This window comes from Mastigoproctus giganteus, chromosome 3 (genome assembly GCF_048544385.1).
Source record: "Mastigoproctus giganteus isolate SK-2022 chromosome 3, ASM4854438v1, whole genome shotgun sequence".
Classification (NCBI taxonomy): domain Eukaryota; kingdom Metazoa; phylum Arthropoda; class Arachnida; order Uropygi; family Thelyphonidae; genus Mastigoproctus; species Mastigoproctus giganteus.
The window spans coordinates 36,838,462-36,910,550 of NC_143577.1; the positions used below are offsets into that span (position 1 = coordinate 36,838,462).

The 72,089-nt window shown below is 37.0% G+C and overlaps 1 protein-coding gene across 2 annotated transcripts; it reads right to left on the bottom strand.

Moving 5' to 3' along the window:
- Positions 1–11,789: 11,789 nt before the first annotated feature.
- On the bottom strand, positions 11,790–58,422 carry LOC150087883 (phosrestin-2-like). Of its 2 annotated transcripts, none has more exons than XM_090370496.1 (4): positions 57,917–58,422; positions 23,563–23,797; positions 14,105–14,300; positions 11,790–13,027 (listed from the first exon to the last, which is right to left on the bottom strand). In XM_090370496.1, exons 1-4 carry the CDS (start codon positions 57,925–57,927, stop codon positions 12,291–12,293), a joined length of 1,179 nt encoding a protein of 392 aa, XP_090226622.1. In that variant the 5' UTR covers positions 57,928–58,422; the 3' UTR covers positions 11,790–12,290. The 2 variants fall into 2 exon arrangements, with proteins under 2 accessions (XP_090226622.1, XP_090226621.1); XM_090370495.1 differs by having other exon boundaries at positions 14,084–14,300.
- Positions 58,423–72,089: the final 13,667 nt, after the last annotated feature.

A 72,089-nucleotide genomic window follows, 5' to 3' on the forward strand; every position in this document is an offset into this window, starting at 1 on the left:
CCAGAAATTTTAGCCTGTGGTGGACGCCGGAGGTCTAGCTTGTACTTAAAGAGCATCATTTTGGTTTTACTTGAGTTAATGCGGAGTTTGTTCAACGCTGCCCGGGAGGAGAGATCGGACAGGACCCGATCGGCGTTGTATTCAGTGGTGCTCCTAGATTTGCCAGACACAACGATTGTAAGGTCATCGACAAAGGCTGAAAACTTTGGTGTTCTCCAAGGAGAGGAAGAGGCAATTCTATAGAACCATATTTCACACCACAGGCCCCAAACGGATCCCTGGGGGCATCCCCCAGAGACAGGCCTGAGGACATTCTAAATTTTGTTAAATTAGCAGAACTTTTTCTTATATATTAATAGTGATTTTATATTTACTCATTACGATTTGGATTACGATGCGGAACCACCTGGTCCTAAAACAGGCTGTCACAGTCTCATCCCTTAAACAAATGGCCGATTAACCTTTTGGCGAGGCATTCTGTTTGAAAGTAGTGCAATAATAAGGCAACTCGTTGCAAAGACACATTTATTCTGTTTTGAGAATTAAGGTCATTGCATTGTCTGTACAGTTTAACCCTGGAGGTAGTATACTGAATTTAGACGCAAAATAATTCCCAAAACTGGGTGCAAACTCCTCAATGGCGAGAGCCATTTTATGGGCTTTTTTCACAAAGTGGCTGAGTTAGTCGGTCCTCGTCGAGGGTTGTTGGGTTTCTCCAGAAAATTCTGGTTTTTCCTGCAGCAAATAGCAAAGACTGATTGAAGAATGAAGGTAGTTGCATGTACGACACCTCAATTACTTTGCTGCTTAATCCGCATTTTATCACCTAATAGAGTTTAAGCTGTTTCTGCGGATTTTACTCTGTTTTGTGTATTAGTATATTTTTAACTCTTCAAACATTAAGCTGAAGTTGATTCGAGCGCCCTCACTGTTTCTCTCGGTGTGAGAAATGCATTTTATTTTGCTTAAAGATGAATAATTCTAGAGAACGGAAATTATTCCCTATTAAGTCACCAATTTTATGTCATAAATGAACACTCTTCTTCACTGAAGCTAAGACGATTTAATTGGTTTCGATTTCTAGAGACCAGTTTTACAAACTTAGTTAATCACGTAACCTAAATTCGTAAAATAGAGAAAACCAAGAAAAAAAATTACAAGCCAAGATGGGAAAGAATAAAGCCAGAATGTATTCACCTTAATCTTTCGATATTGAAGCAAATGGTATATATGCGTGTCTTTACAAGGAAATAATTTAATTGCTAAGCCTTTAATTGGATACTTACGAGAATCAAATTACAGTACAAATCCTAACGGCTTTCTGTGCGGTGCCAACGGCACGAGGAAAATTAACTTCATTCCGACATGCTCGTAAACGGAAATCTCCTGTGTGCTAAAATTAGTTCCAGTATGCGACACCGGAATTTCATTATTACCATAATTTCCTAAAGCTGTTATTTGAACGTATTCTTATTGCATAATGTCCATGACGTCATCCGATCATTTGCGTCATCTTATCATGTGGAAATATTTTTTCTCTTGGAACCGAAGTCTCTCCTGATGAGGGCACCCCTATGTGCCATTAACCAATATCGTCGCTTTCTTTTTTAACCTTTCAAACAGGTTTGCATCTTTCCTACAAATGAGGTCTTCGATTACTCAAGATGCTGCCCAACCGGTACTTTAAATAATGGAATAATCACCATTCTACTGATAAAGTTCCTATATAGCATTGACAAAACATCATGAGCTGGCCTAGTAGCCTGTCTATACTGCTCAGAAAACTTCGTATCAGATTGCATAGTTAATCCCAAGTCCTTTTCGTTATCTACAGTTTTGGTTCTTATGATTTCAAGGTGTTACGTTTCTCTGGTACTTCTGCTACTAAGAGCAACACTTTGTATTTTCCAGTATTAAACCTCGGCTGCGTCTCAGCTCATCCAAATAATTTTCCTAAGCGTTGTTCAAGCAGTACACTTATTTTTGTCACTAACTACCCTGCTTATCTTTGTATCATCAGAAAATTTAAACATCAATAATTTATTTCTTGAGAATTTGGATCCTGTTCTTGGAACAGTAAGGGGCCAAACAGCAAACCCAAAATGTTCTAATTTATGCAAACATTCATGTGGGAAGTGTATAAAAAATCTTTACTGAAATTTAAGTGAATAATATTAAAGGTATCCTTCTATCCATTTCTTTACTGACAGCCTCACAGTACCTAAGTAGATGAGTATGACTTGATATGTCCTTAACAAAGCCATTCTTTGATTTCCTTATAATTCCACACCGTCCAGATGATCTTGTAATGCATTTTTAACTAAAGATTCTATAATCTTCCTTGGGACAGAAATCGAACCAACAAGTTTGTAATTCCTCATTTCACCCTTTGCATTATCTTTGTGAATAGGAGAGATGCTTCACATCTGCGTCTACAGGAACTTCGTCTGAATCCAAGGATGCTCTCATTCTTCAGCTTCCTTCAATGTGACTGGATACATCCCGTCAGCTCCTCTGCTTTGCTCACTTTCAATGTATTAACCTCGCTTCCAGTCCTTTCTTACCATAAAATCCTTCAAAGTCAGAATTCTAGTCTTCTGGAGCTTCAAGTGAGTCTAAGGCCTTCATTATTAGATTCAAGGGCTTAGTGACATCATTTGCAGCTTCGTGTGCTTTCTTCACTTTTAAAACTGACCATTTCTCCTCCAGAGCTTTTATTTTTTCTTCATTAACCGCAGATTCATTTAATTCTGAATTAACAGTCTTCTCCTCTTGAAAAATATATTCTTGTATCCATCTCTTCTGGACTCGGTTGTATTTGGAATGTTTAGTACGTAGTTAAGCGACTACAACTACTTCTGAGATCAATAATGGATATTTCTTCATTTGAATAACAGATGCAAAGAACGTGTTCAACTCATCAGTGATCTGCTTATACAAGGCCAATATGGCTCGTTCTTTTACTTCGTGATCGCATGCGGAAAGAGTTCGTTCTTAGCATTTTCCAGTTCTTAAAAAACAGTACAGAAAAATCACAGAGCAGATTATAAATTTGAGATGGATTGGAGGAAATCCGTTTTTTTTTATGAAACTGAATGCCTTCTTCCTTTTATATAAGGATAATTCGTTCAATTTGAATTAAGGATATTTAGTTTCTGTTAAGGAAATGATTTACTATCGTGATTTTACTTTCTAAAGTCATAAATTTTTAAAAACATCATAAATAAGAAAAACACACGGCGTAGTCTTTAAAATTAATGATCTCTGATGCTGGAGAAGACAAGGATGGATGTCCTTGACGCTGCAACTCATTGAAGAAAGGCGAGATGATGCAATAATTAATTGTAAGATAATTCTCACGAAAGATTTTTATTTTTTTATCAAGGATACATAGCAAGTATAATTCTGCTTAAACATTAAAAATAGGAAATTAATTCTATGAAAGTAAAGCGTTATACAATCTCTAAAATATACTAACGATCATTTTTCATTTTGAAAAGTCTGACGAGAAACCAGCAACCTCTTTAACTCTTGCAAGCCGAATAAGTTGCTTAAACAGCATTTCTATGCGAAGTTTTATGCTCTGAGGCAAGGCATTAATCTTTTTATATGAACTGTGGGTGAATAACAAAGGATTTTTAAATGGCATTGTTATGCAAATTCATGGAAACGTGCGGTGAAAAGGTATACGCTGTAATACAGTGAGTGAAAAATACTGTACTAACGGTATTTAATCTCAAACGTTTAATTTGGAATTAATCTAAATAAACTTAATACACTTAATGAATAATCCTCTATGGTTGCCAAGCTCTGCAGCCCACATATTCAAAGTCTTTCCTCATATGGACACTCCTTTGTACCTCTCAGGACGCTGCCCGTCTTTGTACCCTGTTAATAAGCTCGATGTCTTATTTTATGTGCGGTCTCCATACCTGGACAAAGATACCAAATGTAGTCTTACAACTCCCTCATATAGTAGGATTATGACCTCCCTATCTCTACAAGAAAATGTTCGATAAATCATCGACAGGATGCCCGTCTGCACTGCTCGGGGAACCTCACGTCTGACCGTATAACTCCCAAATCCCTTTCTTTTTGAACTTTTTTTAGTTCAACACCACAAGTGTATAAGTTATTTTGGAGTTAATATTCCCCAAGCGTAAGACCTTGAATTTTGCTGCATTCACTCATAGCTACCACTTTTCTAACCATCCTTGAAGCCTTTTCAAGTCATCCTGAAGAAGCCCTGCTTGGCCCTGTTTCCTGGAGAAAAAGCCATGTAACCCTCGCATGAGACAGACTGACTAACTCAACCACGATGTAAAAAATACCCATACAAATTCTTCTCGCTATTGACTGTATTCGAACTCGGGTATTTTACACCCTGTTTAGGGAGGACGGTGATTATACAAGTACCAACTGTGCTACCCACGAGGTCTTTTAACAGTAAACACAGCAACCCTATAAATAATGAACCGGAATTCTCCATTTTAAAAATTCTAAATGATTCAGACCGTCATCAATCATAGCCAAAAGACTTAGATTTTACAATATGAAAGTCACATAACGCTTTCGCAGAGGGAACACCAAGATTAATAAAGAATGCAATCCTAGAGGGAATACCGAAAAATCTTAATTTCATGAAAGCCGCCTTAAAATCTAAAACTGCACGCCGAGAATTGACCTGAGATTAAATAACACATCGGAGGCCGAACACAGAGGGCAGAAGAGGTTTAAACAGTTTGTAATCCAACACTTTAGCCACATTAAATTTGAAATTTCAATACAAAATCCGAGTTTTAACTTATCAGAATAAAATAATCTATAAAATTTATCTTGAATCCAACACAACTCCTAGAAACTTAATCATAGAAAAATTGGACACGTTGCTGATCAAGAATACAGGCACTTAAGAGAGCGGCGATATAAGATAATCTAAAAATCATATACTTTGGCTTCTTTAAATTGATCTAAATGCCAGTACAAGTAGTGCCCCTTAGATCAGACACACATATCCGGGCTTATAGATCAAAATCAGCAAACATGGAAAGTCTTGAGATCTAGAGGGATGAATTGTCAATAGCAGATCGGAAACATATTTAACAAGTCATCAACAAAGTTCTCAATCTCAGCCTTCTTAATGCACTTGGTACAAGCGTGCGAAAACAAATTATGGGTACTGAACGGAGGAAACTTCCTATATAACCGAAATAACTGCTACTTAAATTAAAATAACGATGACGAGTGGTGTTATCTCACGGGTTTTGAAAAAGCAGAGATTTTATATAATCTAGTTTAAGTGTCACTGGAAAGTCAAGGCAAACTACAAAATGTCCCTCTAAAAACAGCATTCCCTAATCATAAATGTTTCCGGAGGGTGTCCCCAAGGTTCTGTCTTGGGACTCCCTCATTTGAAATATAATTCTAGACAGTTAGTTACTTCATAGTTTTGATAAGACACATGCAATTGCATATGCTGACGATTTGACTCTCAACTTTGCAGGCAAATCTTGCTCGGATCTCGAATCCTGCACCAACATCGTCCTATTTGGTCTTCTTTCTTGAGAAACTACTAATAACTTGAATATATCTTCTTCAAAGACCAAGGCGATGATTTTCAGGAGAAACTTTGAATATGGAAGACCTATCATTAAAATGAATGGCAGTTTAATCCCAATGGTTTCACAACTTAAACATCTTGGAATCATTGTGGATGACTGATTAAATTTTGTGGCCCACGTCAACCATCTGACTTCAAAGATATAAAGGTATATGAACGCTCTAATCACAATCACCAAGACCGAATGGGGATTAAATTAAATTGATCACACTTCAAAGATTTATGCTCCTTTCCATGCTTCGGGCCTGCAGGACAGTGTCCTAGACTGCACTGCGGGCCCTGGCAGATGTACTGCCAATGGACCTTCACCTCGTCTCTGTTCCAGAATAAAACACAGGATACCTACTGAAATTCTTGGCATAACTTCTAATCTAGATCCAGACATCAGGATATGGGAAAATTTGATAAATATCTGGAAAACCAGACACAATACCAGCCACACTGGACATAACACGAAACTTCATACTAGATGTTGCCTTTGCTACCGAAGGGACGTGAAGAGTTGGTTCAGCCCTAGTTTTTACTCTTCATTCCCCTAAGTTCAAAAGTATTTAAAATTGGCCTTGTCAAATCAGATCTTTGTTCTGCTGCTCATCCGAGGAACTTGGGCTCACGTAATTTATCATTGCACCAACTACCAATGACCAAAGATCAATAATAAAATCTTATACTAATTTTTCTGAAAGAAATGAAGCTATTCTCGTGGAAAATGAAGAATCCCTTCACGCAATCCAAAGATTCGCACTAGAAGTATTTACAAAAATAAAACAGTGGTTGGCTGGATTACCCTCTGTTTCTTCAATCGTCGGTCGTCTGGCAAACATATCTATGTCTTCTACAGCCACCTCTTAAAGCTTCGACCACTGCTTTATGTATATGTTAACTGTTCCACAGACTTCTTGCAATTCTAGAAACAATTTCATGCGTTTTCTAAAATGCAGAACTCGCACTGATTTGTTAATGCATCTCTAAACTTCAAATCATGGAAGAAAGCTCAAACCGTTAATTGATTTAGGCTCTTGGAATCTGCTGAAATTATAATTTACGAATTCTCATTGCCTATCACTGTCATTATACACTCAGTGATCACTGAATTATGCCAACCCCATTAGTAATGGACTACGCCGCATAGCTCGAAGTATAAAAAGCTGAACACTTTCGTACGCTGGAGTAGTGGTAATTTGCATCTGGTCGCGCAAGTCAAAGTGATAAAGTAGCAGTTATAATATGTAAAGTAGCAGAACTAGGCCAGGGCAGCAGGGGAAATTTCCCGATACCCGAGCTTCTGGGGGCCCGGTCTGTCATTCACCTGATACTTATCGTAAGTGGGCGGTAAAATTCCTTGTCCTAGGGCCTGCTTACTTCTTCAGTCACTGGGGACATAGTAAAGATATCACGGAGTTTCAAAGGGCATGATTGTGGGAACTGGTGCCACAAGTGCTTCCATATTGGAAACGGCAGGTCTTGTCGGTTTCTCACGGTCGACTGTGATTAAGTTGTACAAAGAATGGTGTGAAATCGGTCAAACCACCTCTCACTGAGAGAATTCTGAAAGATTACGCAAGATGGATGATCATGGTGAGCGAAGGGTGCACGGGCTCAATGGCAGGTCACTGTGCAGCATAGCAATACATTCTGGGGAATGTAAGAACAATATCCCAAATGACGATGCGCCGCACACTCAGAAGTATAAGGTTCCAAAGCAGACGATCCAAGAGACACCTTCTCCTCACAGCTAATCGTCCTCGACGGCGAGTGCTATGCTGTGGTGTCAACAACACGCTGGTTGAACACTGGGGCACTGGAAACGAGTGTACTGGTCGGATGAGTCCAAATACTTGGTGAAACACACCGGTGGACGCCTTCATGTGTGGCGCAAGCAACTCGAATCCATGGATCCGTCGTGCATGGTTTCCACTATCTAGGCAGGTGGCAGCAGTTGCTTAATATGTTCCATATTAAGCAACTCCTGGTGCGTATGATCTAACGTTTCATTGGTGAGGTCGTTTTTTTCTGTTGTTCCAGTTCTGCTGCCAGTTTGTCCAAATTTGGCAGCAGAACTGAAACAATAGAGTGGCGAGATCTACCGCCAGCTCTTAGGAGATCATGTGCACCCTGCTATATTGCATTTTTCCCAGGACAGAAACGGGATCTTCCAAGACGATAATGCGCCATGTCCCATGTCCTCGCACTGTGCACGAGCGCTTCGAGGAATACAGTGAAGATATAACCCATCAGGCAAATTTGGCTTCCAAATTTTCCTGACTTCAATCCAACTGACCACCTGTGGGATGTTTTTGAATGGGACAAGTGAGGCGTATGGACACGCATCTGCCACCTGACACTGTGGATAACATTGCAAGCAGCAGCTCCCTACGGACATCTTCAGGCATCTAGTGGATTCAAGGCTTAGGCAAATAGCGACTGTAATCTGTGTGAAAATTTGCCCAACACAGTATTAGGTATGAGATCAAAATTGATTGATCACTGAGTGTACATGTATCTATTGAGAAGTTTATAATAGTTAAACAATTTAAAGTTGAATTATTTAAATTAGGATAACAAGGTTAATTACTGTTTCTCCTGAATAATTGTGAGCTTCCCCCCGAGTAGTTATGCTAATTAACTTCTACATACTAAGTTATTTATTAATATGTATTATTAAAGTATATTAAAGTGGTATTTGAACTGTGCTGTCTTGTAAAAGAAAGCTGGAAACCACGATAGATATTAACTGTTGTCTTGTCATTGGATGCCACACAAATTCATTCTTGTAACACTGTTACAGAATCGTTCATTCAAGGATAACGAAAACCATGTTTGTTTTTCTTTATCTGTATTATGTTCACGAAAAAAAGAAAGCTATCTCACGCACTTTGCTATAACAACACGGGCTTCCTTAATGGTAGGAGAATGCTCTTATGGAAGATGACCGAGTTGCACTGCCTTGTGTTGTTTTATATCTTTTGTTCGCCTACGAAACCCATTTTTCTGTTGCTAGTAATGAAGCTATTGGCTCAGATACGGTGTACGTGTAAATGAAGCCAAGATGGATAAGAGAAGCTTGATTTGTTGTTGGCAAATATAGAGAGAAGCCTACAAATCATAGAATGAAAGTCCCCTCCATCCTTTTTGATTTTGGTGTTATAGTTTATAAGAGATTTTTGTAGAAGTGTGCATCTTACCTTCTTCAATAAGAAAGGTTATATGAATAAAAAAAAAAATAACTTATAATAAATAAAACACCAGAAAGGAATTCAAATACTGGTAAGGAAAGAAATAGGAAAAACATTTTGTTGTTTGTGACGTTTGTAAAGCCATAAGTAGTGGCGCAGCATCTGACAGGTCTAAACCTGTCAGATGCTGCGCCACTATAATGAAAAAATTAGCCATTTAAAGAAAGATCACCCTTTAAAAACGTCTCGAGAGTAAATCACGTGTTTAGAAATGATTATTCACATAAACATCATTAAATCACTTCAAGACAGTTCTAAAGATAAATAGAAAAAAAAAAAGCAAATGGCTAACAACAAACACGAAATATTTCGTAGCAGAACTAGTGAGTTGCCCTTTTCCAGCGAAAAACTGCCACAAGAACGGTGGCGCTGTACCTGATGGGTGTAATAGATCTATAACTCTGGGGGTTATAGAGATGTGCCTCACAGATGTAGCGCTTCCGGGTTAAAGAAGAAATAACATCTAAGAATTTCTTTTAAAAACTTAGATAACTCCATAGCTCTTATACGCTGTCTTTTATGAGTCGAATTACTCTCTAAATCAGAAGTTTTTTCATGAACAAAATCATAAATTTTAATAGAAATGTCTGAAAGCACGTAAAGTACAGCAGGAGCCTTCCAGGGTCAAATACGATATACGAGTAATTTTCGCTCGAGTTCAAATGTCAGAACCACTTCGTACAACTTCCATTCAAGTCATGTTTGCTTCTGTTTGTCCTTCTACCAAAGAGACACATTTGCAATGCTAATCAGTATGTTTGTGAAATCGTATGCGATAAACAGGTCCTTTCACAAAGTCGCTTATTATTTCTCAGTGGTATAAAATGCAAATATTTATAAACGTTAAAAACGCTGTTTACTTTTGCTTGTAAAAGTTAAGCGCTCTTCTCAAAATTTCTGCCTGAGGTCTTTTCAATATAGCTCGAGATCTCAGGTAGAAAATTTCGTCGAAGTTCTGAAACGTTCACAAAATAACAAGTAAGCGTGCAAACATTTTTTTTTACAATAACAAAATATTCATAACCAAAATCTTATTTAAAATGTATTTTATAAAAGGTTTTAAATAAAATGTGGGTATATTTTCATAAATTTACTGATTATTTTTACTATAAACGGATATATTTAATTCACTGACAGCAGAATACACTTCACCAAGAGTTGCCTTGGTATTGCGCTACTTTTAAATAAATTGCGTCGGAATAAAATGAGACACTACTATGATGGAGCACACCTGCGAATAAAATGTGGTCTTCGATATTTTAGTCTCTCGGTGGTTATAATTACTGTCCAGCCAATACCGGAAGCCCGGGTTCAAATCCCACCAACTCGGGTAACCCCTAATATGGCCCACGTAGCCAAAAACACACGATATAAAACTCCAGCCAGTGAAATTACTAGCTGAAGATTATTGACTGAACCAGAACCCTTTTGCCTTGGTCATTTATTCCATCTACGCCCCTTACAGAAATTGGCGTCTAATATTTGCGAGTTTCTTCTGGTTTTTCAACCCTCAACCCATCCACAGCGCATGGAATATAATATAATTTATATTATACTTTACAAATTATATTATACTTTGAATATAATGTATTTAACTAGCAATGTCTTCACACTTGACTTGATTAATGAATTGGCCACTGTGTTTAAGTATGTGGATGTTCCCAATATCAAAATACAAGACCAGGAACGTTCCTAATATCAAAATACAAGACCAGTCGCTTCAAGGTCTTTTTTTGCTGTTGTTGTAGACTATTTGGGACAATATTTACAATTCTTATTATTTCTGGATGTTATCCGGAAAAAATCTTAATGGTTTATCTGTTCTTACATCATATTTCATTGCTGGATGCCTGCGAAACTTTGATGGAAAAAGTCTTTTGTGGAATGAAATCCATCCACACATTAACGTGGCATGCTTGTGGTTGTTCCTGTTAAAGGTCATGTGCAGAGTAGAGAGGTGTATTAACAGGCTCAAAAGAAATTCCGTAAGAGACTAAATTCAATTTATTTTTGTCTTGTGTCGGTTGCGTTTTATCTGTGATGTCTTGAAAGTAGTGATGGATGTTGGATGTATATCAAAGGAAATCTAAGTGGAAAGCCTCAAGCTACTGTTTTCGTTCTGATTTTTATAAAAAATAGTTTTCAATCTTTTAGTTAATTATGAATAATCATAAACAATTTTATTTTCTTAACTGATTAAAAAATTAAAAAAAAATATATATATAAACACCTTTTCTTCTTCTTATGATAATGTTTATAAGTATTTGTAGTGGACATCATTTGTACTTTTATCCCTTCAAACCTGGTAAGTTTACTGAAATACAATTTTGAGTAAAATCAGCAAACAAAACTTCCAACTTCCATGGAATATTTATTCTTGAATGGACTCAATATACGCAGAGTAGGAAACAAAGATTAGTTTCCCATTGTGGATGCAATTGACAGAGAGATGGGAAATGATATCTTAGTTCTAAAGCTTTGGAATGATGTTTTCAATTTAAATGTTAAAACTCTTGGATCGCTACAAACATTTCAGATTTTTGAATAAAATCAGCAGGAAGAAGAAGAAAATGAACTGTGTAGGTTGAGTGTTTGGAATGGAAATTTTATCGTTTTGGTCGATTGGTATTTTCGGGAGGGGAATCAAGATTTTTAACTTACGTGGACTTTGTGAAGAGAAAGCAATTGTCCACATATTATCATACTAAGTTAAAAAGAAGATTCCACACAGTGTATAAATATTTTATTTTGGAACTCATTCATCTTATTGCAAACATTCAAAATGCCTTTCAAGTGATTTATTCCGAAGGAATAAAATCACTTAAAGAGCATTTCGAATACTAAAGGGATACTAAAGACGATCCTTTTCAAGTTATCTGGGAATTATAACGAAACAAAAATGATATATTTTATGTACATAAGGTCAAAATATACACAGTTCTGTAGTACTTTTATTTCAAACACTTACAAAACTATTTTACAAGAATCTGGTCTCACTATTCGGCGCATTCATGAATACAGTACGCTTATAAAACTATGGTCTTATCTGTCTCAGGGTTATTACAGACAAATGACTTAGGGCACATTGATTTATCACTGTCAAATGGTTTCATCCAATACAGAATGCTACAGGTACGGTTTCCAACTGTGATATGTTTTCAATTTGGTATAAATGAGCAGATATAGGAAACTGCTATATATATATATCTACTAGCATAAAATGAACATCAATTTATACATACTAGTGCAAGACCACGTAATAGTGTATAATATGAATCGACATCTTTATATAATTTAATAAAAATTCGACTTAGGGTCACTGACAACGTTGCACATGCTCAGTTTCCACGATCACTGACAATCTAGTAAAAAATAACGGCCTAATTTTCCTCCCTTTCATTTCTTATTTTATTCTTTCCTTTCTGCTCCTTTCTTTACGCATGTAGAAGGACCAACCTCGATATCTCATCCGATGTAAAGTCCTCAGTTTCCAAAAATTCCGTACAGAAAGCTTTTGGTTGTTTTCGAGATGAAAATGCTGCAACTTCATTAGCATCCTCTGTAGGTTTTCTGCTACACAGCTTGAAAGGCAAACGAATCGCAACAGGTCTGTCCATGTATCCGAGAAGCGCCTTCACTTTAACCTCATAGTTCACAGTAACGCCATAGGGATTTTTCTCCTTCGGATGAGAGTAGATTGTGGTGGCGGCCAAATTTAAAACATTATCGTGGAAACCGCCCTCTGTTGCCAAGGCTACCGGATATTTCAGGAAATTCATTAGCCTTATGCAGAAATCACGTGACAGGCTTGCACCCGGTGTAATGGGATGTCCAACTTCTGTTTCCGCGTATCCAACAGTATTTTTAAAACGCCCATTTGTGAACATGCAAACATTAACGTGCTGCAACACACACACTTTGATCCTATGGACCGTTTTCTGGCAGTTGTTGTTTACCGTCACGTGCACGTGCATCGCGTCTCCGTGGTAGTATATCTCTCGGTCTAGAACTGCCTCTAGCTCTAACCGACCCGGGCTGAACACAAAAGTTTTGCTAATCGAAGCACTTGGAGGTGTGATGGTGATGATGTTGTCAAGACAAGGATAATGAATACAGCGCAGAGACATCCGAATCGTGCTCCTTTTGTGTGGTTTCTCATTAACTCGTTGACCTATAATTAAGAAGAAAAAGAATCGGAAATCAGTAACAATCAATACATCTCTTATATCCATTGATTATAAAGATAAAATCATTATTTAGAATTTAAGGTAATTAAAAAAAAAACGTTTTAGTAGAGCGGAATCTTTTTTGCAAATTGATTTCTTTAGATGACTCTTTGAATTGCTTCTTAAGTTACTTCTGTAGGCTCTTTTGATTTCTTTAGCACTGCATTGACGTCATTGTTGCCATGGTAATCCAAACTCCAAGAGTAATTAAGAGTACATTCAATATAAATGAATGTTTTTTATAGCGTGTATATGTTAGGAAATTTGTAGCATCTTCATACACTTTTCTGCGTGTTACTTCAACTTTATTCAGGAATAAAATGTATTTATAATTTTATTTATAGCAAAGATAGGACTTTAACCTTTGCTCTTTTGGATATTCAAATTTTTCTTAACAGCTAAAGACGCTTTTCCATTATTTCATCAATTTATTGTACGGGTAAGTTAATGGGAATACTTAAGTGCTGTTTTCTAATCAAAAGGTTTATTGGCAGTCATAAGATTATTCATTAAACATCTTATCTATTCAGCATTGTTTAGCATCTTAACGCTCTTCTAAACTCTTCATGCATTCAAAAACTCAATGGAGAGAAAGCGCTCGCGGGATAACAGAGCACTGTGCTAAAAATTCATGAATCAGCATCTGCGATGAAAAAAAATGAACAAATACGTCTCAAACATCTGAAGCCATAACAGCAGGAGGTGGAAGTATATCACTAAGTTCTCTTAAGCTAGTTCTTGGCCGTCAGAGAAATATGGAACAAGCACTGAATCGATAGAGAAATTCTTGACTGAAACTATTTTCTGAATCAAAAAGTATTTAATTATTTTCGACAGCATTAATAATATTGTAAAATTGATATCTTTGGTTTTTATAACACATTTTCAAATTATATTCAAAATAAACTATTTTAGGAATACATAGTATAAATCATAACGAAAAATAATTAATATTGAATTAATAATTAAATCTACAGTAAGTAGAATTCATCAGTGTTTACCATTGAATAATGAATGCATACCAACAAAGACTTTTAAATCATATGTAACTCCCAGTGGACTGCCATGATACATCCTGGCCGGTTGCAGTCTCACAGAATGAGGAGCGTATCCAGAAATACGAACCGAAAACGGATAGGCTTCTGCTCCTAACTTCCTAATCAAACTTTGCTGCAAAGATGTCAGATCTTCTTTCGGATCGATTTCTTCTGGATAAACCTGTTAAGTATAAGACCAGTTACACCTTACTCTTTAAGCAAATAAAAGAGAAAAACTTCTAGATGAGTTACACCAATATTATGAAAAGGAATAAATAAAAGCAATGACAATTATCTTCCAGTAAGTCAGGGGATCAGAAACCTTGCAATACCGCGATCCCTAATACGATAAATAAATTTGTGCAACCACCATCCATAAATAAAACAAACGATTTCATTTTGAATTGAGTTGGACAAGAAATAAATCTACCACCTACTTTTAATAATTTTAATTTATATTTTTATTTATTAATAATTTTAATTAATGCATAATATTGATTGCTTATTGATTATTTTAATTAATACTTAATAAAAAGATAACTTAAACTACAATACTCAGTTTTTATAAAACCATTAAAGATTTTGATAAATTTTGCTAATATGGCTACCCGAATCCGAAATAGCATTCGTTTTCATTTTTCTCCGAAATATTTTAATTACATTTAAAAGCAATTTTTGAAATCAGCAGGTGGGCAGCAAAATCTAACCGTCTGTATCTATATAAAGAAACACCACGCTGTTGTCAATCAGCTGGTTGTGACATTTAATTTTGCCATAATTATTTCCCGAAAGGATTTTCATTTGATTGAACAACCAACATTTCTGTGTACATTTCTGATTCTGCTTCAATTAACATTTCAGGAAGACGTGAGCAGTTCAATCGATTATGTACCTACTGGATGCTAATGATAGTTCTGGGGCTCGTATTCATTAGTGGAAGTATGCAGCGTTCTAGCGAATCTAGCATTCACTCTCAAGTGCGTAAACAAGGCCTTTGAAATTGCTTTCTTTTTCAAAACACAATGCTGGAATTTTCTGTTTCCATTCTTCCGGATATCAACTAGGAGTTTTCTTGAAGCAGCTCAGAGTTATCAGCTACTACTATTGATCTCCTTCCGAGTGCCGCTAGTGAAAGATCCTGCACAGGTAAAAGAGGTAGATATGTCAGGAGATAAAAGAATACAATTTCCTGTATCTTAGATATTGAATTTGTCATAGCCGATAGGTTGATTTTCTATTTTCCTTTTCGTAAGTATTCTTGTAGTAAGGTTAGTCGAGTTTAGAGGCAAATATATTAATATTGAGAGCAAGATGCATCTACAAAGATCTGTGAATAAATAAATCTCTTTGTACAATTTTATCTTATTCAGGAACTGTATTCTGTTTCTGGAAATAAATAAATACGTCTCTGAGAGGTAATAAAAATGAAGATAGTGAAATTTTCACCTATTAAATTACTATAGAACTGGGAAGATATAAATTCAAACTTTGCTATACATTTCAGTTGCACTCGATTTTCAAATAACAGATCTTTAGGGAGTTAAAAACTTCTGTGTTTGATCTGGCGGCTACCCATCACTGGAGGTCGGATTTTTGTAGCAGTTTATTGGGAAGAGAGATGAATTAAAGTGTAGGGGACATGGGTTAATCTATCGACATGAATTTTTTACAAAGACCCAGTAGATTATCCTAAATAAATTCTGAAGCCTTCATAGGTATTGGATTTATTCCAAATTTATTTCACTGTTTTTGGGGGGCGAGGATGAGGAGAACTATGTAATAAAAATTAGTCATAAAAGCTTCCAAATGCCTACGAAGTTAACATTTCAGCACCATCAACAAGAAGTCGAATCAACACAAAACTAGCAGCAATGTAATGCTCCACATCCGAAACTAATAGGGATTTCTATAGGAACGGGGGATCTGGTGGGAGATATCGAACCGAAATTGATCATAAAACCTTCCGAAGGAATAAAAGAGTATATTTTGAAAACTTAGTGTCAATCTGGATTTTTCTTGTGCAGTGCCCGAATATCTGAAACGTACTTCGATTTATATACAGAGATAACTCGACATTTTATAAAAAATAAAATTGTATTTCTGTTGATTCGATTTTAATGAAATTTAGAAAGCTTCAACAAATCTTTTTAGAAAGTCCAAATATAAAATTAACTCGGTTGTTCTATTTTATCCAACGGGAGCCGAGTTGCTGCATATGGATGGACAGACAGACTGATGGACATGATGACAAAGATAGATAATTTACACATATGCGAAAATGCGCAAAAAACAATGTGGGTAATGTAGGCATTAGCTTACATTTCAGGCTCATTTGATTATCAAACAACCTCAGGGGTGAGGTTAGAAACTTCTATGGACTTAAGTGTTTAACAAAACATCACTAGATGATGTTCACCTTATGAGTACTTGTGTGGTGAGATATGTGCAGTAGTTATGTTTTTAAGGAGAGAAATATTATCGCAACATTTTTGTGAGGTGAATTGGGACTAGAAAATCGGAACTGGACCTTGGGCATAAGGACCAAGAAACCATCGAAGAAAATTTAGTGTCTGTCTGACTTTGGTTATAGAATGATGGGTGATACATTCTTTCATTTATTATTTATTTATAGGGATAATTCGAAATTTTACTGTCAAAATGCTGAATTTCTATTGGTCTAATTTTAATGAAATTTGGGTTGGCACGAAAAGTATTTCTAAAAGACTCAAATATTCAATTCCATCATTCGAATGATAAGAGCATAATCGAAGAATGAGTAGTTAGTAACTGCGTATCACTAAGCAGTTAATAACGAATGAATCGAATCACTTCATTATAACCTCTCTTTAGGGCCCTCATCAATGCCTGCTTCGGATTCATCAATTTTATTAATAACGAGTTCTTAGTTATTAGTTTATTCCATGTTATTCATTCAAGTTTAGGCATCTAGGAAAAAAAACGAGTGCGTTTCCAGCATCCATCTGTAACAAATACGGCTTCCTGAATGGCTTGAGTTGTATACTGCTATAGCGAATGTCTCGACACACATCTTTTTTATCGAACTTGGCACTAACACAATAAAATTAGATAAATTGTACGAGGTATCTAGGTTAAAAAAAAATAATGGTCGGGCTAATTACAGTGCTAATACCATTATGGAGACGAACTGCAGGTTAATGATACCCCATAAAAGGGAATTGGGACTTCCATTAGGCAAAGATTATTTTGTCAGCTAAGGAGGGGTTGAATTAGTCATGGATTCAGCTCCCCCTCTTTTGTAAATTTTACCATAAATTTATTTCGGACTATTTATCATTATCAAAACATACGTACATAAGTATTATTTTAATATTTTAATAAAAAGGGAAATTTCATAAGGATTGCGTGTACGTCGCGATTTTAGGCAATGTTGATTTTGCATAGGAATAAAATGGCTATTTATTTATTGTTGATCTTCTTCAGATGCCATGTGCTCTAGAAAAACACTGAAAGGATGCTTCACTGCAGTACTCTGGAAGCTGACTGGAAAGCCATTATAGTACATTGCCAATTGGAAGTTTTAGATAAAAAATAATAATTTCTGGTCGATAATTTCTTTATTAAAATGTTGACATAGAGTACTAATGGAATTTCTTTTATAATGTTTTGTGACAGTTGGATTATTTTTAAAATGTATTGTAAAAAAACACAAAATACTTGTGTTGTAAAAATACAAGAAATTTAGATTTTTTCATATGTACTGCTGCTTCTTCTCTCTGGAGGCTTGCACACACCGGCGAATCTCTGATCTTTTTTGTGCGTGCATCTTCCAAAAGCTTGTAAGTGTACGAATTCAGAAGTTTCCAAGGAAAAACAACTTTTTCTTTTGTAAAGAGAGGCAATCTGTCTTTCGTGTGGTGTGTTTGCCTTGAAGTGAATGTCTTCAGTCCGCTGAACACAAATACACATAACAGGGGCCACATGGATTACGAATTCTTATTTTAATAGCTTTTCTGTAGAAGACTTTTTTGTGAATGACAATAGAAGAGATTAGTTTTGTCATTTCTTCACTCTGATGCGTTTCTCAAAAACTTTTGTATATATCTCCATCCATTTGTGTCTGTTTTATCTAAACATGAGCTTGTTTAAACAAAAGAAAAATTTGAGTAAATGTTAACTAGCAAACAAATGTTCCTTTGCAGTTTCAGTTGACAGAACACACACACACACTCTCTCTCTCTCTCTCTCTCTCTCTCTCTCTCTCTCTCTCTCTCTCTCTCTCTCTCTCTCTCTCTCTCTCTCTCTCAGAGAAGAAACTTTTTTAAGAAAATTTGTAGAAAGCTTTAATTTTGCTCATAATCGATTCTAAGGATCGAAGCATTTTTTAAAGTTCTATTTCAGTTTAAATGGTCATGCGTTTTTTTTTTTCTTTAAAGCAATTATCTTAAGTGAAATCTTTCTCCATCTCTTTCTCTTCATGCGCTCCGTTTTATTTTCAAAGATCTGAACTTAATTAAAGATCCTATCCAACACTTCAGTTAATCAACATATATTTTTTTTCATTTTTAAGTTAAACGAAAGCAGAAGATAAGTTTAAATAGTTTAATACAATTAACAAGTAAGCACAGAAGTGTTAAGTTGTCTTGTCGGAATAAGAAACGTATGTTTTAGATGATAATATGATCAATAACTACATTCACTCTCCAAAAATTAGAAACCCTTATTTAATATCTAATAGGGCTATGTTTTTCCCAAATTATATTCCACAAATAGCAGCTGAACTAACACACCTCAAACATTCTCAATTGTAATCAGATCTGAAGAATTAGATGTTGGAAACCTTGGTAATGTTTCTCGAAACATTCAAATACAATTTTTGCTTGGTGGACAGTTACATGGTCGTCTTAAAAGAATCGATCACAATCCGCGTAAAACTGAAGCATTGCAGGATGAAGTTGGTTCGATACGATAGAAAGATATTCATTGTAGGCAATACGACCTTCAAATGATATGAGAGGGCCTGGTATGTACCAACAGAACATACCTTACACCACAATGCCGCTTCCATCCTCTTGATTGGTGGAGACACAAGGTAGTCTGAATGCATGTCTTTGTGGTTCACTCCACACTTTTACACTACCGGTGGTGCACGCAAGCATAAATCGAGACTCATTAGACCATATGATCTTTTACATTGCTCCACTCCAATCGCATATTTTGATTTTTTACAGAAAAAAGTGGCTTTTGCTTAGGAACACGATTATCCTACCAAACCTCAGATTATTTAACTCTCGCAACACATTGAGATTCGAAATGGGTCATTCTTTGCCTAAATTGCACTTTTCACTCATCTCCTACACACTGGACCTTCCATTCTGCTGCACAATTCGCTTTAAATTCCTTCGCTCTCGTTCTTGAAGTACGGACTTTCTTCCGCATCTTCCTTTTAGAGCTGCGTTCTCCTTTCCTCTTACACTCATTGTATTCCTTTGAGATGATAGCTCTCACCGCTGACTTCCTTCATTTTCTCAGTTGTAGCTCCTATTAAACGTGCTCGAACAACCAGACCTTTCTGAAAATCAGAAAGATCACCTGTTCTTCGCATGACAAGGTCGACCAAGAAGCACCAGGAAAGCGTACAGTATCGGATACCAAGGAACTTATCATCATACCATATGATATGGCAACAGACATTTGCATAACGTATGTTTAATTATCTGTTGACGCCAATTGCAAAAGGTTTCTACTTTTTGCCAGTGAATGTATTATCTTATGAAAATTACTTTCATTTCACATTAATATTTATTTCGAGTGATTTGTTTTAAAGGAAAGGGAAAAATCATTTTTATGATCACTAATTTAGTTAATTAATTTTAGTGTAAAACCGATATCATCTACCAATGAGAAAACTTTAAAGTTTCAGTACAGCGTATTCGAATACATTATTTTTCTGATCAAGGAACTCCTCCTCAGCTGCGCATAACAGGTAATCAATTTTGGGTTAATCCTTCTTTTTGTCATACCACAGTCAATATAATTAATCGCATGGTAGATCATGAGGAAACGGTTAATGGCATCTATAGGCACAATATTACTTATCCTAGATTGATTTACTAGGTTGGCTAACAGAGCGACACTTGGAACAAAAGATACAGTACAGGGTATGTTGTCACGGATTCTTCGAGACTGCTGTTAGATTTGGATGGATTATCGAAACAGCTGTTAAGAAAGTCATGTAAGGTGAGCTTAGTAAGGTAAGCTTAGAATCCTTTCGCTAATTTTAATAGTGACTTTACTGTTCATGGTGATTCACTGTACATATTACATGATTTATATGAAGCATAAAAAGGAACCAGCATTGCTTCATTCGAAGATGATCTAATCACATCAAAACAGACAATAATAATGCGGTGTTTACATAATAAAATAAACAAGGTGACATCCGGTAATAAACCATTTTAAATACAAGTGGATACCTTAGAAACGGAAGCTCCTTCTTCCCGATATGTCAACCATTATTGGATGAATGTTACTCTTGAATATCCCAAATGTTCTCTTTCTCTTGATGCTCTGTTGCGTTGCAATATACGACTCCATTGTCTTTCTAAAGTTTCTGTTTAAAGAACGTAAAGGCTTGTTTGAAGTTTTAAAATTTCATCCGAACACATTGGGACCAAAGACACTCTAAAAGGATGTTCCATGGCTTGGGAAAAATGCTTGAAACCCCACCGTTTCTTTTTGGGGATTTAATTCATGATGTTCCAATAGAATGTTGAATGTTAAGAAGAGTGAAAGATAGTTGCCTTTGACAGCGATTACAAGGAGGTGAAATGCGTTCTTCATGAAATCAATGATGAAATCAAGAATACGTATAATGTACCAACAACAGATATCGTTCAACTGCTAATCCTATAATTTTACACTTATAAAACGAAAAAGGTATTTTAGTTGATATGTGTTTATTAATTAAGAAAACTAAATTTTATTATTCAATAATTTAAATAAGCATTTCTTAAATGATGTAATTCTTTTTCGTAGGTATAGCTTAGATTAATTTTTCAGCACTCACCTCATAGTAATCCGCTTAGTTGGTGGAAAGTTTTACCACATACATTGGTTATGAGATTCTAATAACTTAAGGGGATTATAAATTTAAAACTAAGTTATGGGCTTTAAAAAGTTTTCTGAGAAAACAAAGTGCACCTTCCATTCTATGGTTTTCTAATTAAAATAAATTAAATGAAGTGAGATAAAAGCTAATAGCCTAGAAAAACTTTTAAAGAAAAACTTAGAACATTTTTTAAAGCCCATAACTTAGTTTTCAAATTTATAATCCCCGAAAGTTATTAGAATCTCATAACCAATGTATGTGGTAAAACTTTCCACCAACTAAGAGGATTACTATGAGGTGAGTGCTAAAAAATTAAGCTAAGATATACCTATGATCTAGTCATTACATCACAGCACATAAAGACTCCTTAAAATATCAACATTAATTCTTTTTTTTATTTTATAATTTCCTGTAGCCAGTACTCAAGAAAGAAGCGACTAAAATTTTCCACCAGGAATTAATGTTCTTCCAAACTCTGTCCAAGGAGCACGTAAACAGAAGAGCTAAATCACACAGCGACTTAATGGTAAGCACATCTGGAATAGACTGTCTTAAATTAAGATAAGAGACGTGCAACATGGCAATGCGTGGCTTAGAGGGATTTGTGGACATTTTCAGCTTGGTAAAGTAAGCCAAACTGGTATACAAAGCCTTTGAAGGTTGTAATGTTGCCTTCTTCTATAAGTTCGAAAGAGGTTGTTTTTTAAAGGAGCATATAATGGCAGCCGAAAAGTGCTGATAATTTAAGCTGTTTTCAGCATGATGTAATACATCCCTTAGTTGAAATCAGAAGTAACTGTCTGTGTTAAACTAGATTTAGAAATATTGCTCCTTTACACTCAAGGTCAAAAGAAAGAAGATTCGTCAAGCAGAAATTAGAAACAGCCATTGCTTTGATGGTATTTAGTATTTTATATGTACACTGAGTGGACAGAAATCATGGGATATCTAAGTTGTAAGGGTAGACCAAACTTTCGCCAAGATAAGGGCAGTCACGCGTCTCACAGGTATTTCCATCCATGCTTGCTGCACCGCTGTCCATAATTCCGTCTCATTCCTGGGTGGAGGATCCAAAGCTCGAACAGACCTTTCCACAGCATCCCAAAGATACTATACTCCAAAAGGTTCATGTCCGGTGAACGGGCAGGCCATTCCATGATGGTAAAACCTGCGGAATGCTCTTGGAACCATTCTAGTCACCACGCATCTGTGAGGAGGCGCATTGTTCTGATGAAAGTGTCCAGTGCCTTGTGGGTGCACGATAACCATGAAGGGATGAAGGGATGCAAATGGTCTGCGAGGATGGACACGTAACCTGGACCGTTCAGAGATGCGTCTACGCGTAGCAAAAGTCCCATCGTGTGCCAGTTGAACACGCCCCAGACCATTACAGACTGTCCACCTGCCTGAACATTCCTTGTTGACATAATGAGTGCATAGCTTCGCTAGATACGCACCCTCCCGTCCGCTCGAAATAACTAGAAACGGGACTCATCGGACCCGTCTCCAATCATCCAAGGTCCAGTGCCTATATTTTTTCTCCCAATTGAGACGTATAGTCCTGTGTCATGGTGTTATCAGGGGGACTCTGGTGGCTCCCATAACCTACTGCGGCTAATATTCGCCTGATGGTCTTGCTGGAGACGTTTCTGGCACCTTCCTCGTTGAAGTTGGCGGTGATTTGTGCCACTGTCGCTCTCCGCTTCGCTGAAACAATGCCAGACAGATGCCAACGGCCACACTCGTCCACTACCTTTCTTCGCCTACAGCGCTGTCCACAATGAGATGTTATTCCAGAAACTGCGTATTCCCAATACACTCTTGACACTGTAGAACGGGGATAGTACAATTTCTGTACCACCTTCGCGATAGAGTGAGTCGGGCACCCATTATCATCCGTTTTTCAAAGTCGGTTAACTCACAACGTTTATCCATACTGACATCGAATTACCCTCTACGTGATGGAGTGATGTAGTGTACCTATATACCTGCCAAGTGGTGGGTTCGCCCACTAGCGAGAGGAGTGGCAGCTGTTGTTGTTGTTGTTATTTGGTTTTTAGGAGCATTAGCAACTAAGGCCATATTGCTCCGGGGATATGCGGTGGTCATTCCTGACCTTTCCGCATCCTCCGTATTTGGTTTTCACGGGCTCCAACCCCGATGTAATCAAGAAGCGTGTGTTACGCACTGCTGCTCCTGCCCACAGGAGGAGGAGGAGTGGTAGCGTCGTGTTACCCAGGAGCCAGGTATCTCATGAATTCTGTCGTTTTAGTGTAATCTTTTGTCTTAGTTTTGCAAGCTTATATTTAAATTTCTCGTGCAAAGATACAAAATACATTTCACATATCCTTACCTGTTTGAAGTCAAGGGTGGCTTCCGTGTAGAACTTGAGACCCATAACTTCTTCATCTTCCCTTCCATAACGAAATGTCAAAACTACCATTGCATAAACTCTTCGATCTTTCAAATAGAGTGGATCTACTAATACAACTCCATCTATAGGACTCACTTTACCTGATTCGTTGATGAATTCCCTTGTACTTAAATACAGAGTCAAGCGGCTGTTGGGAGACTGCTTCTTGAACACCCTAATGAAATGCATTTAATTAATTCGCTAATAATTAAAAAGAAAATATGTAACAGAAATTAATGAGTCAGTTTTAGAGTCTTCTATTAAATTAAATTAAGTTACCAGTTTTAATTTTGTTTAGTTTCTCACGATCTATTCAAGCACACCGTGTCATATACAACTATAAATATGCTCATAGAACTTCGAGCGACAGTGAATCGTCCCCTCGGAACGCATGTCGACATTGTCGCAACACATATCTGTTGCGACTGATTCCATTAAAAATGCTTAACATTAACATGGCTTGATAGTGTTTCTTCAACTTAATTTAATTGTGATTAATAACAGTAAAGTCCCTTTTAAGTAAAACAAAAAACCCTTTTTTTTTTTAGAATTGCTGTGCTGTTTTTAAGTCTTGATATGTAAGGATCACTTTAATATAATCTAAGAAATGAGGCAAATTACCACATAAATATCTATTTACAATAAAAATTAGATTAATAATAATTAGGTTAATAATCAAGGAAAAACGTCAAGGTTATGCAGCAAGTGGAGAGTATCTCCATCTACTGAAATACAAATCGTGGAAACTCTATTTTTATTACCAGCTATTACTAAACATGTCTCCCTAAGATTGTTGAGGAATGATTAATGACTCTTTAGAATGTCAAATTAATGGAGAGAGGGAAAGCCATTACCTCCATTCCATCTTTCTCGAACAGTGATCATCTACTTTACTTCTAAGTAGATTATGTGAGCAAACCCGTGTACATTTTTAAAGACTTGTGTATACAACGGCCATGCTCGAAGATGTTGCCATGCACAGACATTAAGAATAGAGCATTCCATTAGGGTGGAAGACAATGATATCGATTTCTTTACTTAATTCCTCGACCTTAATTATGTAATAGCATTCTCTGTGCTTAAAAGCAGCTATTAAGTATAACTGATAAAGTGAACCCCATAATTGCAAAAGCCAATGATGTATGACCTATAAAATGACCCTGGAGATAATTCTTTTGCTCGCCTTATTACTTTGCTTGTAGATTGAAAGGTCCTGTAAATAAACATAACGGAGTGTCCCAAAATATTTCGCATTAATAAACGCAGATGCATACATTTAAGAGACCGTTATTTTCATTTAATTTTCAGTTAAAGGGGCAGAAAAATTCTAGTAAGATCTTTAAAATTGCTACCTTTTAAAATTTTCCGGAATTTGGAGAGGTATACTTATGTATACCTCTGTGCCACACAGCCTCACAGATGAGCAGAAGCAATGAATAGTGTTATCATGCAAAGACTTCACCAGACTTGTCAAGGCAATCCTAATGTCCTCGACTGTATTGTCACTGGAGTTGAGTGTTGGGTGTTTCAGCACGACCCAGAGACGAAGAGTCAGAGCATGCAGTGGACTTTAGAATCATAACCAAAGCCAAAAAGGTTTCATTTACAGAAGTCCATGATCATGATGATGCTTATCATGTTTTACGACAAACAGGGTGTGATTCCCAAATAATTTGTGCCTGAAGGGGCGAGTCAATGCTGCTTTCTATGTACAGGTGCTTCAAAGACCATTGAAACAAATTTCCCGGGTGAGGTCGCAATTTCGAGAGAAACCAGCTGGCTGTTGTTGTTGTACGACAATGCCCCCGCATATGCCGCATTTTCTGTGATGAGATTCCTGAAGAAATGTGGCATTGTACAGATACACCGTCCACCATACTCTCCCGATCTGTGATGAGATTCCTCAAGAAACATGGCGTTGTGCAGATACACCATCAACCCTATTCTCCTGATCTAGCATCAGCGGACTTCTTCCTCTTTCCCAAGGTGAAAACTGCCCTCAAAGGAAAGATATTTCAGGATGTTGAAGATATAAAGAGAAATATAACCGCCGAACTGAAGATCATCTCTTTGGACGCCTTCGCCGATTCTTTTTAGAAACTTTTAGAACGGTGTAATAAAAGTGCATTCAGTCAGGTGGTGATTACTTTGAAAAAAATAGAACCATTTTGGAGTTCCTTCACATTATGTTATTTCGTTAATCCGTTAACTTTAATGCTACAATTCGTAGATTTTTACGCTCTTATTTCAACAGAACATTGAAAAAGAAACTCATGCTGTCCACTTATGACTTCTGATTAGCTGATTGTGAAACGACAGACTGTTAACATATCGCTGCAGCCCCTCAACAACGTGGGGTTATTCAAAACAAATTCGAATTCAAGATGGAAATTAGGTAAAATTTAAGAGTTTTATTAGCATAAGGTTGAGTTTCCACAGCAATATTAGGGACTACTAACTGGCTTCTTTTCCATAGCAATATTAGGGGACTACTAACTGGCGAATCCATAACAGTGCCCGAAGTTTGTATAGCTTCTCGAAAAATGCCCCATTCTCAATTACCATAACACAGCTCTTTAAAACATAGTTCAGGCTTGAAAAACTATAATCTCAGTCCAGTTAGTTCTATTTAAAAATGGAGTGTCAAACTTTGGTATACGAACATCACACTTCACTGGGCCATCTACTGAAACGCAAGTTACAGTAGAACGAGGCCTGACAAGGCCACAATGTAATGAATACCATGAAGAATCTCAAATGGGATACGTTCCTTTACTTCCATCCTTCATAGTCAGGACTTAACACTTCCTGATTATCATTTTTGCAGGACATTAAAAGAGTTCTCAGGAGGTTAAAAAATTTCAAAATAACAGAGATGTCATCGAGGCAATACAATTATAGTTCTGAGAACCATGAACTTCTCCGAAAAGGACATTTGGAAGACAACGGATGAGAGGAGCGTTTAAACAAAGATAGAGACTATCCCAAGAAGTAATAACCTTTGTATTACTGATACGTAGTGGCAATAAAATTTTATAAAACATTCTCATTCATATTTCAGCGACCGTCACATTTTAGAAATCCCATTCAACCGTGGTTGATGGAACCCGCTGTACTTAATCTCTATGGAATGTCTCTATAGGCATTCCTTTCATACCATTCTTTCAAAATGCCACTTAACTTATCTTTTCCATCCTTACTAGCGTAACCCGAAATAGGCTAAGATAACCTAACATCAACCTTAATCTCGAGAAGCGACAACAAATGAACTCCCCCTCTTCAATTCCTCTAACCTCTCAATGCCGGGGATAATGAACATTGGAACTATGACTTTCTTATGAAGAAAGTCGTCAGCTACATCGGTAAGAGCTGACAGCCGACTCGACGTCCACAGCTATTTCAGATATTGATGGTTTCTGAGGGGCCACAGAAAATTTCATCAACGGAAAGAACCCTGGAATGATCCAGTAACCGTTCTTTATTAGTGAGAAGATACAAAAACTTGAACCCTTTATTTTATCCAGTGTAAATTTATTGTTTAAAATTTAATACCTCTCATACTGGCTTTATAATTGTAAACTTTGAGAACATTAAAGCCTTTTAGGATTTATTTTGAATTTGAACTTAGGAAAGCGTTAGAAATATGCTAATAAAACTCTTAAAAGTTTTGCAAACATGTAATTCTTTTTGCTTTTGTTCTAAATTGCAAAGAGTATGAGGAGTTGTGGAATTTTTATTCTGTAATGGAGAAAAATCATTCCCAAGATATTTCCATTTAATATAAATGAGGTTAAAATCTAACAACCTTTGCCAAGTTCATATAACAAGGAACAATGAATGTAACGTAATGTCTTCAAGATTTCTTCAGTTATTTCCTGGTAATACGGGACTTATATTGCTCATCTTCCATATTTGGATAACTGCCAGCAAATTTAAAAAATGTCTTTGTGAACTTTGATTCACTCTTTACCCTACAAGGTGTTTCCATAAGCCCTTCTTCAAAGGTCACAATCTCCATTCTAGAGGACATCTATTTTTTGCTTAATGTCATACATCTGTTGGCTTAAGCCACACGTTGAGAACATAAAACTTGTGTTATGGTTTACTGTACGGCTGCAGCTGTCATTTGCATTTTATGGCTTCATGGTTTATCTCAACTGACATGTCCAATCTTTTCTCGCAAATGATCCAACTGTTTGTCTTTGGCTTTTCATTCGCGTATTCATCGTACGAGCGAAAATCCCCATTATGAAAAGCATGTTTGGAGTTTAAAATTCATAATTTAAAATCTAATGGTTACAAAGAAGCAATTGCAGTACATTTTACGATTTTATTTATAAGTTATTAGATCTGGATAAACAAGACAGTTTGCGCAAAAGGATAATTTTTATTTATGGCTTTTTTTGTGCTGAAACGAAAGTTAAACTTTACAATTTTTAAATCGAAACCTAAATAATTTCTGGAACGGCCCCCCAGTGGGTCTAAAATGCTAATTTGTATAATATAATACAATTAAAGTCGATGATGGTTTATTTTTATTATCGTTTAAAATGTATTATTTTTATGCATAATATAATTAAACGTTTCACTTTTAACGTGAAAGAATTCAAGTTTATTGGAACACTCAATTGAAAAAAAGTTTACGAAAAAGGGATTTCGTAAACCCGACTGAAGAGACCTTTAGAAATTCCTCCAGCGGTTGGCGGGATTTGAACCCAGATCTCTCTCCAAAGGAGAAACAAGTGGCAAAACCACTATACTATCAGGGAGGATGCTCCCAACATCTGGGTCTTAGTATGAAGGATTTCTCAACTGCTCTCACAGATGTCTCTGAATTATATGTGGAATTCTACTTTCAGGATAGGAAGGGGGTTCTTCAATAATAGGTGTTATTTTGTTTGCCAGTTCATGCGGAAACCTTCACTAATCGTCCATCATGATGGTCCATCATACCATGTTTGGAAACACGTTGGATCTTATCTCCATCAGTTGGAAGAGAAATTTCCAGCCTGAGGTATTGGTTTAGCATTATACCTGCTAACCTCCTTGTCGGTAACCACTTTCTTTTTCTTTCTGTATTCAGAAGATAATAAATAGGATTTCAAAAACCAGCAAGATTGAGTTCTTATTTTATTGCAATCGTGTCAAATCCATACAGTTAAAATACTAATGGGATGACTCTCGGATCCCAAAAGTTTTTTATTATTGATCTTCAGCGAATTAGACTATATTGCTCCTTTGTGTATTACCTCTGTACAAGTGCGTGTTCACAGCCATCCGTTTTGAATATTGTGTGGGATGAAAAATCAAGAAAAAGGTTTCTTCACTCTTTTACTACAACCCCAACTGAAGAGACCTTTAGAAATTCCTCCAGCGGTTGGCGGGATTTGAACCCAGATCTCTCTCTCCAAAGGAGAAACAAGTGGCGAAACCACTATACTGTCAGGGAGGAGGCTCCCAACATCTGGGTCTTAGTACGAAGAATTTCTCAACTGCTCTCACAGACCACTCCCTAGCGAAGATACTCTTCTTTGATTAGGGTACCTTCCCACTCAAAAATTCTTCTCTTTTTCAGTATTCGGGCACTGACCTAGACAACTTTATACCTGAAAACATGTAAATCTTAGAATCCACATGTCCTACAGTCGATAAGAAGCAGATGATTCCCACGCTGCCATAGATGGCATTATATTATATAGTCTAGCAATCTAACAAGAGCTTTGTACGAACCCTATATAAGTGGAAAAATCAGCCTTCCATTTATATATAAATTGCCACATTACTGTTAGTTACCTTATACAATACATCCAATTTTATTGAGAACATCCAGTAGTCTAAAATCTTACGCAAAAGGAGTATTTTCTGCAACATAAATAATGATAAAGGACATATCCGTCAAGTTCCATTAGTCGGTAAGAGCTTTACTCTGAACTTCTTCAATCAGATCAATATAAGCAGATGTAGTTAAATAAACAAATCCTAGCTACTTCAGCAGAAGAAGATCTCTCTTAAATCAAATCCAATCTTTTATTATTCCTCGAAAGGAATAAGAATTCACATCCGGCGGCGGTACAACTCGAGCCTACTATCTTCTAATAAATTTTAATGTCATTTAGAGTGTGGCTGGCAATTTGCCACATTTCGATCGGTTTATTTTCAAGATTACGTATAAATGGATTAATTATTTTCTTACCATTGACATATCCCTGAAAATAAAAAGAATTATTTAATGAAAATATCGACCTGCCATGTTTTTTTTATTTATAATTTTGAGCTTGCACTCGTATATTTCATAAATAATAGTTCAAGCTATTGAATGTGTTTCTATGTATTTATATATACACACTTAATGATCAATAAGCACCAGGGATCCTAATTATTGCCAGCAAAACGTGCTCCATATTAAGCAACCACCTCCACCTGCCTGGTTAGTGGACGCCATGCACGATGGGTCCATGGACTCGAGTTTCTTGCGCCACACATGAAGGCATCCACTGGTACGTTGCACCAGGTATTTAGATTCATCCGACCAGCACACTCGTTTGCAAACCTCCAGTGTCCAACTAACTTGTTGTCGACACCATAGCATTCGCCATAGATGATGATATCAGTGGTGAAGAGAGAGTGTCTATTGGATCGTCTGCTGAAGAATACGTCTGAGTGCACAGCGTATCGCCACTTCGGATATTGTTATTGCAATTCCCTTATTGCAGTGCGATGTCACTTGTCAACGCACAGTGACATGCCGTTGAGCTTGTACATCGCACTGCACCTTTCGCTCACCACAAACATCTAATTTGCAAAATTCTTTACCATTCTTTCGATGGGAGGGGGTTTCGCTGACTTGGCACCAATCTGTGTACATCTTAACCACAGTGGACCGTGAGCAACCGACAAGATGTCCCGTTTCCGATATGGAAACACGACTTCCCACAATCATGTCTGTGATATATTTACTACGTCCCATAACTACTATTTCTTTATCACTTTTACTTGCACGACCAGATTCAAATTACCACCTGTAGCATATGAAGCTGTTCGGCTTCGTATATGCAGCACATATATGGTGGTACACATATTTGGTATGGTGGTGTACCACAGAATAACGATGAAATTAGGAGAAACTTCGGAGAGGTAAAAGGGACATGTATAGGGGTTGTATAAGAATTACCCAAAAGGTCACGTTAAAGAAGTCCATATAAGATGCTCGAAAATATGGTCATATGATATTAGTATGGCGTATGAACCTCTCCAATTGCTAAACAGGCCTTACAGCGATGACTCATACTCAATATAAGGATGTCTATAAGATTCTGTGGCAACAAATCCCATTCTTCCACCAGCACAGACCTTAGCAAACGAAATGACAGAGGAATTGGCTGTCTGCGGCAATGCTAAGTCCAAGAGCGTCCCACACTGTTCGATTGGATTTAAGTCTAGTGATCGTGCTGGCCACGGCAGTCGTTGGATACCTTCAGTTTCAAGATATTCCTCCACCACTTCAGTTCTATGTGCAGCGACTTGTTGTACATGAAAAGAAAATCTGGGTCGACCGCACCCCTAAAAATTCGCACACAGGATTCGAGGATCAGTTGTCGGAATTTCTGCGCAGTTAGGGGACCCCCATCAAAAACATGAAGAGGAATGCGGCTGTTGATCATTACTCGGCCCCACACAAGAACATTGCCTACTCCTTAAGTATCCCTTTCTCTGAAGTTGGAGGGATGGTACCGCATTCCTCGTTATCTCCAGATGAAATTACTTCTAGAATCTGTTTGCAGGCTAAAACGCGACTCCTATTTTACCCGTAACAGTTCGATCCGAATATTCTGATTTCTCTTATTTGAATTAATAGGACAGAAAAAATAAATATGGTGAATTGGAAGAGGGTCAATCGTTTTGTAAATATGTATGTCCTTACCAAGTTCAATCTTTACATTTTCAGTACTATTTACAGATCCATAGCCTCTTGCAGCTCGTGCCTTAAATCATAGATAGACCCTTCCTTTCAATTTTAGTATTCACTTTGCCCTTATGACAGTTTTTGCATTACGATAAAAACTCAATCCCACTTTAAGCATAAATAATTTTCAAAAAGGGTTCACGATGCAATATGAATGTTTATAGAAAATCCTTGAATATCTGGAAGTGTCGGGGAGTGGTTATCAAAGTTGTACCTGGGAACATCAATCTATCCAGTTCACTTATTCTAATCCCTTGATGAAGATTAATGAATCCAGAGCGCACAGGCCTGTTTAATCATAGAAGATTAATATTGAATAACTGCGAAATTTTGACTGAAACGGATCTGAGAACTAGGCGAGATTATCCAAAGACTCAACACAACACATGCCAATTTGTTTATACTTCCCTCAATGAGTTTAGAAAGGTATCAAAGTGAGGTGTTTGCATTCTAGATGAATTTACGGAAAGAACCATAGAAATAAATCATTATGCATTTCCAAGTGATTTAATTTGCCCATGATGGAACTTTACCAGTAGATATAAGTTGACTTTACAAGAAGATATAAAATATACTGGTGTGCAAAATTTAAGGACCAGTCAGGTTTTCACTTGTAGCTTCTCATAGGAGTGGCCTGGATATGGGAAAAGCATGCCAAAGGAACCTTGTGAGGTACAGAAATGATAAAGAAAACAACAACGGAAACAAAACGGTACAGAGGGACTTTATTCAAAAATGGCAACATAGCACTGGCTGCCATGATACAGATGCATAACTGCCAAAGATGTAACAAAGGGAAGAGGTGGTCCTCAGTAGGAGATATGGCCACCCCTAATGTCGATGCAGGCTTTGCACCGCCTGTCCATACTTAGAACAATGTTGTTGATAAGTTCTAGCGGTAACATCGTCCATTCCTCTGTTAGCACCATCTTCAGCTGGTGAACATTTTCTGGTGGGTGTGGACATGCCGCTAGGCGTCTCCCCAGAGCGTCCCATATGGGTTCGGTGGGATTTAGATCGGCGTAGGAACGGGCAGGCCAATCCGTACGAACAATATCCTAACTTTCCAAAAGCATTTCGACAGCTGCAGTGCGATGGGGAGTGGCGTTATTATCCATAAACGCGAACTCGGGGCCAATGGCACCTCGGAACAGACGCACATGGGGAAGGATTACCTCAGTGCAGTAGCGTGCACCGGTTACAATACCGCCTTTCAGTATCTAGAGTTGTGTACGTCCATTCTAGATAACGCCTCCCCAGACGAGAACACCTTGACCGCCATATTGATCCTTTCAGTGATGTTTGCGGGGTGATACCGTGTGCTAACCTCTCGCCAGATCAGCTGACGTCCAGGACCGTTGCTGAGACTGAATCAACTCTCATCAGTAAAGAGTACCTTAAAGATTTTGTGGTTGTAACCTTTAGAAATAGTGTTGGTCCTTAAGTTTTGCACACCAGTGTAAGACATGAAAACTCTTGAAAAGTAATAGGAATGAGACTTTTACACAAAACGTACTTTATTTGCAATTATTTGCTGGTTGTATTCATCCAGAGTAATCTCTGTTCCATTTCTTCAGATTTATTCTAACAGGAAACATCCTGAAATAGTGCTAATCATTTAGTTGAGACTGCAAGGCTTCACGTGGCTGTCGTGAACGTGTCACTGCGATTAATTGAGGGAATGTATCCGCTAAATACTTTTATCCTGTAAATAAATATATCTTACAAATAATTTTTTTGTGGCCACCTGCTTCTTAAATCATTCCTGAAAATGGCGTGCACAAAATATTGTTTGCGCAGTTTGTATGCTTAAATACCATCTTGCACCGATGCCTTAGATTTCTTTTGCTAAAAGAAGAAATTTCCTTCCGGAGTTAAGCAGGCTATTCGCAAGTACCTTGTTTGTCTGAGAGACAGTTCAGGGCCTCTGCCACTGCGGTATGGAGATTTTTGCTTTATTGACCACCTATTCAGGAAGTATTACAATAATGGCCCTCCTCTGACGTCATCTTTAAAGTACGGGATCTCTAAGAAAATTGTTTGCTTTTGAAGTCTGCAGCACTCAGAGTAAGTAGTCAAGAAAAGAAAGCTGTAAAAATAGATGGTCACATTCGAAGATGCAGGTATTTAAATAAGGGAACCATTAAAGTAAATTCTTTATGGAGAGAGAGAAACAAGGGAGAAAAACATAGAAGAGTGAAGATTGTAATAAGCGACTTAATGTCAGTTTATCCTTCGGGCTGTGTCATAAAGAGGAGGGACATAAAAATCAAATACGCGTTGCCCGTATTTCACTAAAGATTAGAGTAAGTTGCGTGCCTTTTTACCTTTGTGGCAGTAAAATATGAACCTTAAACACGTTTACGACAGTAAAATGATCATTAAAAAGAAATTTAAACATAAATCTGAAATTTAAATGAAGAATTCAGGGAGAAAAAAAGGCAAGCCTAACATTCCTCGGATTTGAATACAATGGAGAATTTGTGGGTTAATTGCCAAAATTTAATCAAGTAAGAAAACTGTAGACGAAGTACCCTTCCAAATACACAGTTGTAATCATTGCTAAGAAAGATTGGTCACTTAGGGCAATATATATTTTTATAAACAAGAATAACACAAGTTAAACTGTTAGGTATTAAAAGAATGTTAAACTTATAATCATAATAATACTAACTCTTCGATCTTCGACAGTCTACTCTCACTATTATAACTTTTCTCTGCACCTCTAACATATGAGGGCTGTTGAAAAAGTAGTGGAGTTTCTGATACTCTCGTTGCAACAATCACCATCACTCAGGCACCAACGATTCCTATTATACGTCACTTTTAAATCACGTTTTATGCAACACTCACTTTGTGGACTACTCACAAGTTATCCAAAGCAATTTTTAAGATTTTTGAACATTCCATCCCTCAGTAACACTTCCTATCAAAAGCGGACAACTCACAATTATTAGGAAACAAAATACTCCAATAAATATACATATAAATTAACGTAATTTATTTATTATATCAAAAATAAAGATCAATTATTAATTACCATTGCCAAACTTTTAAACTAGAGCCTATGAGTAGTATAATAAACTCGACTCTTCATTGAACTTTTAACTGGTATGTATATGTCTTTGTAGATTCAAAAGTCTAATGATAGATCTTGGACAAACATATATTCAAGAGCAGTTTCGATAATGTCTAATAAATTAACAAATGGTTATTACGTAGACCGTGCAATTGTCAAACTGGTGCATGTTCCTCATCCATCTTTAATAAGTCATTACGTTTCTTCAAGATCAGTGACCGTGACATTTTTACTATGTCCAATTGAGTTGTGGAACTCATAAACCAACCTACCATAGCTATTTCCGCTTACGTGCCTCGTGAAAAAAAAGGCTAATGGCTACATTAACCTTATTCCTTGTTTAACTGTACACGTGCATTCAGCTTTGAAAAAAAAAAAAACTGAATAAAAAAACAAAACAAATATTCATCATCCAACAGCGCATGGCTACAGTAAACACTCGATTTTAGGACCTCGATTGGTGGGACAAAAGTGACTGGCACCAGGGTGTATTCTGAAGCGCTCATAAAACAGAGGAAACCGGAAACTCACGAGTTTGGATCAGATATAGTAAAAAGCAAGGCTAAATTAAATAACTGCAGGCAGTCTATTATTTATGCTTCGAACTAATAAACGTTGCCTTCACCACAAGTTGCGTTTTTATTGCGCTACTTTCAAATAGATGATATTTCCCATTCATTGAATAACTATAGAATTGCTATACTGTGGAAAGGGGCTGCGCGCGTAGCACAGTGGTTATAAACACTATCCTCCCTTCACCGGGTGGAAAAGGCCCGGGATTCGAATCCATCAATAAAGCGAAGAAATTTACCATCTGTATAGATGGTATCTGAGAACGAAACATGTGGATGAATGCTGCAGCCTGTACAACAACCTATTTATCTACTTATGTCTGTACGATGATTCAGAAATTAATAATTTTTATTACCGGTTTGTTAAGAAACATGAGGATGTGAAGCAACTACGGTGACATCATCAAGTAGAATAGTAATCAGTAACGAGCACGGCAAGATTAGGTTAATCAGTAGTGACGTCATGGTTGAAAAGGAAGTGCTTTGGAAGGGGGTGTTTTGTTGCGCAGGGCATTCTTATAACGTTTTATCTAATAAAAATAAGGTCATTGAAGTCGTCAATTCTGGTTCCGACAGCAACCAAAAAAAAAAAGCTTCCAAAAAGGAAGTTACGAAAGATTAAAGATTTGTCTAGTTTATTGATATTTAATTAAATATTGTTGTTTTAAGCACATCATCGACTGAGACCATATTGGGCCATTGTATACGTGTGTTCACAGGCCGATTTGTATGTTGTGCGAGCTGAAAAACTGGGAATGAGTCAGGGAACCTCTACTCCAGCCAAATAACTACAGCTTAGATTGAAGAAGACTTCAGAAATCCTTTGAGTCATCCACAGGAGTCGAATCTCTCCAAACAAATGGCGAAACCACTGGACTATCACGGCGTTATCACTGTCTTTAAAATCCATTTACGTCATCATCACTAACGTGCCTGGAAGCTGTTTACTTGAAACTGTCCAGTAATTCTCCGCTCACGATATCAATTTTTGTAGTTTACCATGGTAAATGGTAAACTACAGACTAGTAGACCATGTACCATGACTCGTAACTGCAAAGCACGGCTTTCCATTGTTTTATGCTCCAAGTAGAGTGGCCGTACACAGCTAAACGACATCGGGCATTAATCGGGATCATTAACGACTTTTGGATGGCTTCACGACCGTGGTAACCAATATCATGCAACATCCTACGCACTGTGCTGCTGCTGATATTCACAATCATACTGCTGGGTAGCACAGTTGGTAGGATTACTGTCCTCCCCACACCGGGTGGAAAAGATCTGAGTTCGAGTCCCGTCGATGACGAGAGGAATTTTTACGGACCTTTTTCACAACGTGGCTGAGTTAGTCGGTGTCCGGCGAGAGTAGCATGGTTTTTCTCCCATAAACTCGGGTATTTCGTCTAGCAAACAGGAAATCAACCTCAGAACAGGCGAACCTTACAGACAATATACAAGGAGCAATATGGCCTTGAAGAAGACTTCAGAAGATTTCTGAAGACAATAACAATCATGACATGCTACTATCTCCTTGAAAGCCTACGTGCATATTTATAGTTGTGGCTGACATGTGATCTTAGATAGGTTGTGGCCAACTATCAACGGAGGGATGTCCGGATATTAATGATAAGGCAGTGTATATATTAATACGTTTTTGGGAGGTATGCAAAAATAGTCAACTTAGCAAATGATAAACTTAGATGCTTCTAAATTTCTAAAGGTAAAAACTCTGTCATTGTAGTACATAATATCCAACCAAAAATAGCATGGAATATTGATTGGGATATCGGAAACTGTCTTTTAAGCAAATTGGCACGCAGTAATTACATCCTTGATTGAATGGACGTACTTTTGTGCTATTTAAAAGCTTTACCTTCTCGATATTGGATTACGCTTGCTCAGTATGGAATCCATTCTTTACAATGTTTGTAATTAGCGAGAAAATCAGATTGGTTACAATAAAGCCTACATAATTTCAAATTACCTGGTTCTTAGTCTGACGATAACAGTTTTTCTTCCCTGAAAGCTAAAGTTTCAGTTCCAATTATTTGTCTTCATAATTGTTTTCTAAAATCTCTTCTAATTCTAAATTTTCTGTTGATGGACCAAGCGAACAAGGCAATGTGTATTTATAATTATTACCTTGCTGAAAGAACATTAGACACAGTGGAAATTTGTTCCCTTAATTACAGACATAGCAGTCCATGTCATTACTGTTCTGTAGTTCAATTAAAAAAAAAGACTTACTTAAAATGCTAATGATTTCGCTGCCCATCTGTACGGAATTGTAATTATTGTTCTCAATAAACGTAACAGACAATTGCAGGACACCATTCGATCTCATTAACTTCTCCATGAGAGTAAGTCAGTTTCCGGTTAAATTACATGAGACATTCTGCCACAAATAGGACCATAAAGATCAAACTGTCAAGGACAATTGCTTAATCGACTGAATTGAAAAATTATTTTCTCCTGTTGTGTTGCTTTAAAGGCGGTGATCATCATCATAAATCCTCATTAAGAGGAAGGGTGGCTAGTCCAGTTTTTCAATTTATGCGCCGAAAATAAACTTACAAGTGGATACCATCTATACAGATCCACATGGCCACTTTATTATCGAGGTATATGCATATGACTAACTTCTCATTATGTCACATGTGGTCTCATTTTGATGTGGTTTCAATTAGAGGTCTTTATATATAGTTGCTATTCAGAAGACTTACACAACTATTGTTCGGGAAATGTCTTCTGCATTTATAGAAATTGCGGGCAGGAGTTTCACAAGGCTCTGCATTAGGACCCAAATTAATGCTCAATATTGATGAACGTTGATAAGTATTTCAACTTAATACTAACGTTAATATCTGGTATACGATCTTAAAAAACACACTATCAAGCTTTAAAAAATTAATAAAACCCCTGATGATGATTAATTATTGCAGAAAACTCTTATAATTAAAGATTTCAGCATTTATAATTATAGATTCACTTTATGTATTTGTTAATTGTAATACCCTCACCTTCAGTGATTATAAAGAATTCTAGAAATTCTTTAAACTCCGTTATAATAAACTGATACCTGTTAAATCTTTAAAAATTATTTTGAAAAACCCCAGTTCAGACAAGGCGTTGTTGAAGTCAATATTTAATGTACAGCTGATTTCAAAAGGATTATAGTCACCAAGAAAATCGAATCTTATTGTAAAACTTCGTTAAAACTTCCTGGAAACTATCAAGGAAGACTTTGTGGAAACTATCAAGGAAAACTTTGCGGAAACTATTGTATAAAGGAAGCTATCAAGGAAGACTTCGTGGGGACCATCAAGGGAAAGCTCCGAGGAAACTATTGTATAAAGGAAGACTGTGGAAACTACTGTATAAAGGAAGACTGTGGAAACTACTGTATAAAGGAAGACTGTGGAAACTACTGTATAAAGGAAGCTTTGTGGAAGCTATCAAGGAAGACTCCGTGGAGGCCATCAAGGAAGACTCCGTGGAGGCCATCAAGGAAGACTCCGTGGAGGCCATCAAGGAAGACTCCGTGGAGGCCATCAAGGAAGACTCCGTGGAAACTATGAAGGAAGACTGTGGAAAATACTGTATAAAGGAAGCTCTGTGGAAGCAATCAACGATAGTCGTCCATGAAGATGAAAGCATGAGGATGTGAATCTAAGTAGACTGACTTTGACTGAAATAAATACTGTATATAAATATTGGTGCAATTTTTGAAGGATTACGTAAATTAATATTTATATTAACTTGTAAAACCGTATATTAATTTTGACTAAATTAAATTAACTGCATTAGAGAATTTGATCTACTTAATTTCAAGAGAGGATCTACGTGATTGCAACGTTATGTTATACTTTTAATGTTAGCGCAACATTGCGTATAACAGAATTTTATATAGCGGCTACTTAATTATATCTTGTTACTTGATAGCAAATTTTCTGAATACATTCCTTCTAATTTTAAGTCCGAAATAGGTTATTAATTCTCGTTGACAGAAGATTAAGCAACAGCAGTCTGAAATACCTATCGTAAATAAGGCGCTCACTTGCAAATTATGAATAAGGTAAACCAGTTGTCAGACAAACATGTTATGAGTATTTATATTTTAGAGAGAGCTGTCATCCGATGTTTATCTTCCATAGAAGGAAGGAAGGAATCTGGAAGCAAAGAGCAAAGGTTAGATCAAGCCAGACTGCTAATTAGTTCAGGAAAATCTTTGTAACGAAGAGTTTTAATACACACAGGAAAGTGTAAACAACTGTTAGTTAACGCAGAGACATTTTAGAGTTGATAGCACCGTATCAAATGAAGTAATTATTATTAGCAGCATATTTAAAACTCGCAAGTAGCTATTTAAATTCAGTTACAAATAAAATATGTAAAACTACTGACAATTCAATAACTTCTCAATTAGTGTTGCTAAATTTACACTACTTTTCGTATGACATACTCTATCAATTATTTTTAATAAAGTTCATCCGTTTTTCAAATTAGTGTATGTCTTTGTGCTATAGCACTGCCTTCTATTATTTTAAAAACCAAGAATTGACATAATTTGGACTTATTCATTAGTGTTCCAATATTTTTAATAGCACAGTATATTTAGAGTTTTTGTCTCCGTGTTCTCAGTGAAAACAATTTGTGCCATATGATTTTTATTTTTCATTTTCTTTGTTTTTGTGGTGGAAGTTGGTTTTCTTTGTCTTTCTTTCAATTATTCGGTTTCCCCCATGAAGAATAAAGGTGGATAAATATGATTTTGTATAAAAAAGGCGAGTACCTTTTCAATTTCCTTTTCTATTCCAATTCAATATATTCACGATCTGCCATTTTAAAGCCATTTTCGGCAGCAGTTCATTTTTAGAACTGCTTCAAAGTTTAGTTCTCAACTTACAGTTCCTGGATTTCAACCCAGTTGAGAAATTGTAGGTAATTTTGACATTAACAAGTACTTATGCTACACCTTGTACAATCAAGGCGTTCTGCCGCTTTCATCATCACCAAAGAAGATCCAAATTCCAATTATATGTATCCGCTACTAAACAACCTACCAAATATTAGAGCGCAGCTAACAGAACTTACTTTAGTAGGCCAATATCATACCGGTTTATTTTCATGCAGTTGAAAAATGGTAGTTGTGGGAACCATTAGGGAACCTCTTTAGCTAAGTTGATCTATAACTGGACCCATTGTAACCTAATGCATTTTATTTATATCTAGGGAGTGTCATTCGGTGGCTTTTGTTTGTTTTCGGATGAAAAATAGTGTCTGGAAGTTAAAATAATGACGTTGGATAGTATGAAAAGAAACCATAAAAGAGTTTTTCGTCGTAATAGGAAGTATTCCTCAGCTTCGATTAACAATGACCCAGCCGTTTTTCACAAAGCCGTACGAATGGTGGAATCGTTCAGTATATCTATATTTGAATCTTACTCTGAATTCAACCAATATCATCTGATCCATCCGAAACGGGACCAGATGCTAAACAGTAAGATTAGTACTTTCATTCCACTTATGAAAGCTTGTATGCGCAATCTATTATTAATATATACTAGGGGCTTCACCCCATGCTCGCCAACCCCCGCGTACGCTTTTCTACGTGAAATGTAGTGGTATGACAGAGTAAGTCAAATCTTTTCTACATAAAAGACACATCTATCGAAACGCACTGATCGATATCTAATCAGGAAATGACCTATGTAATTATTTACCCGTCAACTTATAGTGACGTAATTGCCCTGCCCACTTGTACCACATAACCCGCAACCTTCTTCTCCCATTGGCTACTCTACCCCCACCACGCGGCATTCTCAAGGTCGAATAAATATCACTATGTAATTATTTACCTGCGTTTACATATGTCACTTAGGAAAAGGCCTTTTGCTTCGGATTCCATAATGCATGAGGAAAATTTTTGTATCCGTTGTCATGTGTCACACGTACGCTCTACATTGCCAACAGCAAGTGTCTGAGTCTGCCCAATAACCCATTTGTGTCCCTTCCACTTAACGTTCACCAATCCCGTGCACGTGCTTCACTGTCTAACACATGACAATGCCCTGCATCGTTTGATGTTCCATTGTAACGTTTTTTGTATGTTAATGCAATCGTCCCGATATAGTAGAGGTATGATTGTAAATAGTTTAATATTTTGTAAATATTTATATAGTTTTCGTTATTATTTGTATAATAATAACATTATGCTAATATTCTAATGTTATAGTGCACTGATCGAAATCTAATCAGAAAATGGCCTATGTAATTATTTACCTGCGGATTTGTAGTGACGTAATTGTTCCGCCCTCTTCTCCCATTGGCTCGAATAAATATACATTATACTAAACATTAAAAAAGTTTTTCTCACTAGGAGGAAATCTTTTTTAATGTATAGATGGATTATTAATCTGTTTAATATTTTTTTTATTCGCATCCTTTTAGGCCTACATTATCAGATCGAAATTTCACTCTTCGAGGAAATGTTAAAAAGAGTAAGCATTATATTAGGAATATGGTATTCATTTCATCTTCGATTCCAATTAAGGGCACTATTGAAAGGGTGGTGCTTTTCTGATTTTTCGAACATTCAGAGAAAATTTGTGAGTTCTAGATAATAATATGCCGTTGTTCAGGTAATTTTATTTGGACTGGAAAAAGTTTATACCTTCAACACGATGAAAACATCCAATACAAAAAAAAAAATAAAGGTAGTGACCAACCAACAGTCACCACAAAAGAAAAAAGAACACAAAGGAAGGATGTTTTGAATTACAGTTCTCAGCTATTGGTTTATCCATTTCTTCTTTTCATCCCCCGAGGAGAAAAGGAGAGCATATCAATAGCACACACCCTGCTTGCTTATCGTAAAGGCACTGAAGCCTCCAATTATAACGCCTGACTTTCCATGAATCCTTCCCAATTACAGGAGTTAACAAAGACATAAAGCAGAATGCTTTTTTGCTCGTAATAACCACAGATTATTGTCAGCTCGTGCGGAAGGACCAAAACGACTTTTAAAAAGCAATACGAGCTATTGAAGGTGAATACCAAAAAAAAAACAGATGAAAGGGAAAACTTTTAAATAGGAATGGATTAAAATTGAAGTTTATTTGAGATCCCCTGTTAGAAAACAGATGAAAAACTATTCATTTTTTCATTATACTAAAGTAAAACCCATTCCAATTAATTTTCTACATAATTAATGCTTATTAAGAAAGTTCGTGATTAATCCTGACGTTGTGATAAGGAGTTTTATAACACCAATCAATGTTCAATTTTCAATGTTGGCAGTTGATGGAAACTGCGTAAAGAAATAGAGTTATATGTTAGATCTTATTCTTATTAATTCATTTTGTGATATTATATTAGCTCTTTAACAGTTTAGATAGTAGGGAAACAGAGTAGATTGAAAACAGGGTAATGCGCACATCTGTATTCCATACATTCAATATATATACGTAATATATTGATTCTTTTCAATGTAAATAAACCAGACACTCGAAAGGGATAATGAACTCTCTCTCTGTGTTATTACGGTATCTAAATTACAACTCCAAAACTCTGTTAAGGGTAAAGGCGTAGATATTTCATACATATCACCTTTTAAAATACATAATCTTGAATTTAAAATACATGTTAGTTGTTGTAGGATTTTAAGAGCTTCAGCAACTCAGGTCACATTGAACAGTACATAATATGTCTGTAAATTGCGTGTGTTATGTGGTCGATTTGTTGTTTGCTGGACGAAAAACCACAGTCTCCGGGAGAGAAACCATACGACCCTCGCCCGAGACCATCGAACTCAGCCATATTGTGAAAAAGGTCCATAACTATTCATCGCATCATCGGGGTCGAACTCAGGTCTTGAGGACCCGGAGTAGGAAGAACGGGGATTATACCAACTGTGCTACCCAAGAGGGAACATGTTAATTAATTTGGTTCATGTCAATCAGACTTATCATACTCGAGGAACAATAATGATTCTATATGCAATTCGTCTTTGTATAATGAACATCCAGCATTCAGTCTTCCAAAAAGCAGAAAAATCGTAAGGCGACAAGTCCAGGCTTGACAGAGGATCTTCACTTGCTTCCTATTGAAGTTTTTGATGATTTTCATAGCGTATAATATTGTTGTTGTTGTAGAGTTTTGGGCGCATTAGCAACTTAGGCCATATTGAGTCGTATATAATATCCGGACACTCCTCCATGAATGGGAAACAGGTCCTATGCATGCAACACATCACAAAACCTGCTATAAATATGCACACTGGGCTTCGAACAGACAATTGCAGAAGTGGGCATGCAAGATGACACGTTCAACATAATTAACAGACTTCCAACGTGAAATGATAGTAGGATGCCAAATAAGCAAGCGTTCTGTACGAGATATCGCAGTCACTCTGAGGATCCCTAGGTCAACGGTTAACGACGTGATATGCAAATGAAAGAGGAATGGGACTGAAACTGCCAAAAAACGGCCCGGAAAACCGCGAAAACTAACAGAACGGGACAAGAGAATTCTGCGAAGAACTGTGCGCGCAAATCGTAATTTGCCATTGTCTCAAGTCACACAAACCCTCTGTGAGAGTATTGGGACTAATGTCTGCACTAGCACATTACGAAGGATACTCCATGATATGGATTACAATGGTCGTGCAGCTGTCCACAAGCCACTTCAACAAATGCTAGACGCCGATTAACATGGTGTAAGGAGCGCGAACCTGGACTGTAGAGCGATGCAAAGCAGTGTTATGGAAAGACGAGTCGAAGTTCGCACTCTACCAGTCTAATGGTCGTTCCTGCGTGTGGCGAATTCCAGGGTAACAGTTCCTGCCTGATTGTATCTTCCCAACAATAAAGTTTTGTGGAGGTAGTGTCATGGTATGGGGCTCCTTTAGTGGTTTGGCTTGGGCCCATTAGCAGTTATCAACAAAATCATGAATGCTGCGCAATACTAGAACACCCTGGAGAATAATGCACTTCCAACATTATGGCAATACTTCGGGGAAGGCCCATACCTGTATCAGAAAGACAACCCGCATGCCATACTGCTCGGGTCATAACAGAGTGGTTTGAGGACATGGGTGTGGAAAAGTTGGATTGGCCAGCCGAGAGGACTGATCTGAACCTATCGAGCATCTTTAGGATGTATTAGATCGTCCGGTACGTGCACGTCGAGATCGCCCAAAGAATAAGGCCGAACTGGTGACTGCGTTTAAGGCCGAGTGGAGGAACATATCACCTGACATTTATGAAAAGCTGGTTGAGAGTATGCCGCCAAGATTGAAGGCCGTCATAAAAGCAAAAGGTTTCAGCACAAAATAATTTTGTCTAAAGGCAGGTACCCGGATATTAATGGTAGGACAGAGTAAGTCTATACTGCGCGTGCTCGATTTGCTGTTTTCTACACAGAAAAAAACCGGAGTTTTCGGAAGAAAAAACATTCCACTTCCTGCTGCCTCATTCAAAAGACACCATGTCTAATCCGCAGTCACTGTACAATCGAAGAGGTCATTTCCTTTCCCTTCAATCACATTAGGTGTTCCACATTTATTATTATACCTTTTGCCATACACCGTTGAATTTCTGCTGAACAGAGGCACTCCGTTGTAAAAACTGAATAGCATTGCGCTGCCCAATCTTGGAGGCATCCGTCACTGTGAATGCCATATTGTCTTTGCTGCTAAGACAATATGGCATTCTGCTGCAAAGACAATACGGCAATATAACTTTAACCTTTCAGGACCGCTAAGAGGAATCATCGGTTTCATGAGGTTTGTCTCTCGTGAATGCCTAGGCCTAATGGACCCATCCAAATAGAAACGTGCTTCATCTGTCCAGAACCAACGATTCAATTCATGAGTATCAAGAGTTAATGTTCCATGAATCAATACTAGAGGGGGTTGATATGTCTCGCCGTAGCAACTGGTGTACTGTCTTCACTTTATAGGGATGAATGTGCAATGTTCATCGGAGCGTCTTATGAGCACAGCTGACAGATACGCCACTCTGAGACGCAAGTCTCCTTATAGATTTCTGTAGTCTCTTGATCATTGCAGCATAAATGTCCACGAATTTCTCTTCCGTAAATATTTCCGGTCTTCCACTTTTGTATGTATCTGACACTTCCAATTTTCTTAAGAGTTTCTTTCTTTCTTTCTCTTGTATCTACAGAAATTCTAGACTTTGCTAATAAACTATTATAAGGCAATACTATATGTCATTACCAATACTGTGTGAAATGGGAGCTGATTCTTTCTATTTTGTAAGAATGTCTCTTCTTTTCAGAAATCCGTTTATTAAGAAATATCACCTTTCACAATAGCCCTTCTGTCTTAATTTCTATATCAATAAACCTATTGTCTTTTATTTGTTAAGGAACTACAGCACCTTGATTTCAATTAACTCTCTCTGCCTTTTGCACATCTTTGTAAAACAGGTTCTGCTTTGTAGATTATTAATTGAATCATAATGGCTAATTGATGAAAGAAAGTGGACATTTTCTTCACCCGCCTTCTGTTCTATCACTTGTACTTCCCGTCACCAAAATGTGGATATTCAATTCTGCTTTGAACTTTACCAAACTATCAACCTCGACCACTGTGACAACCAATTCATTCCAATTATCTACAATGTGTTGTCGAAGAGGAAACTTCATGAGATCCAGCCTTCTATTACTCAACATTTTATATTTTTGTCTCCTTGGTGTTTGTTTCTCCTACCAATAAAAATATACCTCCTTAGTTCATGTTACTGGTCCCTTCAGGGGGCTCTATATACCCCAATCAGATCCCGCCTAAGATTTACAGTTGCCTAGTTTTTCAATCTGTATCTTCTAAGCCATTCTTCACATGGATATCGATTAGCACTACTCACCAATTAAGTTGTAATCCTTTCTAGAAGCTGTATGTCTTTCTTCGTGTCGCCTATAGATAATATTCAATAGGACAATATTCTAAATGCGGTCCCACTATCGTTTCAAATAAAGGAACAATGAAATCTTTTTCTCTACATGCGAAGGTCCTATATATCATAAACAGAACCATGTATCATCCTTGCCACATCGTAACTCCTAATTCTTTTTCATCGTGAACCATTTTTAATTCTTCCTCCCTTAGCTTGTAACTCCTAGATTTCTGTTCCCTAGATGCAAAATCTTACATTTAGAAGCATTAAACTTCAGTTGCCATTTTTTAAACTACTTATGTTCCTATCTAAGTCATTTGAAAGCAAAATGGCCTGGTTATGGTGCAACTACCCTTTCTGCCTTTAAATCATCAGATCTCCTGCTCCAACTTTTGCTTCTCTCCCTCATCAGTTTTATTAAGGAAAACAAAAAACAGAAATGGCCCCAATGATGATCCATGAAGGACTCCGCTTGCTATATCGGTCCATCCTGAGGAATGTAAATTTATAACTACTCTATGTCTGCTATCTTTTAGCCAGCGCTTGATCCAACGAAGGATCTTACCCTTAATCCCAATCTTATCTAATTTATATGTTAGTCATTCATGGTGAACCATAACATCAAAGTTGTTTCTTGCATTAAATTTTATGATCTAGCCAAAATATTTAAATAGATTGGGCATGTAACACTTCCTCTTCAGAACCTATGTTTGTCAAGAGAAAGTCTTCACAAATGATAAATAGGAGATTGTAGATTAAAATAGGTGAAATGAATTAAATATGATAGCATAACGAACCTTATTATGTCAAGGTATCGATAAGTTGTTGCGGAATCAGTTGCCACTCTTCTGTAAGTGCTCTTTCCAGCTGCTTAAGTGTTACTGGACAGTTCATATTTCCATGTCTTCTTAGGCATGTCTTCTCAGATGTGTTCGATGGGATTCAGATTGGAAAAATAGACAGGCAGTGCCCTCATCTTCCAACATTATTGTTGCGCTGTGCCCCATGGAGTTGAACGTTACCTTACATCAGAGTGAATGAACTCTTCGGTTACAGCAAAGGGAAGTTTCAGAGGTAGCAGGATATCATCACTATATATGTGTACGGTCATGGTCTCGTTACTGGTGATGATACAGCGAATACTTTACTGATGATGCAACGAATACACTGGTCAAAAAAATTAGCGGATCCTCTAATTGTTTTGACCAGTGTGTTTTTGATTTAAAATTTAACATTTATTTACTTGCAATTTCCCAAATCTTTTCCAGCTACTGATCATAGTTTTTTCAAGGTCCAAGGACTATTTCTAGTTTGGCTGGCAATATAACGTAGATATGGCATATTACCATAGTATTGATATCTTCACAAACAACAGATAAAAGCTATTTTTATCTTTGCCTATTGGCTAGCTCTGGTATTTTCTGAACGTAAAAGGTTAATTCCAGCATCGGAAGAGTTTTTCTCGACTAGTTTATTGTTTGAATGCCAGTTTTCATGCCAGATCTACCACATTCACATCCGATAAATCCATATAAAATATAATAAAACAGCATTTCCGCCTTCCGTTCTTCCTTTATAAGGTCTCTCTCTAGAAGCGACCATAAACTGGATTTTATTTCTTGGTACTTTCACACTCACGCATCTTTTCTGATAGTGTCCAGCCAAAGCATTGCGACATTGACTCTACATCTCGATCAGTTTTTATGTTTTTTCTAAGTTGTCCCACAATTTTTTTGTAAACGTTAGACTTCTTTTAAAGGACTTCCCTGTCAGAATTTTTATAGCTTAACATGAAATAAGTACTAAACTACAACTTTTTTGAAGAAGAAGAGATTTATTTAAGAGATCAGTCGGTATTTTATGATGCGTAGGTGGCATTGATTCGAATCTTGGTTACTGGAGATTCAGTATTATTCAAAATATTTCCGGATATAGAAAAAATAACATAAATATATTTAATGTTGTTTATTTTAGAGGCGTCAGTGTGTGCTTGGTTTGTCTGATGAACTGTGACTGCACAGTTCTTACCACAGATGGAATAACTCGCAAATTGATTTACTGTGAGTCGAGCTAATATATGTGGATAAAGTAATAAAAATTGTCTGACTTCTATTGGCTTGATTTTAATGAAATATGGGATGGCTCTACAAATCTTTCCAAAATGCTTAAATACAAAATTGCATGAAAATCCATCCAACAAGAGTTGAGTTATTACATGCTAACGGACAAAGCACAACTATAGTAGTTTGAATTGGTGCGCTGTCCAACCTTTTTGAACGATGAATCGTGCAATACAAAGTTGAGGTCTGAAGAACGCCATCTAGAACAATGGATCTTCCCAACAATGAAGTTCGAAGGATGAACCCTCCTGGTGTTGGGGCTCTGCCAGTTCCGTAGAACTGAGCTTTTCATGTTCCAGCATTTGATCAGGCCTAGTTTTCTTCCATTCCAAATTATGTACATCTCTGATCAGAGCGAGGGATGAATGTAATACCTGTAGGGATTACGTTCGTCTCTGACCAGAACGAGGCCAGTACGATCCACTTAATTTCTGTGATGGAAAGTTCATGGAAGGAAGGAAGGAAGGCACCAAAATTCAATAAATGCATCTTGAACTGATCGGGTCTGCCATTCAGGCTGAAGGTGCTCATAAACAGGTTATATTTCTTTAATAAACATCCATTTATTTCTATAACGCTGATTTCCGTATTCTCGTATAGCACAGTTTCAGAAATGTGTGACACAGTAGACAATTAAACGGATCCCAGAATACGCCCATGAGGCATCAGTACGTTATTTAACGTACTGATGCCTCATGGTCATAGTTATCTTCTTGGGGGAAAAATAAACAAATGGTTTCTGAATTATTTTGAGAGAATAGTCCCGGCTTATTTCATGATAATATCAATATATTTAGTATATCAATACTTAATTGGCATACCTATTTTAATATCTTGTTTTTCTATTAAAAGTACTAAACTGTTGTCCAAAATATAAGTTACAACCACAAAATCTGAGAAAAATATGTAGTTGACGGATTTTTTGCAAACCTTGTGTTTAAGAATATCAGTATATGACTGGACTATACTGTATTAAGTTTAAAAAGAAATATACCCCTATTTTATATTAATCATAAGCATGAAAGACCAACAACCCAAAATTTAAGGGTCAGTCCTGAATAATTCAGGCGTTTAATGAAGGATTTGCTCACCCCAGTCAAATAACTCTTATGCTGTTTATAAGGATACAGTAATAGATTCCACCTCCTCTACCACAGAAGGTCGTAGTGCATGGCCTATTCTGGCTTCCTAAAGCATTCTAGACATGCCTTATCGGAACGAGGTCCAGTTCTCTAATTGTCCATCTGAGTAATACCTTAGGAATTCGTCGACCAGATGAGCCCTTTGCGGAAGAATTACCGTCCATGAAAATGTATTCAGAGCCTATGCACCCTCTGTAAGCCTTAAAGAAAGTTCAAAGATCTCTTCCCTATAACTCCGTCCAAAAGGATTCGCCCCTCCCAAAGATGGCTCGGTGTGACCATTCATTATGAAGCTTTGCCATCTCCTTGACAATTACCTATCCCTGACGTTAGAGGAGTTAATTGTGTTCGCATCCCTCTAATATTTCTACTGTTAGTTGATATTGTTCCCATGAACTTGAAATTTACGCTCTAGACCAGTTTCTGGTTTTTGCCCCAGTGTAATATGAGATCGACCTGCCATCCACCAATCGAAATCTTCCGCTCCAATTCTACGTTTCATCATGCAGAAAATAAAACCTAATCGGGTGAGTTGTGTACCGCATTAGATCAGAAATTAATTGTGCTGTTGTAGTGCACACTTTTGGACACTAACCTATATTTAATTTCAGTGGCAGAGATGTGATCTTGCTATTAGAAATATAGTAAAAAGAGTCACGCCAACTAAACTGAAACAGATGCACATAACGATGTCAAGAATGTAAAGACAAGATTAGATCTTAAAGAGAAATTGCAAATGAGCTCAAAACCGCTAAAATAATACAGCAACCAGAGCAGGGAGTTCGAATTCTGATGACGTAGGCATAAGCATAAAGCAAATGAGATTTGGCGTGATTTCGAGTGAACAAACAAAACCAGTTCGCTCTTTGGAACAAGAATTCCAACAGCATACTTACGACTTTCTTATGTTCGAAAAAATCCATAATTCTAAAAACAGCACGGCTGTTGTAGGGTTTTATAGGACATCAAAATAAAGAAAACGAAAAAAGCAAACTTTGTCCACGCGGTCTTTTCTTCTTATTTGGAATCTGTCCAATTGCCAAGACACTCTTGTGAGTAGCACAGTGGTTACAATCACTGTCTTGACACACAAGGTAGAAAACGATTAAGTTTAAGTTCTGCTTTGACGTGAGGAATTTCTTTAGGTGATTTTCACAAGTTCTGCTTTGACGTGAGGAATTTCTTTAGGTGATTTTCACAAGTTCTGCTTTGACGTGAGGAATTTCTTTAGGTGATTTTCACAAGTTCTGCTTTGACGTGAGGAATTTCTTTAGGTGATTTTCACAAGTTTCTGAGTTATTCGGTCTGAGCCAAGAGTCGCGTGGTTTCTTCTCCTGGAAACTAGGAATTCCGAGAAAACCAACCAAAGAACACCAAATTACATACACAGTATACTGACGCCTTAGCTGCTTCTGCGCTTAATACATACAGTTTTTAGTATTACAAAACCAAAGTTTATAATGCCTCCCCTAACGATGCAATTTGATTTTTATGGTAGGCAAGATCATGGAATCGAATACAACATAGAACCACCTGAATAAGAATGAAACCGTGGAAGGAAAACAGCATGGAATGGTGCAAGAAAGGTCGTTCTTAACCAATCTGATTACCTTCTATGATGGGGATTAATCATTTGGATGAAAAATATAACTTTGACATTGCCTAGACTGTAAAAAAGCTTTTAGTATTAGTATTAGTATTAGTAACGGCCGTATGGTGCAAGAAAGCCTATGGCTTATGCTGCCCCAGCCAAAAAAAAAAAAAAAAAAAAAAAAAATCCGAACAAAACAATGATAAAAACAAAAATTAAATAAATAAATAATAATAATTAATAAATAAATAAAAATAATAAAATGAAATAAAAAATAAATAAAAAGGAAATTAATCCTATCATCCTATGCGCTTCCCTTACCCGAAAGTACTATCCAGATGACCTTTGAATTTCCCCAAACTGTCGGCCTCTACCACCCATGAAGGCAACTTATTCCAGTAATTTATAACTCGCTGGCTAAAATAAAACTTCCTGCAGTCCAATCTAAACATTTCCCCCCGTAACTTGAATTTATGTCCCCTAGTTCTAGCATCATTTATAATCTTGAAAATTTTGTCCTCATTCATTTTACTGATGCCTCTCAGAGCCTTAAACACCTCAATCAAATCTCCTCTAAGGTGTCTAGTTTCCAAACTCTGCAACCCACATATTCGAAGTCTTTCTTCATAAGGACGCCCTTTTGCCGATCTCACCAGGCGAGTTACCCTTCTTTGCACCCTTTCAAGAAGCTCGATGTCTTTCTTTAGGTGCGGTCTCCATACTTGAACACAGTATTCCAAGTGTGGTCTAACATAAGCCTTATATAATGGGATTATCACGTCCCTATCTCTACTTGCAAAAGTTCGATAGATTATCGATAGGACACCATGGGCCTTCCTTGCAACCTGTTTACAATGCTCAGAGAATTTCATGTCTGACCGTATCGTAACACCCAAGTCCCTTTCCTCCAGTACTGGGTTTAGTTGAACTCCACCAAGTGAATAAGTTATTTTGGGATTACTGTTTCCCAGGTGTAATACCTTACACTTTGTTGGATTAAAGCATAGCTGCCATTTTTCTGACCATTCTTGAAGTCTATCTAGGTCTCTCTGAAGAAGCTCAGCTTGACAGTGATCATTAACTACTCTACCAATTTTAACATCATCTGCAAATTTAGACATCACACCCTCTATCCCTTCATCAATGTCGTTTATGAAAATTAAAAACAACAGTGGTCCTAATACTGATCCTTGGGGAACCCCACTTCTTACATCAACCCAATCTGAGGAATAGCCATTTATCACAACCCTCTGCCTCCTACCCTGAAGCCATCCTTCTATCCATCTAAGGATTTTCCCAGTGATTCCAACCTGTTCCAGCTTATAAAGCAACCGCTCATGTGGGACTGAGTCAAAAGCTTTGCTGAAATCTAAATAAACAATGTCGAAATTATTCCCTAAATCCAGTTCGTGAGTGACCCTTTCGAAATAGCGAACCAGATTTGTTAAACATGATTTTCCCTTTACAAAACCATGCTGAGTATCCTTGAGAATTTCAATTCGATCCAAATGATCCTGAATTCCACCCTTGATCATTGCCTCCATGATTTTCCCTACTACTGAAGTCAGACTGACAGGTCGATAATTTCCCACTTTACTTTTAGAGCCACCCTTATGTATGGGAGATACATTTGCACTTTTCCAATCCAAGGGAATCTCCCCAGAGTCTAGTGATGCTTGCATAACCAGCCTCAGTATTTTGATACGGTCCATCACGGGATGGTTCTTGTATAAGCTACAGAAAACTGGGATTTCGGGAGAGATACCTAAGAAAATCAGGCACCAACTTAAGAATAGCGAGCAGTCAATAAATGGATATTCATAAATGATCAATCTTTAGAGTGGACTAGTGTAAGAAGCGGAGTCCCACATGGATCGCTGTTGGGACCTTTTATTTCTAATTCTTCTTAATGACATTGAGGAGAATTAGAAATATTCATATCAGAATGTGTCTAGTCTTTGTGTTATTAAATATTAAAATAATTATCGCTGATGGTTTAATTATTTGTAGTACCGAATATATTTATGGTCGATATTTAGACCTGTTATTGAAACAAGAAATGAAATATATTTTTTGAGCCACTAGTAAATTCCTTAAAATCCTGCACCCTCGGGGATTGTAAGCCACATTAAGCCTGCGTATAACTAGTTATAATAGCAAAAAATGTTTGTTGTGTGGGATTAAATTATTATTTGTGCCTGTCAATAAGTTGCAATTTATGGAAGAGATTAAGCATAGCTTTAATGAAGCATGTACCCACACTGGTCATTTCCGTCTATTTTTGTTCTCATCTATCCTAAAGTGACCTCAAAGTTACAAGCTTACGCAAGCGCTGTATGATCAGCCACACAGCTGAAATTAGCAAGAGGCAGTTCTTGATAAGTTCAAAGTTTAGCGAATAACACTAAAATAAAGTAATTCAAAGTTATAATATAGCTAATGTCATACGGCCTCAGAGAAGTTATAAGATGTCTCTACGATTACCTTCTTCTTTCATCTGCTTTTGCGCCCAGTAGGATTTAAACTGCAGCGGTCTTAATTTTCGACAACAGAACAAACTTTCCTTTGCAACGAGTTTCCCTGGTATTGCACTACTTTTAAACAGATGACCTTGGAAAAAGTTTAATTGAATTTGTTTAAAAGATAAGGCTGCTATGACAGTCCGTTTCAGGACTAACCAGTCCCTCATCAGATAGCAGGTGGTCTCTAGTGACAACAAGACAAAAAAGATAACCTCAGCAATATTACAACTTTAAACACTTTGATTTCGTATACCGCATGGCAGCCCACAACTTCTTTACAACTGTTTTATTGGCGTGTTACGACTACAGACCACCTACTGATTTTAACTGCTTGTACAGATTGATGCGAGCTATCTGACATAAACAAAAATAAATATTTTAACTATTATTCTTTCATATATGTTTATAAAACATCATGAAGGACCCCATTACAGTAAACCTAGATAGATAATCGAGAACCCAGACTGGAGACATGGAACTGATTTGCTGTCAGTAACACACAGCCAATTTACTTGACACATTTTCATGGGTTTTTACATTGATTCCATCGGAATTGATCTAATTCCAGGTAGACGAGAAAATAAGTTATTGGCGTGTCGTATGGACTATTGATTGAAATATTAGTGGCTTAATAACGTCGGGACTTTTAACCGAGCAACTAAAATTAAAGAAATTATGCAATATTTTATATATTATTTACATCGAGAGCGTATTGTAGGTGTGAATCCGATTTCTATCGCTGTAAAAGCTTAAAGCGAAGGCATGCATCGTTGATAATCTTGTGGTGGTACATTAATACTTGACGAGATCTCTCTGGAGTCAGACGAAAATGGAATATCACTTTCGGTGTTTCAGCTGGAGAAAAGCAAAATCGATAAGGCTTGTACTTTCTCTTTTACACGGGAGATAGAAGGGTAAATCATTACTGTAACTGTAGGATTAGCTGGTGGCTAGGGATCCGAAATTCACGAAGGGCTCTCTCTCTCTTTCTCCAGCAAACAGCCACTGTGCATTGATATTACAAATGTCTAGGTCTTACGGGAGATCTGAACGTGATCTGAAATAAAGTTTTCACCAATATTGAATCATTGCCATTGGAGTAGCCTCTCTAAAATATTATTTTGTGGTCTCTCAGAACGATATGATTTCTTAAGATTTTTATTATATATATATATATACTGTATATGAAGTCTGTTCAAAACGTATCGGGATAAAGTATTTATCGTATATACCATTGGACGCAGGTCTAGTTCTGTTGAGAATGTTTCTACACGTTTTTACAAGTCTGGACAAGTTTCAGCTCGCTCGTTGCGGGGAGTCGAACTGGCAGAGATTTACTATAATTCTAAACAATATTATGCAGACTTTTTAAGATGATTTCGGGATGGTGTTCGGAAGAAACAACCACAAACAGTGAAGAAATCTTCCTTAAGATATTAGGGTCCAGGACTATCACTCAGCTCCGCGATTTCCTGATCGACCTTTGGATTCTTCACCGCTTTTCCTCTCTGCTCATTCCATATAAATTGTTCAGCAATTTTTAGCCAAACACCATATCCCAGAAGGCTCAATAGATTCCAGTATACACGCAAACGCCCAAGTCGATTATAGATATGAAAATTAAATTTATGTTTTCCGTGGCATCTTGTCAAGGTGGGGATGATCCACCCTCGACAAGACGTCTTGGTCCTTTTCTAACTTCTCAAAACGATAAAGTGTTGATTTATGATGTAATATAAATAAAAGGACTTCCTTCCTTTTGTTATAAAACAGGTTATTAACAAACTGAAGTTTGCTCCAGAAAATTCACAATCTCTGCTCTCCTCTTCTACTCTAAACCAGATTTCCTTTGCTGACATTGAAAGGGTAAAACGACACGATGTTTGACAATTTATCTTTCGTGTATTTCAAAATTTACGAACGTTGCTGCAATTTTATAAATGACATGTTTACGACCAGACTTCATCGATTGAAAAGACAGAAACTAGTTAACTTTAAGTACTGCCATTTCGCTTGCGAAACCAATCATGCAGACTGACTTCCATTTGCATAATTCTGAAAAATGCTGTATTGCGCAACTTTCGCAACATTCTAATCCACATTGGTACAAATTTCTATACCTGTCTGATATTGGTAAAAAAAAGCGTTCGAAGAAGATGCTGAGTGTTGTTCGAAGACTCTTTGATGGTTCGCAAAGTTTAAAGAGGGACGATTGTTTATGGAAAATGATCTTCATTCTGCTCACCTTTGAACTTCAAAACCTATTTAATCACTCGTGTTCGTGATGTGAGCAGGAGTGATCACTACGTTTAACTATCCGCGGAGTTCTAGAGAGATTGTTATTTCTTATGTAACACGTCCATCAATTTTAACGCAAGATTTGGGAATGCGACGCTCTTCAGCCTAGTCTCGCATCTACACTGATGGTCAAAGAGAGAGGTGTTTTCGCATGTCATCATCTTAATTAACTTGCCACTGATCTACGTTTGTTTCTTCCATCATTACTGGTGACGAGTAGTGAGTGTATGGCTATGAAGGCTCAGTCCTCTCAACGGAAGGCTGTCTTTTCCAAGACCTCCGGAACAGCAAGGCACTCTCGATCAAATGATCATGATAGATGACCATGGTAGATGATCGTGAACATCGAGATGTTCATGATTTCATCTATCACGGTCATCAGATTTATTTCCCTGTGGTTATGTCTTGTTTTCTAATCTAAATCATTCTTGAAAGGTCGCAAATTTGCAACGACAGGAAGTTATTCAGTATGCGGCAGAAAATTGTTAGATATTCTAAACGAAGCCTATCAGGAATGCATGGGGAAGTTACAGTTAGAATCGATGTATGCTGTGTTTCTGCATACATCTAGGAGACTGCTTGAAGGAGATCCATTAGCTGGTAGGCTTCATTTTCCAAATATTAGTTTGGTCTCCGAACTCTTTGATCACACCTCTAATTTTCGCTGAACGAATAGCAAAAGGGATAAATAATACAGAAACATAAATAGTAATGTTCAGATATAAAGAGAAATTGAGACGAAAGACGGGGGATGGCATTAAAGCGATTTGAGAAGAAGAGAAGAAAGAAATATAAAAAAAAACGATTTGAAGAAAAACATCAAGAGAACATAAGATCAACAGGAATAGAGGCAGAGAGAAAAGGACAGAAGAAAGAAACAAACAAAAATTAAAGATCTACGGATAATGAGAGAGAAAGAGAAAAAAAGAGGGAGAATAAGACATACAGGCAAACAGAAAGATGAAGAGAAAGAGACAAATAGATAGACAGATAAAAAGAGGAAGAGAGGCAGATAGTGTGAAAGAGAGAGAGAGAGCGAGCAAATGGAGAGAGATAAACAGACGAACAGACAGATGAAGAGAAAGAGACTGATAGACAGATAAAAAGAGGAAGAGAGGGACAAATGATGAAAGAAAGAAGCGAAGAGAGCCAGATAGATAGATAGACGGTAAGGGAGAGAAGAGAGTCAAATAAAGACAGAAACAGATACTGAGAGAGAGGGATAGACACAGAGGTAGTGAGAAAGAGAGCAGAGAGGCAAATACAGGAAAAGAAAGAGACAGACAGAGTGAGTGAGTGAGTGTGAAAAAGAGAGAAATGTAAAACTTTAGAATTTTAAAATAATAATTAGTTAAAATCGATGCATTAGCATTAACTATTTCATAATATCGAAGTTATAACTTCACGTGTGGCAGCTGACACCGAATATTACCAGAACGTTGTCCCCAGAGACAACCTGCTATCTGTTGAAGGACCAGCGTATCTAGAAACAAGTTGTCATGACAGAGTATGTCAAATTTGAAATAAATGATAGATAGAAGCAAATCTTTTAGCGACGTCATTTATTGAAAAGTAAAGAAATACCAAAAAGTAACTCGAAGTAAAGGCGAGGTTCGTGTTATTCAAATTGAATCCTCCTGGCCACAGAAATATAAGAAAATCGTCCTCCTTTGTAATAGTAAGAATGAACAATACACTGCATAAATAAAGAGAGACAGTGAACCGAAAATAGACAGAAAATTTTAAACAACAACGGGTAACAGACAGTTGTTAGCTTACCTTTATTATGAAGAGAGCAAAAGTTGTGAAAACGACCAAAGAAAACTAATAAATTTGTTTCCTTTTGAAGACAGAAGGACAGAAACAGATGGTACACTGAACAATAAATTGAGTTTCCTTACATTCCTCCTTCCCAATCGCATTAGATTTGTATTTAAGATCTCAAAGTGAGTGTGTGAGATCGCAGTTTAAACATCAGAGCAGCTATTGACTTAACTCTGAAAACACGTGACACACAACCTGCGGGTAACAAACCTTTGACACATAAAGCGAGGAAGGGACAGTCAAGATCAAGATCAAGAAGCAACTTACGTGGAAGGCATGGCTATCCCCGGGTCTCCTTTGAACTCCTCTGACGAGATCCCTTCTAGAAGTGACGATCAGATACGAAGCGTGTTTACTCGGAGAAACGCTCGCGAGTGGCGAACACCTACTGCGCAGCAAGCGGATGCTTCGCTGGGGGCTTTTACTCCAAAGATGCCTGTCGGGCTGCCCGTGCGTTTCAGTTGGTGCCGGAGGCCGAAAGCCCGGATCGTTTTTGTTTTGGTTCGTTTTCCTTAAGAATTAAATCTTCCGAGACATTTTCCCTCCTTTTCTTAATTAACTGGGAGGGGAAAAAAATCGTTAACGCCAAGTACGCATGAAATGACTTCAGTCAAAGTCACACTCCAGTGGAAATCGAACTGGAAAAAAAGTCAGGAGAGTTTTTGTTTCGCTACAGGACAACAAACCAAGTGATTATTACAGTTTTTCCTTCATTAACAGCGTTCGGTCCTCCTAACTGGCAACGACACGTTTTGAAAAGCACCGAACACATCTGTAGCACCTGATCAAATGATAGAGAACTGGTCCATCCTAGAGCTATAAAGGGAATCATGAATGATTCTGAGGAAGTCCGCTAGATGGCGTACAAGCAACTTTTGTTGGTAGCGTTCGTGATGGTTCTTAGCGTGACACTGGGAGGCAACCAGTTGTTTGTAAGGGGGTGACACCGGACTCGATGGATAATCGAAAGTTTTATTTTGGGGAAGGAGCTGAGAGGGGAAAGAAGGGAATGTCCTGTGTCGCATCTCGAGAATAGTTTCGCTCCATAACGAATTCTGTTTGCTAAATTCGATCAATTGCTTGTTTGGATGAAATGCGAGGGATTTGAAGTCACGCTAATGAGCTCTGTCGAAATAGAAACGTGATTTGAAACTCTAATGAAGTTTTGCATGCTGATTCCATTTGCCAGTGTACTGTATATATTCTATTCTAAGCAGTATCAGACCTTGTTTCACTTTTTTTTACGTTTTATGGAGAAACATCTGCGTTATTATTATTGAAATATTCACCAAATAAAATTATCCTCCTTTTCTGTAGAACTCTTCTCGAGAATACTTGTTGGAATTGGACTCATTTCGCACAAAAACCATCTGCAACAAACGAATAATATTGATTTTTTTTTTACTACGTTTGATGTTGAACTCTTTCAGTAGTTATAAATTATTAGCAAAATTGTATGCACCTACTTATATAAAACATAAGGGAAGTATCGGTGGACGTGCTATCAGTTGAATACTCGTACACATTCCTATAGATTCCCGTTAAGTTGAATGTCGTTGATTTAGACACGTGTGCATAAAAACCCATAAATGCGAAAACGTATATTCGAACTCGAGTAAGGTGGAGGATAACTCTATTACCTCTTGATTGATATCGATTCGCTGCAAGAAGTCCATTGGGTCTGGGCGTAATTCGAAGTACACTGGAGTGCAAAACTTATTTCTAACGGTTACAACCACAAAATCAAACGAAACAGAGTGTGGCGATTTGCATAACTGTGGCCGTTCAGTAGAAAGCTGGTGTACATGCAAAAATTTGAATTGTAATGAGAGGGCTCACATAAATAGATGAAATCAGCAGTTCAGCAGTTATGTACAAATTACAGAATGTAGAGCACGATTGTTAAAGACGTTCGATTGGTTTCATACAGTGCTACAGACAACGAAATGGCCAGTAGACAACATCTGGATGACTTTACCCGGGGTCGAATAATTGGGAAACTCAAAGTGTGAGGAGTGTGGCTGCAGAGTTCGGTATCGACCATAGCATCGTCTCACGTGTGTGGTCTGCAACGACAGCTACAGCTGTTCGAAGGACCAGTGGTGGTCGTCCACGAAAAACAACGCCAACTGCTATATACTCCCACAGGCCAAGATGAACCGACACCAGACAGCGGGATTCATTGCAAACTAGCTGCAGAGGACGCAAGATATCGCAGCTTAATGTGTCCAGGCGACTCCACAAAAATGGACTGCTTGCCCGACGGCCACTAGGCTACTAGATGTTAAAGGGACACCCTTTAACACCTGCCCATCAGAGACCCCGTTTACAGTGGTAAATCGAACACAAGGACTGGACGGTAGCGCAATGGGGTAAGGTGCTCGTTACTGATGAGAGTAGATTCAGTCTCAGCAGCGATTCTGGACGTCAGCCAATCTGGCGAGAGGTTGGCACACGGTATCACCCCGCAAACATCACTGAAAGGGATCGATATGGCGGTCGAGGTGTTCTCGTCTGGGGAGGCGTTACCCTGGATGGACGCACACAACTCCAGATACTGGAAGGTGGTACTGTAACCGGTGCACGCTACTGTACTGAGGTAATCCTTTCCCACGTGCGTCTCTTCAGAGGTGCCATTGGCCCTGAGTTCGTGTTTATGGATGATAACGCCACACCCCATCGCACTGCAGCTGGTGATGTGCTTTTGGAAAGTGAGGACATTGTTCGTATGGATTAGCCTGCCCGTTCCTCCGCCGATCTAAATCCCATCAAACTTATATGGGAAGCTCTGGGGAGACGCCTAGCGGCACCTTCACACCCACCAGAAAATGTTCACCAGCTGAAGATGGCGCTGACAGAGAAATGGACGATGTTACCGCTAGAACTTATCAACAACATTGTTCTAAGTATGGACAGGCGGTGCAAAGCCTGCATCGACATTAGGGGTGGCCATATCTCCTACTGAGCACCACCTCTTCTCTTTGTCCCATCTTTGGAGTGATGCATCTGTATCATGGCAGCCAGTGCTGTGTTGCCATTTTTGAATAAAGTCCCTCTGTACCGTTTTGTTCCCGTTGTTGTGTCGGTGTTGTTTCCTTCATCATTTCTGTACCTCACGAGGTTCTTTTGGTATGCTCTTCCCATATCCAGGCCACTCCTATGATAAGCTACAAGTGAAAACCTGACTTGTCCTTAAGTTTTGCACACCAGTGTACGTTTTAATTTACTTCCTAGGACAGTCAACTTGCATTTCACGCCTTGTTTTTTGAAATATTTGAATGAAAACTAAAAGTCAGAGTAAATTTTGACTTTGGTGAACATGTCACTACAAAATTCCATATAATTACAGACTTTTTACACTCACACTACCTGGCCACTTTATTAGGTCCATAAGTTAATAGGATATTGGACTGCTAGTGACCCCAATCACCGCTCCGACAAGTGTCAGAGCGACGTGTGGCCAGGCAGGTAATTCGGGATATGGAGACCAAGGTGTTGAAAAGTGGCACAAGGAATATTATACCATTCATGCTAACAAACGGTTCTCCAGTCCAGGAATTATATCAGCAAAGACTTTTGATGATAACCGCGCTTTTCCAGTTCGTGATTTCAAATTTGAGGTTTGCTTGCCCAATCTCAATTTAAGGACTGGGCTAGCCAACGACAGGCGCTTGTAGTCGTTATGTTCCTGAAATTCATATATCAGGCAAGGAGGACGGTTGTATTTTCATCTTGGAAGTACCTCTGTTCACAGGAATAAATGTGAAACATTTATTGGTGTGCATGATCAGCAAACGATGTTGAACCTGATCGCCCTCTCTGGTGAGATGTGTTGTACCATTTATAGTGCCAGAACATATTTCAACATAGACTTAATTCACTCTGATGTTCCTGTTGCCGAATTCCAATGGGATCAAAGGACAAAGAGCGTTCCACAAAAATATACCCAAAACAATCACACTTCATCCAGTAACCTGTACTGTCTGTGAACAACAGGATAGTCCCGGTTCCTCGTGTTACTTCTACTCTTCAATCGGTGAAAAGAAAAAGTCAGGATTCATTCGACCAAATGATTTGCCTTCACTCCTCCGATGTCCAACCTTTATGATCCTGTCACCAACTCAACTGTATTTTACGGTTGGTATCCGAGATTAGAGGCTTCCGTGAAAGTCTCTTACTCCATAATACAACCTTAGTGTTTTGATGGATTGCGAGTTCTTAGAAAGGTATTGATGCCTTATGAAGTTCCCGTATTAAATTCCGAAGTTAATTCTTCCGTCCTTTGACGGAAAATACAATTGTAATTGGCTCCAGACATCGAGGAAATCTCTAACATCCAAATGCTGTTCCACTGATATTAAGGTGGAAGTTGCACTGTTAACACCTGACAGCTTTCGTGGATAGCACAGTTGGTAGGATCGATGTCCTTCTCACACAGGATGGAAAAGACCTGAGTTCGAGTTCCGTCGATGACGTGAGAAATTTTATGGGCCTTTTTCACAACATGGCTGAATTAGTCGGTCTCAAGCGAGAGTAGCATGGTTTGTTACTCTCAGAAACTCGGGTTTTTCGTCCAGCAAATCGAAAATTGACCTCAGTACACACGCAATTTACAGACAGCGTACACGAAGCAATATGGCCTTAGTTATTGATCTCTTAAAACCCTGCTACAACAACAACAACATTGTCCTCAAGTCTAGTGAGCTAAAATTCTGTAGTACATACGAAGCGTATTTCCAAATACCTATGGTTGATCAAGACAAGCTGTGAGAATTTAATGTCTGTTGTAATAGTTGCAATTTAATATTAGAGGAGTGGTTTCGTGGTAATCGTAAGTGTATGCTTTTAGCTATACCAAGAATATAGGAAGCCCACAAATGATCATGACAACCGCCACTTTTGTATGATAGAAATTTCAAAGTTTTAAAAGTCTGAGGATCGTAAAGTTATAGTGTATCTCAGCATACCATTCCCTTCCGCATACCACAGAATGAAAAACCTGCCAATTCCCATTCATCTTTCAGAGAAGTCGTCAGAATTGAATAACAAATGGGATCATATCTCAAAAGCCTATTCAAGTAGGACACCACATTTTCTCTGACCAGCAAGAAGAATTGGATGACTTCGTGAAGGACTTAGTTCTAACCAAATTTAATGCAGAGATCGAGACTTCTCATTAAAAAGAGCAAAATCTGTTGGATCCCAGCTGAAAGTCTTCCACATACAAAAAAAATATGTCACTTAGGCACGTTTTTATCAAGCTGGGACTGACCAAAACATTACCATAGAATCTCTGTGGTAGGCTTTTGATTTTATTAGTTTTTAAGAAGAAGTTGTTATTTGTAACAACCAAAAGTCTGACCTCTTTTCAGAGACAGTTCAGGCAAGTCTGAAGACTGTTTGCTTCACAATGGGAATATATACTAACGAATCCTCTTGTGCGATGAAAAATGTTTGCATTAAAAGGTCTGCACTTACAGCGCAGTGGTTATAACCACTAAATTCCCCACACATGGTAGAAAAGGCCCTGGTTCGTATCCCTTCATTGATATGAAGAACTTTTATTGGTTTTTTTTTTCCTCGTTGATTAAGTTAGCCGGTCTCAAGAGTTAAGAGAAAGGTCTTTCGTCCAGCAAACCAGAGAAGGCATGCAGTTAATGGACATATTACACATGGGCATGTAATCTTATAAATCAAGTATGACAAGTATAAATGGGAATTCTGTCCGAACTTTAAGATGCTGGGTTTCGTTCTAGATTTGCAAAGTGGTTTCGTTCAGTGCCCTTGCTTTCCTTGCCTCAAAAACAACAGAGCAATAGATACTACAGGATCATACTACAGGGGAAGGAGAAGTCAGATCTTCAAAGATCTGACTATGACCTGAATCTTATAACTGGAATATAATCAAAATATAGTCGAGTGATGGGGCAGCGGTTTAAACAGCTGCTATATAATTCTCGTTCCTAACTTTTAATGAGCGCTCAAAAGTCTTTCTTAATTGTAATACGAAACTGTTAGCGCGATGTAACAAAAAAAAAAAAAAGAAGAAAAATAAATAAATAAACAAAGGAAGAGGATTCAGTAGTCATAAAAAATACACATCATTAACTTTATGATGCCGCTTCGTAAAGAATATTACATCTCATTATCTTTGAGAGAATTGTTATTTGGCAATAGTTTAATGTTAGGATGTGAACAATAAATAACACAAGCCATTAATGCTAATAGAAAACATATTTTTTTATCATAATTTTACGTTTTCATCCCTGTTTTCTCCCAAGATTCTCTTTTTCCGCATTAGCTATCCATTTCCATTTTAAATTAGTATTTAAAAATGCCTCGACTTTCTGTGGGTTGGAAAAACTTCATTTTTATTTTACGAAGGCAAACTATGCGTAATCCCTGTCTTTAATTATGTACAATGTAGTAGATTTGTTTATTCTAAAGATGGCAAAGAAATATGCTAAATCTTGCGCACACGCACAACCAAATCCATTCTCGTTTTCCCAACGTGCGTTTATATTTTTTCGCTAAAAAATATAATCCTCAAAAAATATATAACACGCAGTATGCAGATAGCACATTTATGAGGAAGATGTAGAAACTAATCCACCATCACTGAAATGTCAGACGTTATATTCCCTGGTTAATACAATTTCTTGGAATTTAAGTATTGATTCTTTTTAAATTTGTTTGACGAAAAATGGATTTACAATGTGCCTTTATAGGTTTTGTTTTACAAAATCTATAAAGGCACACTGTTCTGAATTAGCATGGATCGCGGAATGGCAGCACCACCGTACAACTAATAAACGTCAATGGGCTGCCAAGAATACGCTAACACAATTGCAAACCTGGAGTTCCCACGAGAAAAAAAAACATGCGAATCTCGTCTCAGACCAACTAACTCAGCCACATTATGAAAAAAGCCCATAAAAATTCCTCGCATCATTGACTCGAATGGTATATAAGCACCGTTCTCCCCATACCCAGTGGAAAAAGGCCGGGTTCGGATCGTCAATGACTAGAGGAATTGTTATGGAAATCCTCTCTGGACAAAATTACAAAATTCTTCAAATACTTTCTTCAATAAACCTCTGACATTTATCTCACAGTTTCTGAAGCACTCATGCGCAATTGGGAATAATAAAACGTGGTTCAGTCTTCAAATCTTCCATTATGCAGCTTACAAAACGGTTCACACTAACTTAAGGCCACTTTGCCACTACTAGACAACATTTCAGAGCTTGTAACTGTGTCAGTGTATTCTTGGATATACACTCTCCTGACATCTACTGGCAGTTTGCCAGAACTTGAGTTGTTGGACGGTGGCGCTGCCATTTCCCGAATTTGATAATCAAATGATTAAATTTAAATTAAATAAAAATTAAATGACGAAATAACTAAATTGGATATTAATGTGTAATTAATCCGGAATAACGGATTAAAGGAAAAGAAGCAAACTAGTTAGAAAAACATTCAAATTACAGTAATGTGACTAAAAGCATTTCATCTAGCTGAGAAATACGTATTCCTTCACTCTGGATACTTGAAAATAAAATCTGAATCAGACAAAACTTAAAAAAAAAAAAAAAAAAAAAAAAAAAAAACGCACGAGAAGATCAGGTTAAATAGTATCTACTCTATTCTCTAGTTAGTTCATATTCTTAGTAACTTTTTGTAAATCACTTATTAAGAACTTCATGAAGTAATCATCTGACTATGTAAACGAATAAACGATGTGATCCGCGATGCAATTTAAAAATACTCTTAGAACGTAATTACGAGAGAGAAAGAGAGACAGTTCGTTTTAATTTACCTCCTTTTTTTTTTGTCAGCTTCTCATTTGACATTCTTTAAATTACAGCTTTGCACACACACCCTTATTAAAATAGTAAACACAGAAACCAGCACGTGCCAAAGTAAACGAAAAATTAATAGCAGTTGTTGAAGCTTTTTGTGTGAAGGTCAGATGTTGCAATGTGGTAACTGAGTTGGTAATGAGATATTTGGAGAAGACATTCTTTGTTAAGAAAATGTTTTATTCCTACAACAATATTTTAATATACACTGTTAGGAATCCGTCATGCGAATTTTATTATTATTATTATTTCTTTGGTTAACAAGTCTTAACAAGGAACATGTACACTATAGCGAAAAATAAAATAAATAATGTCAGTCACGCACTGAACGAACCACACCTGCAGAATTGCTAACTACGCCCTCTAGTGAGTACAGTGGCTGTACTTATTAAAAAAATCGGATTCACCAGATTTCTAGGGGAGGAAAAATTCATGTTTTTTTTTAATTTTGGTGTGGAATTAAATACATTAAATATTGAAATCCATTTTCTTTATGGATTGCAATATTTAATGCTTTTTAAGCTTTTAATTTTAAAAAAATGCAGTTTTTTAAATCTTTTATTTGAAACATGCAGATAAAATAATGATTTGTACACGACATTAAAAAAAAAGCATTATAGGTGTAAATTATAAATAAGAAACTTAGTCTATTTTCCAGTTAAAAAAAAAAAAAAAAAAGTATAAGCGCAGAATTTTAAACCTGCGCATGCGCATATATTTCTCTTTATTATGAGTTTGAATATTTAACAAAAAAATAAATATATACTAGATACTATTATTTATTTTCACTTTCATTTTTATTTCAAAATATGGCGCTAAATGAAGAGCTCAGAAATTGAAACTTTGCTTTCACAATGAGTTGCACTGATATTGCACTACTTTCAAATATATGACATCACCAAAAGTTTTTAAATAATTGCAGACATTCTAAAATTAAGTAAAAAACCTTGAATTACGAAAAAAAACAATAATTTCAAGCTTAGTAGTGTTTTATACTCAGTGTAAGAAAAATCTTTGTCTTCATAACGAGTTGCATTGGTATTGCACTACTCTTCCTTTGCACCAGAGAGATTTTACAGTGCGTAAACTCTGGAAAAACCGCAGAAATAATTTCAAAAACCAAGTAAAAAATTGTCTGTATTTAGAAAGGTACAAAAATTATGAATTTTGATCTTCAATTGACTGAAAATTAACGCGGGCTCGTTGTTTTTGAAGTACACCTCACGGATGCAGAAACAATACCGTAGTATTGTTTCTGCATCAGTGAAGGAAGATCAACTCAGCGTTACCTATGTTTTCTAATATTTCGGAAGGTCAGTATACATATTAAAGCAAAAAGGCTGCAATATTCACAGTTTTTATTTATTTTTTCTCTGTGAGACTCTATTTCTCTTCCTTCAAAAGGATGTACAAAGGAGTCTGAGGTAACTCAAGCTGTCGAATTGAATTTGAATTACAAAAAAATAGATGTAATCTAAATCGTTCTTGCATTTGAGATTATGTCGCTGAGGAAAATTTCATGCTACTGCACAGACTGATTGAGTTACACGAATGACAAAATAATTCTGAAGAAGCTTTCTGATATGATGACTTCTAAGAAATGCACAGTCCAGTGTGACAAAACCCGAAAAAGTAAATTTGATTTGGAGCATCCAAGTGAGCAACATATCACGATTGAATTATCCCATCTCTTTCTCTGAAACGTAACTTTAATCCCTCTGGCTACTTTTTTATATTCTCTAAGGTACATTTAGACTTCCTATTCAAAATCTTGGGCATCCTTTTTACTAATAGAATTTTGAAATACAAATTGAACAGTCTCTCTCTCTCTCTCTCTAACCGGCTCTGAAAATTTAATCAATCCACACATACTGAAAGGAAAGAAGTATTATCGGCTTTCTTTCGTTTTTAATCGGCTTCACTTCACATAAGACAGTCCAACAGCAAATACACCTAACGAGATTGAATACTCGATTACCAAGAAAGCTGCACATTTTTACTTTATTAATAACTAGAGGTCGAAGTTAAAAAATGTGGATTATACAGCTATTTGCACACTATAACTTTCTTTTTAGAACATTTAAAATGGTTAAATTAACTTGGTTCACTTTAAATAATTTTTGAAAATGTTGTTTTTCACATAAAAATTAATCTTTAGTGAATCTCGATATAAAAATGAAAAAAAAAAAAAAAAAGAGATCAGCTGAATTAATAAAATCATATAATTTTGTTAAATACAGTAATATAAAAAACTGTTTAATTTCTTTAATTCCAAAAGTCACCTAAATAAATTAATACACTTAAAATAACTAAAATTTAATATAAATAAGGATATTAATTATAATATAAATGAATAAGAAATTAATTGACGAATTCATAATTAAAATATTACAGGCATGAACGAAAATATAAGGAGGTGAGTTGTAAAATTGGATAGAAGCCAAGGGCCTATGGCTGGAAGAAAGACGCCAGAACATTGAGAAACTGCAAAAAAAAGCATAATTATTCTAATCTGCATAGAAAAGTAAAGAAGATGGCCGGATTGTACAATAAAAAGACTCAGATTCCCCTTATTGATGAAACAGGGATGGATTTTAAAGAAAAAATAGCAAATCTGGGAAAAGTATGAAGAGACAAAAGGAAACGTGAAGAAAACAGACCTTGAATGCCCACAGATACGTCAAAGTGAGGTGATGAAGGCTTTGAAAATGGCAAAGAGTGATAAGGCTGCTGGAGAGGTTGGAATAGTGACAGAATATCTAAAATTGCTGGGTGAAAATGGCATCGAGGCTCTGACAAGTCTGCTCAACAAAGTTTATGATTCAGGGAAGATTACTCAGGATTGGTTGAAATCAACTTTCATACCATTACCAAAGAAAGCCAATTGCAAAGAATTGTGTAGAATATCGAACAATCAGTCTCGTGAATCATACATTAAAGATATTTTTAAGAATGATTTATCTTCGCATTCAGTATAAATGTGAAAAGGAAACACTCAGTTTGGATTTAGGAAGGGTGTAGGTACCAGAGAAGCTATGTACAGTCTTTCGGTATTAATAGAAAGATGTCTCGAAATACAACAAGATGTCCATGCTTGTTTCATAGACTATGAAAAAGCATTTGACAAAGTTCAACATAGAAAATTGATTCCTATTCTGCACCAGATAAACCCAAACAGCAAAGACATCCAAATGATCGAGAATCAGTATTATAATCAGAGCTATGGTGAGAGTGGAAGATGAGCTGACAGAAGAAATTGTGATAAAGTGAGGTGTTCGACAGGGATGCATTCTATCTCCCTTACTGTCCAATCTCTATTCTGAAAAAAATTATGAAGGATGCATTAAAAGATAGAGCAGAAGGAATTGTTTTAAAATTTAATGACTACTCCATTTAAAGGCTTTTAAATGGAGTATTCATTAAAAATATTCGCTATGTCGATGATACAGTCTGCATCATTTCAGGAAGTGATTCTGATCTTCAAACACTCGTGGAAATAGTTAATGCAGAAAGTAATAAGATGGGTCTTCGGATAAATCCCAATAAGACTAAATGGATGGCAGTTGGCCCCAAGAATTATACAAATCTCATACTTATAGTTAATGGGAGACTGATTGAAAAAGTTAACAGTTATGCATATTTAGGAAGAGAAATTAATGACAAAGGGGATGATTCAACTGAAATTAAAAGAAGAGTTGAAATAGCAAGATCGGCCTTTTGCAAAATGAAAGGCGTTTTATGTAATCTGCAATTGGATCTAAATCTTCAACTAAGAGTAATGGAATGCTACATCTGGTCCACACTACTCTATGGTTGCGAGACTTGGACATTAAAGAAAGCAGCAATTAAGAAATTGGAGGTATTCGAGATGTACATATATAGAAGAATATTACGTATTCCGTGGACAGCTAAAGTTACAAATGTGGAAGTGTTGAAATCAGTCAGCAGAGAAAGGAAATTGCTGTCTCTAATCAAGAAACGAAAAACTTCGTTTTTTGGTCACATTATGAGACATCAAGAAGAACATGCAGCGCCAAAAACCATTGTGACTGGAAGAATTAATGGTAGGAGGAAGAGAGAAAAAAGAATATCATCGCTGGATAATTTGAAGGAATGGACAGGCAAAACTGTGGAACAATTATTTCATGATGTTTATAACAGATGCTGATCGCCAACCCCAGATGGGACGGAAACCTATGATGATGATGATAATGATGAAGAGTATGAATGGCAGGCATGATAGCATGTTATGTATATGGATTCTTCGTTGATTTTCCCCTTTTTTGTAATACAAAATACGTTATAAAATTCTATTTCCGATGGTATAGAAGGTATAATTTATTTAATTCATTCTAGGAACTTCAAAGGGATGAGATTTTTGATTTAGTAAATGAACAGGCTCAACTGTAACTCAAGAAAAGAAAAAATATGTTGTTGTCGGAGCATTAATAATTAACAATTCACTAGATAAAATTTATTTTAAAATAAGGAAGCATTTTACTAATTTCAAAGTTTAAATTTTACTTTTTATGAATGTTTTTCCTCTCCTCTCAATGTGGTGAAAAAATTGTTTTGAAGTCCCTCTGTTTTCCTGACCTTTCTCTTGAAATCTCCCTTCCTGTTTGGCATCGTAAATATCTAGTCTTCCACTTTAATCTTTTAAAATAAGATAATCTCCAATTTCAAGAGACGTGTGAGTTCATTCTTTATTCCCATTTACCGCTTTCGATCAATCTGAAGTCCACCAAATATACGCTTCGACAATCTAATGAAAGCAATTTTCTAGGGATTAAAAGATATATCAAAGATTTTCAAAAGGTTAGAATATAAATGGTCTTCTAAACAAAAAATACTATCTCTACCGGAAAATTGAAAAAATAGCGAGCCCATTTATTTGTTCAGTTTAAAATGCTTTAATTCCTATAATCTTAAGGGAGGCGGCAAGTGAGTGCATTGAACTATTGAGGCTAATTATGAGAGCATCACTGGACTCGGGAGTGATTCTGTTCGATTTAAAAAGTGCCAATGTATCTCCAATACATAAGGGCGGTTCTCATAGTGAAGGGGGAAATTACCGGCTGGTTAGTCTAATTACAGTAGTAGGGAAAATCATGGAGACAATGATCAAAGGTGGAATTCAGGATCAGTTAGATAGAAATGAAATTCTGAAGGATACTCAGCATAGTTTTCTAAAGGAAAAATCATGTTTAACTAATCTGGTTAGCTATTTTGAAAGGTCACTCAACAGCTGGACTTTGGGAATAATTTCGACATTGTTTATTTGGATTTCAGCAAAGCATTTGACTCAGTCCCAGGTGAGCGGTTACTTTATAAGCTGGAACAGGTTGGAATCACAAGGAAAATCCTAAGATGGATGGCTTCAGGGCATGAGGCAGAGGGTTGTGATAAATGGTTATTCCTTAGATTGGGTTAATGTAAGAAGTGGGGTTCCCCAAGGATCAGTATTATGTTTTTGATTTTCATAAATGACATCGATGAAGGGATAGAGGACGTGATGTCTAAGTTTGCAGATGACGTAAACATTGGTACAGTGGTAATGATCACCGTCAAGCAGAGCTTCTTCAGAGTGACCTAGATGGACTTCAGGGATGGTCAGAAAAATGGTAGCCAGTAACCCAAAAATAACTTATTCACTTGGTGGAGTTGAACTAAAGCCAGTAGTGGAGAAAAGGGACTTGGGTGTTACGATACGGTCAGACATGAAGTTCTCCGAGCATTGTAGACAGGTTGCAAGGAAGGCCCATGGCGTCCTATCGATGATTTATCGAACAATCGCTGGAAGAGATAAGGACGTCATAATCCCATTATATAAGGCTATTGTTAGACCACACTTGGAATATTTTGAATATTGTGAATGTAGATGCATATTTTGCATCTACATTCACACGTGAGGAATTATTACAGTTTGAAAATGGAAGAAGGTTATCAAATTGTAGCAGTGTGCTTAATGATTTTGTAATAACTGAGAGCAAAGTGGAGGAGAAATTGTTGAAGTTAAACATAAGAAAGGCACCTGGGGTGGATGGGATCTATCCAGTTATATTAAAGGAGGCGGCAAAGCAACTAAGCAAACCCTTAGCCATAATTATGAGAGCATCCTTGGATTCAGGGGAGGTTCCCACGGACTGGAGATGTGCAAATGTATCCCCAATTCACAAAGGAGGTTCGAAGGGTGACACGAGTAATTACAGACCAGTTAGTTTAACTTCTGTTCCAGGTAAAATAATGGAGTCACTGGTTAAAGATGCATTGCAGGATCATCTAGACAAGACTGCAGCAATAATTCAGACACAGCATGGGTTTGTTAAGGGAAAGTCTTGTCTGACAAATTTGATTGGTTATTATGATGTGGTCACAAAGGAACTGGATGCAAAAAATAATTTTGATATCATATACTTGGATTTCAGTAAAGCTTTTGACACTGTTGCTCATGGAAGACTACTGTACAAATTGGAGCAGAATGGTATTAAGGGTAAGTTGCTACAATGGATAAAAGGATGGTTAAGTGGGAGAAGACAGAGGGTGGTAATAAATGGGTGCTGCTCTTCGTGGACTAA

Excerpts from the sequence above, each read along its gene's own strand:
- LOC150087883 (XM_090370495.1), bottom strand. Across the intron at positions 14,301-23,562 it reads CCACCCTTGACTTCAAACAG|GTTTATCCAGAAGAAATCGA; the intron begins GTAAGGATATGT and ends TATACTTAACAG. Across the intron at positions 13,028-14,083 it reads TATGCATTCATTATTCAATG|GTCAACGAGTTAATGAGAAA; the intron begins GTAAACACTGAT and ends TCTTAATTATAG.